This window comes from Odocoileus virginianus, chromosome 7, assembly GCF_023699985.2.
Source record: "Odocoileus virginianus isolate 20LAN1187 ecotype Illinois chromosome 7, Ovbor_1.2, whole genome shotgun sequence".
Classification (NCBI taxonomy): domain Eukaryota; kingdom Metazoa; phylum Chordata; class Mammalia; order Artiodactyla; family Cervidae; genus Odocoileus; species Odocoileus virginianus.
In genome coordinates this window covers 31241158-31312648 of record NC_069680.1, presented here as the reverse complement: position 1 = coordinate 31312648, position 71491 = coordinate 31241158, and the positions used below count along the sequence as shown (strand labels likewise).

Below are 71491 nucleotides of genomic sequence, written 5' to 3'. Positions count from 1 at the left end.
GGTGAGATTCCGGGGTCTTCAGAGACCCCAGCCCACCCTGACATGCTCTAAGTCCAGGGACTGATTTCTGCAGACTGAGGTTTTCCAAGTTGTTGTCGTTTAAGTCGCTGAGTCGTGTCTGACTCTGAGATCTCACAGACTGTAGCCCACCAGGCTCCTCTGTCCATGGGATTCTCCAGGCAGGACTCCTGGACTGGGTAGCTGTTTCCTCCTCCAGGGGGCCTTCTCGACCCCGGGATCCAACCCGCGTCTCCTAGATTGGCAGGCGGGTTCTTCATCACTGAGCAACCCTTTCTTGGATTATTAGAACCTAAGCCAATCTGGAAAACTCAAGTCCTTAGGGAGTTCATCAGAAGCCTATGAAAGAAGTTCACAGACCCAACGGAGCAGCCAGGGAACTGGGCACAGAAAGGCAAGAACCAGGCAGCTCCAGAGAGACTCGGGTCACAAAGCTGACAGGCCCAGTGCCTCCTCGGGGGAAGCACCTCCAGCCCCTTAACCTTCCTGTCCCTTCTCTCGGGACTCGGAGTCTTCGGAGGAACCTGCTGACGGCCCTGCTGGGGTGGGGCGCCCCCTCCTCCTGAGGAATGCAAGGGCCCCTTAATTTAGGTCCCACGAGACTCTGTCCAATGGGGTGAGTCGGTCCCCAAAAGGGAAGTATCAGGTGACACCCCCAAAGGGAAGCAGAGGGGACATCAGGCAGAGGGTCAGCTTGCAGGGCTCTCACCCAACTGGGAATCCCGGCTGGCGTCCGGGGCTCTCAGCAGGAAACGGCCAGCGCGTCGGTCAGCTGAAGCCCACGCCTGCCTTCTGTGGTCTGGAGTTCAGCTCACCCTGGAGTGCCGTCCAAGGCCCGAAGCCACGTGCAGACCAAATGATCCGAACGGCCGCACATGCTCAGAACAGAAGCGTCATAGAGGGCACTGATTTAACTTCCGGCTGTCCTCGCTCTTGTGACAAAGCCACCCTGTGCCCCGCTGCCCATCAAGCGGCCCTCACTTGAGCGTCAGTCCCACAGGTCACGGCAGGGTCTCACTGGAGCCCCAGGGGGTGCAGGCTGCCCTATCGTTCTGCCTGAGACTGAGGGGCCTGCAGTCTTAAAACCAGAAGAGTCCCAAGAAAACCATCTCCATTTTCCCGGGACTGAAAGTGTTCCTGGCGCACAGGACCATCGGTTTTAAGCTGAGGGATGTTCTGGGCCACCTGGGGCATTCCACCTGCTCACTCAAACCTGGGCAACGTCAGCCCCAGCCCGTCCTCCGAGGACCTCGGGCCCCTGAGGACCCTGCTGGCCCCGTGCACGGCACACGTTCCAAGGTCGTCGAGGTTTGGACCTGACGCTTGAGGTGTTGCAAGCTGTGTGAGTGCAGGAAGCTCCCCAAACCCCAAAGTGCACAGCCAGCCTCTCTGTAACTCCAGCCCCTCACAGGCGGCACCTGCTCGGGTGTGACCGCGGCTGCCGCCGTGTCCCCTGGGTTCCAGCTGACAACGTCCGTCTGCACAGACACGGTCTGGATGGCACGGGCCCTGGCCGGAGGGTGGTGGGCAGTGGGACGCCTGGACCCCTGAGGGCCAGCCCAGTGTCTGTTCTTTGCTATGGAGCAGGAGAGCAGGGGTTCATTTTTGCACTCCAAAAAAATATAATAATTACAGCGTCATCAACATTAGCATTTAGGTATGAAATATTATGGCACCGAAGCCTAATTAACATAGTAATTAGACAGATTAATATATTTCCTTCTTCATTTCAAATCCATAATCTACACTAATTGCTTGTAATGCACTCATTTTGGATGGATGCTGATATTTCCGAGTGTGAAATTATAACTTATCCCATTAACCAAACACCAGCGGCAGTGAAGCTGTCCCCAGTGCCTTCACACTCCTTGTCTGTGTTGTCACCAGCCGCCGGCCCGGAGAGACAGGGAGACGTTCATTTGCAAATTACCGGAGCAGGACAGGGCGATTTGGACACAGGATTAGCACTTCTCTCCCGCACTCCAGAACCACAGAGAGACGGATCCCAGAGAAAGCCGTGGGCGACGCTCTGTCAGCGCTGACAGAAGCAACTCCCACACCGAGTGTGGGTGTTGTCAACTGGAAAACAGTGCACAACCTACAATTTGAGAGTCACGTCTCACTCAGCAGACGTGCCGAGGATGCAAGCCTGGAGGCGGCCTCTCAGCGCCCTTGGAGGGACCACTCGGTAGAGGCAGGGGGTGGGGAGCCGGGAGAGACGGGGGTTGGCAGCACAGCCCAGGTAGTCAGAACATCAAAAGATTCCTGTTAATTAAAGAAAACCCAGACATCTCAAGGCAATGAACTTAGAGCTTTCCTGTCTGTGGGAAGGTGCAAGAGTCTGGGCTCACGGAAGTTGCTCCTTTTGATGTGCCCCTCAGCTACCTGGGGCCAGGGTCCCGCTCTTCTCCATCCTGACTCCTCTCTGGGGGCACACTCGGGGTGGCCGCAGGGGCCGAGGGTTGATGGCCGCAGCGTCCTTCGTTTACTCACAGAGCTCGTGTGCTCAGCCGTGTCTGACTCTTTGCAACCCCATGGACTGTAGCCCGCGAGGCTCCTCTGTCTGGGACTTCCCAGGCAAGAATACTGGAGTGGGATGCCATGCCCTCCTCCAGGGGCTCTTCCGACCCAGGGATCCAACCCAGGTCTCTTGTGTCTCCTCCATTGGCAGGTGGGTTCTTTACCACTGAGCCACCTGGGAAGCCCTTCTGATCTGGCAGCGACATTCTTTGTCCACAGATTTGTTTGGATGCAGCTGTTTTCTGCTCTGTATCCACAGCAAACAAGCTGGTGGAGCCCAGGATCCGCCCGACTCATTTCAGGAAAGGTCCCCGCAGGCCTTAGAAGAAGGTGGTGCTCTTGAGCAGACTGTAACCTGGGATGTCCAGATGGTGACTGGTTGGCTGAGCAAGCCCACTTTGTTTAGGGGCCTCCATAACCCTCCTCATCATTGCAAATACTCAAGCTGCCCTGGCACCCAGCCATGCACTCCCCACATCCATTCCCCTGCCCCCCATCCCTCTGCACCCCTGCAGAGGCCAGTCTTGGAGCTCCAGGGTCCCTTCACCTGCTCTGGGCATGTGCTGAGCCATCCTAGGGGATGGCGAGGCCACCTTGGTGGACAGAGAGTCCAGCAGACAAGCACTCTGGACGCTGCACTTATTGGGGACAGCGTGGCCCAAGGATATCTCACCCCTGGCCAGCCACATCTGTCTCTCCTTCCTCCTGAACAACCTTGGAAAAACACACTTGGAGAGAAGTTGCCACCCCACACCTTGGCAGGTGGGCCTCGTGACTTCAGAGCCCAGAGTCATTTGTGGACAATGCAGACCTGACCCCCCGCCCCCCAGGATGCTGATCTTGCAGGGAAAGCAGAGAGCAGAAGGGGACAGCAGTGCCCAGGCACACCCTGGCCTCCACTCCTGACCACCAACCAGGACCCTCACATCACTTTCCTCTGATTCTCAGTCTGCTCATCTGAAAAGAGGAGCGGTGGACCTCGATCCTGTGACTCCCACCCCAAATGGAACACTGGTTCAAAGGCCAACCAAACTGTGCCTTCTTTCCTGACAGCCAGGGCACCCACACAGGGGAAGGTACCCAGCCCCTTCTGTCGGCTTGGAGCAGCTGCCTAAGGCAGATGTGTTAGGGAACTATTGGGGAAAGCACCCGCCTCGGCCAGGCCCGCATGCCTGAGCTGTCTCACAGCCTGAGGTCCTGATGAGGACCACCATGCTGCCTCGGAAAACTAACAGGAGGGGACAAGAGAGAGGCGGCTTCCCTGATGGTTCAGTGGGAAAAAAGTCCACCCTGCCAATGCAGGAGGCACAGGAGATGTGGGTTAGATCCCTGGGTTGGGAAAACCCCGTGGGGTAGGAAATAGCAGCCCACTCAGTATTCTGGCCTGGAAAATTCCACAGACAGAAGAGCCTGGCGGGCTACAGTCCTTGCAGTCACAAGAGCCAGACACGACTGAGCACATACAAGAGACGGAGGATACACCAGCCCGTGGTTTGTCCTGACAACCCCCTGGAGTCCTTCACACTGGAATCCCTCTTGGCTGAGAGACGTGCATGAGAAGTGGAATATTTCCTGCTGTATCCGTAAACAAAGGATGCCACAGTCATTAGCAACCACAGCCACTGCCAGCAGTGAGCCAGCGAGCCCCGCGGAAACTCGGGAAGGAAAGAACGCCTGCAGTCTGGTAGCCGTCAGACCGCAGCCACTCCCTGTGGTGAGCCCTGCAGAACTGAGGATGTGCAAACACAGGAGACTGGCCCTGGACAACTGAGATGTATGTGAAAGGAATGATGTCAGGGAGCCCAGACTCTTGCATCTGCCCACTCATAGAAAAGCGCTAAGTTCCTTAAATCGGGATATCTGGTTTTCATTAGCAGTAATCGTTTGATGTTCAGACACCTGCCCTTTGTCACAGAATTTCTATAGAAGCTTGGCTCCTCTCCTCGCCTCCTCAGAGCAGTCCTCCCAGGGCTCCTTGAGGTGCTATCTCCCCAGCTTGAAGTCCTAAAACTTTCTGCCAAATAAAACAACCCTCAATGTTTAGCCTGTGACTTTTTTTTTTTAGTCAACACACTTGCCACCAGGAAGGACCCTGAATCAAACCAAATATGGGCCACGCAAGATGACTGGCCAGAAACAACCTGGAAACTAACTCATCACCGTTAAGACCCAAGACTGCGAGCCTCATGGCAGAGCAGTCCTCCCGGCTCCCTTGCCCTCCTGCGGCTCTCTGCCCGGGTGCCCCTTCCCATAGTCTCTTGCTTTGCCAGCTGTGTGTCTCGTGGGACAATTCATTTCCGAGTGTTAGAGAAGAGCCCACTCTCTGGCCCTAGAAGGGGCCTTCCTTCTTGGAACAGTTGTACCCTAAGTTCCCCCCAGGGGAAGGGGGTTCCCTGCATTCCTCCAGAGCAGAGAGCAGCTTCACGGGTGTGGGAGGGCGGAAATATTCTTCCAGCCACCCCCGCTTCACTGGCTGGGGCCCTGCAAATTTCATGGACCAAAGATTAATAAGAGACAAATGGAAGTTCACTGCTCGTGCATCTCTCAAACACGGGGCATCAGTGCCGGGTGACTCAGAGGGGTGCTCAGAACGCTCAACAAAAGAACAACAAACGTGCAGAGAAGTGACAGGACAAAGGAGAAGGACTTTGAGTTTTCGGGGGAAGCTGTGGGAAGGTAAGTATAACCCGGGGAACCTGATGGGAGACAAGCCCGATGAGCAAGGCTTGTTAGTGTCAGCAACAGATCGGCACTTGCCGTCTACCTCCATAAGGGTTAAACCAGGTGCTGCTGCAGCTGCTGACCTTCAACACCCCTGAAAGGAGCTGTGGGTGGAAAGCAAAAATGAGGTCCTCTAGCAGGACAGATAGTTAGATATTCCCAGGAGTTTATGTAGGAGCCCAATTCTTGGAGTTCCTCACATCTAGGAAAGCACTAAAATCCTTCATGGTGACGATTGTTTCTTGTGACTAGCAGAAACTTTCTAAAAATAAATGTGCTTGATTGCATGAATTCCCCCATCATCGTAATCACATATATACTGTCCTGCCCTCCTACCTCTTTGGAGCAGCAGCCTCTTAGAACTCTCTGAAGAGCTGTCTCCTGGCTGCTGTCCTCATTTTCCCCCCAATAAACCTTGATCCTCAACTCCCAAGTAGTACATTTTTAAAAGTCAACCTTATGTAGATTTCTCTGGGCTGATAAGGATCTAGTTTTCTCCAGTCATTAGCTTTGGTCCTCCATGGAGAGAGAAAGGGGACACTTTTACAAACTGACGTCCTATTTTTAGGCAAATCAGTTCAGTTCAATTCAGTCACTCAGTCGTGTCCAGCTCTTTGCAACTCCATGGAGTGCAGCACGCCAGGCTTCCCTGTCCAACACCAATTCTTGGAGCTTGCTTAAACTCTTGTCCACTGAGTCAGTGGGGCCATCCAATCATCTCATCCTCTGTCATCCCCTTTTCCTCCTGCCTTCAATCTTTCCCAGCATCAGGGTCTTTTCCAATGAGTCAGCTCTTTGCATCAGGCGGCCAAAGTATTGGAGCTTCAGCTTCAACATCAGTCCTTCCAGTGAAAATTCAGGGCTCATTTCCTTTAGGACTGGCTGGTTGGATCTCCTTGCAATCCAAGGGACTCTCAAGAGTCTTCTCCAACACAACAGCTCAAAAGCATCAATTCTTCAGCACTCAACTTTCTTTATAGTCTGACTCTCACATCCATACATGACTACTGGAAAGACCATAGCTTTGACTAGACAGACCTTTGTTAGCAAAGTAATATCTCTGCTTTTTAATATGCTGTCTAAATTGATCATAGCTTTTCTTCCAAGGAGCAAGCATCTTTTAATTTCATGGCTGCAGTCACCATCTGCAGTGATTTGGGAGTCCAAAAAAAATAAAGTCTCTCACTGTTTCCACTGTTTCCCCATCTATTTGCCATGAAGTGATGGGACCAGATGCCATGATCTTAGTTTTCTGAATGTTGAGTTTTAAGCCAACTTTTTCACTCTCCTCTTTCACTTTCATCAAGAGGCTCTTTAGTTCTTTGCTTTCTGCCATAGGGTGGTATCATCTGTGTATCCGAGCTTACTGATATTTCTCCCGGCAATCTTGATTCCAGCTTGTACTTCATCCAGCCTGGCGTTTCTCATGATGTACTCTGCATATAAGTTAAATAAGCAGGGTGACAATATACAGCCTTGACGTACTCCTTTCCTGATTTTGAACCAGTCTGTTGTTCCACGTCCAGTTCTAACTGTTGCTTCTTGACCTGCATACAGATTTCTCGGGAGGTAGGTCAGGTGATCTGGTATTCCCATCTCTTTCAGAATTTTCCACAGTTTATTGTGATCCACACAGTCAAAGGCTTTGGCATAGTCAATAAAGCAGAAGTGGATGTTTTTCTGGAACTATTTAGGCAAATAACGGAGCACAGTATCTGCTTCTCGACTGCCTTCAGCTCAAAATAATCTTGATGCCAAAGTGGCCTGTTTGGGGGGTGGCGTGTTCTGCGAACTTCAGCCCCCCACGTGGAACCCAGCTCCAGGGGCTGCTCAGCGTCTAGGGAGGAGGGTGCTCTTCTCTCTGCAACCCCCTCCCCGCCCCCCATCCCCACTCTTCAGGGCTGCCACATGCTCTACGGGCTAGCCGATGTCTTCAGCGCCACATGCTATGTCAGTGAAAGATCAGCATTCCACATCTAACCTCTGATGCTGGGATGACGCATTTCAGTTTTCAATTAAGGGCTGATTTTCCGTGTTCAGCCCTGTTCCGCATCACCATTACCTCTTTAATTAATTTAGCATCTCTCAAGCAGCAGTTGCTAAATTGCCTGAGCAGAGATGGGAAAACAAAACCCAAGCAGCTCCCAAGCCCAAGGTGAGCAGGCCTCTGGAGCGCTCGGAGCTGGCTGGCTATTTGAATAAGAAAGCGTTTATCTGACAACACTTAGCTTAAACAGCAATTAGTCAGGAAGGGAGACAAAGCCATTTAGAAGGCCAGTTGGCAGCCCTAGGCCAGTCTGGGGAAGATCGTCAGAACCCTGCCTTGCACTTAAACAGGCCTCCTTAATTAGTTCCTGGGGGAATCCGACCTCTGCTGTTTGCATTTCAGGGAAGTTCCTAAGACTTTCTTATTTGCTTTCATAAGGGTTTTGTTTTGCTTTTGTTTTCATTCTTTTTTGTTCTTGAAGCCGCAAGGTTCAAGGCCCACGTCAAAGGGAGGCAGTTCCAGCGGGCATCTGGGTCGGCTCCCTGCTCTGCCCTGGAACAGGAGTCCCAGGATGACTGCAAAGCAAAGAGCCTCCGGTTAGAGGGGCCCGGTCACAGCTCCCCACCTACCCACCCCACCCCACCCCACCTCACCCCACCCCACCAATGTAAGCCAGCTTTTAGCAGCTCTGCATTCATTTAAGAAAACAACAGCCTGTCCTAACAAGGCCTTCAAGTCACTGCTTTTGAAGACCCTGGAGCCCCACCAGCAATATCACTCAGTGAAGACTCCACTGGGGCATCAGACTGACTCCCCGAAACGCGTCCACCACCGGGTCAGTGGTTGTGATGCAGCGTCTTGAATGTAGAAGTCAGACTGCTGGTCACAGAGGCCTCGACTGACCTAGAGCAAGATTTGTACAAGGACTGGAGGGTTCTAGCATGGAGGCAGATACCCCACCAGCCTCAGCAGGGGCCAGAGTAGCACCCACCACCCCCAGGTGGCGCAGACCCACGCACCTCTCTGGGAAAGCCTGGGGAAGCAGGGTGAGGCAGGAGATGGCGGCACTCAGGCTGAGTGGCTGGGTCTGTCCCCTGTGGGCAGCTACCCCAAGACCCAAGAACAGCAGGAGCAGAGAGGAGCTGAATCTGCCCAGATACGAGATAGAGAGACCACATGTTCCTCAGTCTCGAGAGCAAGGAGACCGTCCCCACTACACATGCGCAGAAACGCTCCTTGGAGTCACAAAGCGAGGGGGATCCACCCCCACAGCAGGTGAGTTCAGCCCACACACAGGCCTCTGCAGTGGAACCCATCCCGGCTAAGAGATGCGCGTGCTCGCAGGAGGACCCTGAGACGCCCCAAATGCCAACTCAGAGCCAGGCAAAGTGAGGCGACCGGCCAGGGGATGCCCAGAAGAAATGCCCCGTAAACGTGACTCAGACAACCACGAGGCTGAGTCTCTGAGCGCCCCATGCCTGCCTCTGCACTTCACTTGTTCACTACTCTCTGTTTCCTTGTGGAGATCCATTTCTACAAAGCCGGCGGGTCAGCGCCTTGTCACGGGCGGTCTGGAGGAGGCTGGGACTCAGCGCTCTCACTGCCGCAGCCTGGCTTCCCTCTCCCGTCGGGGAACGGAGGTCCTGCTTCAGGCCACTGCAGGCCGAGGCCACTGGAGACCACACACCCCGCCAGGTCCCCTGGATGGAATGCAGCTTCTCCCCATGGGATGGGAGATCCTGGGGTCCTCAGAGACGTAAACTCCTCCGGATGACGGCACACCCAGCGTTGGCGTGTGTGCCTCCATACGGATGACGGCACACCCAGCGTTGGCGTGTGTGCCTCCACGGGGTGGAGGAGAGGAGACCCATCACCCTCCAGCTCGGCTGGCCTGGTGGTCCTCCCCCAGCTGAGCGCTGGAGTCCCCTGGTGGTGCTCCTGGCTAGCGTTGGGATCGGTTTAGACTCCCGATTCAGGGTGCCATCCCCAGAGTTCTGACTAACTGACTGGGTCCGGGGTGGGCCCAGGCAAGGGATGCTGCAGAAGCTCTGTGGGTGATCCCAGCACACAGCCCCTGATGGCCGAGAAGGCCTCACCGGGTCAAGGCTGACCACCTCCCCTCACCCAGGCAGGTGAGGCCTCTATGCCCCACAGCAGCCAGAGAGGAACCTCCAGGCAGCTCCACTCCTGGACCCAAACCAAAGGACGCCTGACACCTGGGCTGCAACGTTAACGGAGGGCCTGCGACCCCACAATGTGAGAAGAGACGAGGCTGGGGAATCCCATATCACACCTCCAGGGGGGCAGATGGTCCTAGATGGTCCAGACGGATCAGACGGTCCTGTTAATGTGGACGGACTCATCCACCTTCCCTGCAAAGGCCTCCCTTCCTCGCCAGCCTCTTTCCTCAGTCTTTTCCATCGCAGTTACATGTCATGCTTTACAAATTATGTGAGACCTCTTAACAGTAATTCAGGCCATTAAAATGCAACAGTGATTTTTAAAAACAGGCCCAGGGAACCACACAGTAGGCCAGAAAACAAAACCCTAGAGAAAGATTGGTGACTAAAGCCACGCTTCTCATTTGGCCTTGAGCTCCCCGAGCCGAGGTGCACAGCTGCTGGTATACGTGGTCCTCCTTGGGAGGCAGGCATCAGGCCCCAGGGTCTGAGCCGGGCTTGCGGTGCTGCTGTGGACGGTCCCCCAGAGCAGGTGTGCCTCTGTCACCAGGGCCTGCTCCTTCCACTGATTAAGTTCAAGGGGAACCAGGCAACCCCACCCTTCCCCTCTCTAGGGCCATCACAGGGGCTTCTGGGGCATCCAGGGCCCACATACCTGTCCCACCAGCTCCAAAGTGGGGTTCCCAGGTGAACTAAGTCAGGGCAGCTGAGCAGAGTCCTGGGGTCATGGGGATGCTGACCTGCAGAAGGAGCTCTCCCTCTGGGAGCTTGAATCCCACCACTGGTCAGCGCGGGGGTCCTGGGGTCCAGTAGGGGCCATGTCCCCTGCATAGCCCCCTCCAGCACCTCTTCCCTGTGTCTCTGGGCTGGCCAGGGAGTTCCCAAGCCCTGCTCTAGTCCATGGCACCTTCCAGAAGTTTTCACCTGCTCCTGGGGCTCCCTGAGCAGCACACGGACACCCGTGCTTGGATGGAGGGGGGCCGAGTGGACGGAGAGAAAAGGACGGTCAACCTTGAAAGCCTTGGGTCTCCACGCTGGGGTCTGTGGCTGACGCACAAGCCACTCCGCTCCTGTCACCCTGCCCACCCCCACCCCCGGCATGTGGATCCAACCCCTGCTTAGTTAAGTTCTCGGACCCAGAGGGACCCTGGGACCCTGGGCCCCAGCCAGGCATCCCACAACCACACCAGCCCGTGTCCAACCACACTCACCAAGACCTCCAATTCCCTTCACTTCCACCTAGGAGCCTCCCTCTAGCTGACCGAGAGCTCAGATAGGACACGACCAGCTTCAGTCATGACGAGAGGGGGGATGGTCACTATAAGCTGGCACTTGGCATCTGCTTCTACCAGGATCAAATCTGGAGCTGCTTCAGCTGCTGACCATCCACACCCCCTGAAAGGAGCTCAGGGTGGAGTACAGAAGCCCTCATGCTCTGGAGAAAGTGGCAGGGCAGTTCTTCAGATAGTGAGCTATTTTCAGGAGATCTTATGAGTCCAGCTTTTGCATCTCCTCAAATCTAGAAGAGCACTAACTCCTTCGTGATGACGTCTGCTCCTCGTGACGAGCAGCAACCCTCACGAGACTAACAAAGCCTTCTGCAAGAACAAGTGCTTGACTGCATGAACTGCGCCTCCACCAAAATCACACATAGACCAGACCTTCCCACTACTCTTTGGAGCAGTCTCTCAGAGCTGCCCGAGGTGCCATCTCCCAGGCCACAGTCCTCATTTTGCCCCAAATGAAGCTTAACTCACGACTCTCACATTGTGCATTTTACTTCCAGTCAGCAGAACTGATTCTGGACAGAAAACGTAAGAGCTGGAGCAGGACTTACCGTGTTCTCCCGCGTCGGGACGACCCCTGAGGTCTGCGTTGAGGCCACGGTGTCTGAGGCCAGGGGAGCCCGGTCACCCTGGATCCCCGAGGGGCTACTGAGCGAAGAGCCCTGGGCCGTGTAAGATAAACACGGACGGTAACTACGGGCACATCTGTTGCTTGGACGCCGAGAATCAAGGCTGTTTGTTTCCGCGGCATCACCTCAGCTGTCCTGACTGCTGCGACCAGGGTAAACTGGCTGCACACACCCTGGCCACACAGACGTATTCACACTGCCGTCTCAGAGGGAGCTGGTCCCTCATGGTGGAAAGAGCCTCAGTGATTCTGGGGGGGCTTGCTTGACAGGTCCACAAATTACCCTCCAACTACGTCAGTCCCTGGCAGAGACCACCCTCCCCGGACTGGTGGCTCCGGGTGCCCCACGGTCCCCTCTTCCAGGTCTTCTCCATCTTGCCTCTGAACCTAAGTTTCAACCTGCGTGAGGAGCCTGGCTTCCTCCCTGCGAAGATGGATCTCTGATAATCACACTGTCTGTCTGGTATCGCTGCTCCAGAATCAATAGAGAATGTATTGATAAAAGTTAAATTGCCCCTGACTAAAGCGTTTCCTGCCAACGAGAGGCAGCGTAATTAAACTGCAGACAATTTAGCAAAAATTTAAACTTTAACTTTTACAATCTTGAGCGGTGTCAGCACAAAGCTCTCCCTAAGTGGCTCGCTTTCCTGTGGGATAAAATTGCCGTAAGTGCTTCCGTTAGTGGACATTTGGTTTTGTCTTTTGTTTGTTTTCTGGAATGGATGTGAGGAATGGCAGCTTTGGATCAGCACGTCACACAAAATACAAGCCCTTTTGAACACTGAGTTTATAAGTGGGCCTTTCCTTTATCTTTTCATGCAGTGACTACATATTAAGCGCCTACTAAGCGCCAGGCACTGAGAAGACACGGCCTTAAGCTGGGAGCAAGTGTCAAGTGGGGACGGCGAGAAGCAGCGGGTGGCCGTGGGGGTGCACGTGCGGCAGGGGTCCCTGAGCCTGAGCGTCTGCTGGCTCGTCTGCACCCGAGGAGCTTGCCAGTCCGCTGACGCGCTCCCCGCTTCATTCATTCGCCCCCCCACACATCCACCCCCTCACCTCAGGGCCGTGGCGCTCAGACCGTCAGGCTCTGCTCCCAGCTCAGCACCCCCAGAATCGACCGCCCCAGGAGCCCACGTGTAACGAGCACAGGAGAAAGGAGAGGCGTGTGGCATGCTGAGCGAGCGTGTGTCGGGTGACATGAGGCAGGAAGAGGAGGCGTGAAATGACTGGGCGAGGAGGGTGCTGGGTGTCTGGACAGACCAGGCAGGTCCCTGGGGCCCCTCGCTGGGGTCACTCCCACAGAGGCTGACCTCCAGCAGCCAGAAGAGGACTGGACACCCTGAGATGCCCCAGCTCACAATGTGGGCCCTGGGTGCTGGCTAATGGGGCCCCGAGAGGCCAGCGCCCCTCTGCTCCCTGTGGTCTCTGGCTGCCCCCACCCCCCGCGGCGGCTACACTAGGCTCTTCACGGCCATCGAGAAAGCGGAAGCTCGGATGCTTCGTGAAGGCTCAGAGACCACGAGACATCATTTCTGCATTCTGTCAACAAAAGCAAGGCTGAAAACCAGCCAGACTGGAGGGCTGGGGAGACAGCCTCTGCCTCTTTACGGGAGGAGCGGCACAGTCCCCAGCAGAGGGCATGGATGCCAGGAGGGCAGGCGCTGCTGGAGCCACACAACCTCAAGAGCATCCGCCTTGTCCTAACGCATCCCAAACCCGAGCTCTGCATTCACCCCACTACCCCCTGCAGGCCCCTGCTTGCCATTAGTGGCAGCTCCATTGGGTCCAGGACACGCCTCGGAGTCACTCTTGACTCCTCTCATCCCTCACACATCACGCCCATCCAGCAGCAAAATCTGTAGGTTCCACGGTCAGAATGAACCAAGTAGGCACCCACTTCTCACCGCCCCCAGTGCCACCCAATGGCTCCATGCCCCCGTCTCCTCCCCACTTGAATCGTCGCAGCCAAGCCCCTTCTGGAACAAACATCCTGGGCTCAGGGGTGACTGCTGCTGATGGGCCCGAGGGGTTCCCATTCTATCGCCTTTGTATCTCATCCCACAGCATCCGCTCTGTGCCGTCTTCACCAAACAACTCTCAACTACTCATAAATCATCAACACGCTCCCCTGAGATCTAAGTATTTGTAAGTCATCTTCCAAATCTGTGGCTCCAGAAATGTTTGAATGTTTCACTTGCATCCTCGAAAAGAGAAATGAGCATCCTGATACATGCATAGCTATTTCTTTATTTTATACACCAGTGACCAAATGAATGCATAAAATGCTGGATGCAATTACTGCGTCCTCCAGACCTGCGTCCCCCCATCTCCAGGTTCTGTACCCAGAATGCTGTCCAGCATGGCCAGTATCAACAACCCCCTCACGTTCTGACTCCCACTGGGTTCAGCCCTCAGGGAGCCTGGAAGATGCTAGACAGGGGAGAGAGTAAGGCCAGCCCCTCCCTGGGGTGCCAGGCTGGAGCATTCTCCACCTGACCTAATCCTCTCTGTACAGCCCTGGGTTGTCCCCCGCACCCTGACCACACGATCTTGAGGGTCCCTCTGTCACAGGGTCCTGACAAGAAGCATATGGCTCACACAAGTAGCACAATTCAGCAGGCGTTTAGTAGAGGTACTATCCACAAGAATGAGGTGGGCAGAGTGTAGAAGAACCCCTGGGATGTCAGGGTCACGCAGGGCCAGTTGCTGAGACGTGGTCACCACCTCCAGGCCCACAGGGAAGAGGGGAAGGAAGCCCTGAGCCCAGACGGCAGAGTCCAGCGCAAGAGGCGGCCTGGAGAGAATCAAGGCCCTCAAGTAGGGGAATAAGCCACCGACGTGGCCTCACAGGAGGAAGGGAAGGGGCCCGAGGACTAGCTGCTGGCCCCCAGCTCCTCCCTCTCCCCAGAGTCGGCCAGGGCTCCCCGTGTCCAGTCCCTACAGGACCCAGAGGGGCGCCCGGGGTCACAGCTCCTGGGGGGACAAATCACCCAGCACGGCCTCTGCTCAAGACTCCCCAGTCAGGTCACCCCGACGCCGAGTCTGCCTCTGCCCGCCCGGGCCCCAATCGGGTCACCCCGGCGCCGAGCCTGCCTCTGCCCGCCCGGGCCCCAGTCGGGTCACCCCGACGCCGAGCCTGCCTCTGCCCGCCCGGGCCCCAGTCGGGTCACCCCGGCGCCGAGCCTGCCTCTGCCCGCCCGGGCCCCAGTCGGGTCACCCCGGCGCCGAGCCGGCCTCTGCCCGCCCGGGCCCCAGTCGGGTCACCCCGGCGCCGAGCCTGCCTCTGCCCGCCCGGGCCCCAGTCGGGTCACCCCGACGCCGAGCCTGCCTCTGCCCGCCCGGGCCCCAGTCGGGTCACCCCGGCGCCGAGTCTGCCTCTGCCCGCCCGGGCCCCAGTCGGGTCACCCCGGCGCCGAGCCTGCCTCTGCCCGCCCAGGCCCCAGTCGGGTCACCCCGGCGCCGAGCCTGCCTCTGCCCGCCCGGGCCCCAGTCGGGTCACCCCGACGCCGAGCCTGCCTCTGCCTGCCCGGGCCCCAGTCGGGTCACCCCGACGCCGAGCCTGCCTCTGCCTGCCCGGACCCCAACTAATGAAATATACGTGGGCTCAGTCGCTCAGCCGTGTCCGACTCTCTGCGACCCCATGGACTGCAGCACGTGAGGCTCCTCTGTCCATGGGATTCTCCAGGCAAGAATATTGGAAGGATTGCCATTTCCTCCTTCAGGGGATCTTCCTGACCCAGGGATCTAATCTACATCTCAAGTGTCTCCTGCATTGCAGGCAGATTCTTTACCACTAGCACCATCTGGGAAGCCGGAAATATACATGATGTTTGTATGGTTATCTTCATCTTCATCAAATACACGTGATGCACCAACAAACAATGTGACTTCTTCAGATTGAACGTGAGTTTTGCCAGAAGTTCTGTGTTTTCTGCCCACGCCTATGGCTGGTGTTGCATACTTTGCAGACAAGGGCAGCCCAGCTGGAGGACCGCGACGCGGGGCCCACAGGGTCCAGACGGGGAGGTGAGGACCCAGCAAACACCTGCTCCCCGTGGTCCTCACCTCCTCACCTTGAGTCCAGCCCCCAACACATCTTTTGGGGGCACACAATTTAACCCACTCTGCGGCTGCAAGGTGACAGGCACCTCTCTTAAAACCAACGTTAAGACAGTAACTGGGGAGCATCCATCTGTCCACACTCCAGCTGTACCCAGGGACTCCCCTCCCTCAGGAATCACACACTCTGTTAAAACAAGGCAGCAAAGACAAGGTTTCCCGAAAAGCCCTGGGAATCACGGTGCAAGTTTCAGGACAAAGCCTTTCATTAAGTACCTTCCACACACTGTGGCAATCTTTATTTTAAAATGATCTCTGCATTAACATGACCTCCTCCCGAGCACCCCTGATGACAATATCCTTGTAAAAGCATCTCTCTAAGCCAAGTGACCAGAATCTCTCACGCTGTTACACCATCTGCAAATTATCCTCATTAGCACTACATGAGTGTATTTAAGAAGCCACTTCAAAGTCGTAGAGCCAGGAATAAGAAGCCATCTCCTTACTGAGGTCCAGCAAAGGACTGCATTAAGAATCTTCCAATCCTGACTTCTCTGAAATCTCTCAAATGTCTACTTTCCATGGAGAAAATGGTAAGTTCACCACTGAGTTTCCATCCTATAAGCTAAAAAAAAATGAATGAGTTTTCTGAAGACTTCAATTGAGTTTCATAGAAAGAGCATCAGAGTTCAAAGTCTTTATAGAAAAATGTCAACACCAATTTCCAGGGGAAGAAGGATACCCAAGTGTCAAAAAAATTACACCTAGAAATTGCTGATAAAAAGGGACATGGTATAGAGAAGAGGGCAAAAACAATGAGAATATTATTTCTGAACTAACTTTGTTAAATGTTCCCAGCAGTTGGATCAGAATAGATCTAAGGCGATCTTAGCACAGATTCACCCGACATTCACTCAACCCTCAGTTCTGCAGAGGATAAACACATAGGCATATTACCAGCGTCGGGAGAGATCAAAATACAGACTCACAAAGCAGACCTGAAAACTCCTGGTAGCGTTATTTTTGGCTGCAAAAGTATTTCATAGCGGTTTCAAGTCAATGTGAATAATTTAATATGTAAATGATTTGGTTTTAAAAATACAATGAAAAATAGCTAAGGCAGCGATGTCAAATAAATCTGAAACACAGAAACAGAACAAGATGGTAGCTCAGGCCTGGAGAATATAACGATCTGAGAGGGGGACTTCCCTGGCGGCCCAGCGGCTTAGACTAAGCAGGGGCCCGGGTTCAACCCCCGGTCAGAGAACTAGGTTTCACATGTGGCAACTAAGAGTTTGCAGGCCACAACTAAAGACCCGGCACGCCTCAGCCACTGAGCCCGCACGCCCATGGCGACGAGAAAAGGCCCCAGACCACAGCTGCAAGCTCCGCACAGACGAAGAAAATAATAAGAAGAGCTTTCGATTAGGAAAACAAAGAGCCGACAGTGCCTACAACGGCAGCTGGACAGCAGCAGGGAATAGGGGTAGATTAAGAGGAGTGATGCGGAGCTAGGGATCAGCTGGGAAACCAGACAAATGCAGTCAGGAGAGCAGGGAACTAAAGCACCCCGTCGTCAGGCGAGGCGCTCCCTGCTGGGGTCCAGGGGTAACTCAGAGGCACGCGCACCTCTGCCTCGGCTCAGCCATGTGCATCGGCCACCCGAGGGCTCTCGTGTCATCACGTTTCAGCTCAGCGACCCCAGGGAGACTGAAGAGAGGCTGCGAGAGAATGAAACAGTCCACTGTGTGATGAACAGCTAATAAAAAAACCCTTCACTCTGTTGTTTATCACATTTTGACAAGAAGCTGAATGCCGTGAAACAGAAATCATAGCAAACCTAACACATTTCATTAGGGGGAAAGCTTAAAGCATCTGTAGAACAACTCATCTGCCCGTGTTCAATTTCTCCGGAGATCTCTGCCGAAGCCATGGTGTCTGGAGAAGGAGAGGATTGGGGGTTTCAGGGCATTAGGAGGTTCGTCGGGGTGTTAAGCTTGCCAGTGAGACGTCCTATGTGACAGGAAATAGAGCTTCGGAGGCTGGCGCGAGAAACAGCAAATCCTGCCACGGAGCCCGCCAGAAGGAAGGCGCTGATGATGAGATACTTGCCTAACTGTTCAGCTCCCGCCGGGGAGTCAGAAACTCTGAGTGCAGATTGGAGGACCGGGAAGCGCGGAAGCAGGAGGCTCACATCTCCTGGGGCACAGCGCCTCGCGGCCAACGCCGACAGACAAGAGCAGAGAGGTGACAACAACAGATCTCCTCCCGGTTCAAGAGGAAACTGCATTTCATTGGGAGTAAATTAGAAACGGATTCTTACAAAAATGGTATCTTCAGATAAAACCAATTTCCACCCTGTGCTCACTCACTCAGTCGTGTCTTTGTGACCCCACAGACTGTCCTCTGTCCATGGAATTTTTCAGGCAAGAGTACTGGAGTGAGTTGCCATTTTCTTCTCCAATTTCCAATTTACACAGACTTTCACGAACAGCATTAAGTACCGCAAATGTCAGAAGAGAAATCCCACAAACCTGCAACATGTTGCATCAGCTAAACTCAGAATGCCAGGAGGTGTGATTCTCCTCTTCCCGCTCTTCCTGGGTCCTTCAATCTGCACTCAGAGTTTCTGACTCCCCTGGGTGGGAGCTGAACAGTTAGTGAAAGTATCTTATTATCAGCGCCTTCCTTCTGGCGGGCTCTGTGGCAGGTTTGTTGTTTCTCGTTAGGAGAGCTGATCACCAGAGTATCCTTGTAAAGCATCCTCTGCTGGAAATACAGAGGCACAGAGAGTCTACCCATGGCCAGGAACTTGCTCCAAAATTGTGTTTGTTTGGTTGAGAAATTTCCAACCTTGTGAAAGAACACAGATTGCTGACTACAGAGACTTGTTGGATTTGGAGGTTGGTTTATTTCAATGTTCTCCACTGGCAGATACTCTGTCTTCAGAGCTGAAAGAAGCTGGGGAACGGGCCATCTCTCCTCCCTGTCCCCAAAAGGCAGCCATACTTTTCCCCGGATATCCGAGATCTATGTCCCAGCAGCTCGTAAAGTTGAGCAAGTAGGCCCAACGCACAGGCTGTCAGACTCCGCCAAGAGCACAAGTTATTTCTGTTGTCCAGTCACTCAGTCCTGTTTGACTCTTTGCGATCCTGTGGACTGCAGCACGCCAGGCTTCCCTGTCCTTCAGTATCTCCCAGAGCTTGCTCAAACTCATGTCCATTGAGTCAACGATGCCATCCAACCATCTCCTCCTCTGTCGCCCAGAGGACAAGACCACCAGACATTGTTTTTTAATGCTGTGCCATGTAGCACATAGGATCCAACTCCTGGACCAGGGATCAAACCCGGGCCCCCTGCATTGCCTTGGGAGCATGTTGTCTTAGCCACTGGCCCACCAGGGAAGGCCTAAGACCACCAGATCTTTTATTTCAAAAGTTGGGGGCTGAGAGAGGCAGGAGCAAGCAGTTCCAACCTGGATGTCTGCCCTGGAGACTGAGGCCTGGGAGGTGCAAGGAGCCCAGCCAGGAGCAGGGGTGAGCACCCACCTGGCTGGACATGAAGGGTAGAGGGGACCGCCCACGTGGGCACAGCCCGGGAGGGAGCCCTCCACCCTGCACCAGCAGCCACGGAAGGAAAGGCGGTTCCCTGCCCAGGACAGAGCTGGAAGAGCTCAGGGAGGTTCCAGCTGCCCTCCCCGCCCCTCTTCCAGGGCCGGGTGACAGTCACCTTGGGGCAGAGCCCAGGGAAGGGGCAGATGTGGGTGGTGCTAACAGCGGAGAGAAGAAAGGAAACATACAGCCTGAGTCACAGTCTCTGCAAATCCCCAGCCATCAACAAGAAGGCGGGGGGACCCGGAGCGAAGCAACTGCCACCCACGAAGCCCGGAGTCCCGGACTCCCGGCAGAAAGCAGATTGTTTTCTTTCTGTGGGAACCCCAGGAAACTGTCCTTCTGGGGTCCTCACATAGCACCCCCTCAGCCCTGTCTTCATCCACTGAGAACAGGCAGAACAAGCAACAGTGATTCTGGCGCATCTTGCTGACGGCAGCATCCTTTAGAGACGCCCCGGCAGGTTGAGATGCCTTGTTCACAGGACCCTGTGCTGACAGTAAGTGTGTGGGGGGCTGTGCTGCATGGCTGAGGGCGGAGCCTCCTGCAGCGAATGTGGTTGTTGACATTCACTGAATCTGCGCCGGACGAGCTACCCTTGGCAGGATGATCGTCAGGGTCCCCCAGATGCAGAATTCTCCGCTTTCTGCTTCCCTTTCATCTTGAATGATAACAACTCCAGGAAATGCTCATTTTGAGATGGTACCTCGAGATCACACACAGACAAAGAAATCGTGGAATCGCAAGGGCAAGTGAACAGCCTCCAGCTGACTCCTAGAGCTGACTCTGAGAATCCACCCTCCAGGCCTTCCGACCATCAGCGCCACCCACACTAAGCAGGAGGCCCGGACGCTCCGGGCAAGTGCGGGAAGCAGGCCTGGTTCCCTGCAGAGGCACAGGCCCGGAGCGATCTATAAGCACCATGCAGGCTGTGCGCTCACCTCTACATGAGTTCCCGTGGCCGCCGCAACAAACGACCACCAGCGGGGCGACCGAAAGCAACAGAAGTTAATTCCCCCACCGTCCAGTAGGCCAGAGCCTGGACTCCAAGTCTGGGCATGGTTTCGGACACACGCAGCCGTGAGTCATCGCTTGCGGTAAGCAACAGCAGTGAGCAGAGGCTGGAAGCAAGACCTTAGTTCCCTGACTGGGAACCGAACCCTGGTCGCCTGAGTGTAAACCTGGGGTCCCAACAGCTAGACCACAAAGGCCAGCCGCCAGAGCCTGTATCCCCAGTCCTTGCCTGCCTTGACAAGAAAATTCTGATGAGAATATAAAGCAAACTATCGGAAAAGTAGAGTACACATGGAAAGACTAATAGGTGAACTCAGCGAGAGCCTCATGCAGAGTCCTGCCTTCGGGAAGTTTAAGTCACTTTAAAAGTGGGGGCAGCTTTCCTCAGCCGGTTGCCTTGTTTTGCACCCCCTGGTTGATCTGTCTTAGGACCCTCCCCGAGGTGTGCACACAACCCTCAGCCAAGGTAGATTTCAACACAGAGGCATCTGGGAAGAAAGAAGCAAGACTTATGGCCTAGCATGCCTGCCTTCTGACCCCCAGGGAGTCTTTCTGTGCACATGTAGGGTCTCCTTTGCTCCAAGGATGAGGAATATGCAACCACCTGACCCTTAACTCAAACAGGGTTCAGCTGCTCTCTCTCTGCCATGACTATGATCTCAAGGGGTCCACAGGAGACAAAGCCTGGCTATGTACCCTGTTTAAGTTATTGCTTTCATTTCAGAAAACACAAGGAGCTTTGCAAAAGCAAATGCCTAAGCTGCAGCCCACCTGTCTCCTAACTAAAGGAAATGCAAACAGGAGGCTAGTTTTAAGTGTCCAGGCTGAAGCCCATGTTTCTCCTGCCTCATATAAACAGGAGGCCAGTGGTAAATGTCTAACCTGGAGCCCATCTATGTCCTGCCTCAGGCAGGCTTGGCTCCTCCTGGAGGCTCTGACGGACAGTCTGGTCCACGTCTCCCTCCTGACAACCCGCGGCTGTGGCAGCATCACTCCAGTCTCAACTGCATCCTCACCTACGTCACCCTATGTGTCTGGACGTCCTCTCCTCTCCTTCCAAGGACACTAGTCACTGGACTGAGGGTCCCCTCGAACTCCAGGACGATCTCACAGGAGACCTTAAATTAATCACACTTACAAAGACTCTACTTCTAAGGAAGGTCACAGTCACGGGTACTGGGGGTTAGGACTTGGACCTGTCTTTTGGGTGCTACATTTCAACCTGCTGCAGCCTACATTTGTAAAGACGTGCAGCAAAGAAAGGGTATGGACCTGTGGACTCTCACCCTTCCTTAGATGCCCACCCCTTTGGTGAAGTCTTGTCAACAGGTTTTTACTAGCCCAGCACCTACTAAGTGCCAAGCACCACGCTGAGACCTTCGCCCACGTCCCTGGTTTAGCATAAGTGCATCTGTTGCGGCTGTTCAGTCACTGGGTCGTGTCCGACTCTTTGCGACCCCATGGACTACAGCACGCCAGGCTCCCTGTCCTTCACCATCTCCCAGAGTTTGCTCAAACTCACGTCCATTGAGTCGGTGATGCCATCCAACCGTCTCATCCTCTGTCATCCCCTTCTTCTCCCGCCTTCAGTCTTTCCCAACATCAGGGCCTCTTCCAATGAGTCAGCTCTTCACATCTAGCACGTCAACTTTCTGCTTTGATGTGAATCAGGTGGGAGGGGCTGTTGCCATCATTCTACACCTCTGTGTGAGTGAAGCTGACAGTCCTGACAAAGAGGACTTCACATCTGCACAGGGGTCACCCAAACAAGGGGTCACAGGAACGATCTGCTTCAAAATGTCCAAAAATCAGTTGGAAACGTGTGGGAAGATGGTTTAACGTACAGTCTAACAGAAAACACCTGCAGAAACAGACTTATTAAAAAATATTAATAAATACATTCACAATTCTACAATAATATATTTGAGAACATAGATTTAATGGGCAATTTCTAGGTAAACATGAAATATAAAACTGACCCAAGAAGAAAGAGAAAATCTAAGCCAGTGGTCCTCACCCTTGAGTTGAGTGTCTGAATCTGCTGTTGAGACTGGTTAAACCACAGGAGACTGTATTCAGCCTAGAGTTTCTGATTCAAGGGGTCTGTGGGCAGGTTGCGGGCCGGGTGGGGGCGGTGTTCCAAAAATCTGTGTTTTTAATGAGTTTCCAAGTGATACTGATGCCACTGGTCTAGCAACTACATTTTGAGAACCAGTGGTCTGAGCATCAAGCCCCTTGATAACAAGAATCTTCTCTATATAGGACACATTCTTTGTAATTGGTTGAATTAACAAGTGAATGAATGGTTCAATATTAGGAAATTTAATATAATCTATCATCACGATATAGGAGAAAACCCTGGTGCCCTTGGAGAAGGAAATGGCAACCCACTCCAGTATTCTTGCCTGGAAAATCCCATGGATGGAGGAACCTGGTAGGCTATAGTCCATGGGCTCACAAAGAGTCAGACACAACTGAGCGACTTCACTTTCACTTTCCTTGTGCCCTAGGATTTTTAATGTCCGTAGTGGTTTTGTGGCTAGAAGGGCATTCATACTCCTTAAAATGTAATTCTCAACATACTTCAGAAACAAAACTTAGATAATAATTATTCTTAAGCAATGTTTACAAGTGAAATTAATTCAATTCCCTTAAATAATTTAAATCATATCTACAAATAAAACATGACAGACTATTTTGAAGCCTTCAAGAACATAAACTGCAGAAAAGCATTCATAAATAAGATGATTATACAGGTTATTACTGCACTCACTCAGTCCCAGTCTAAATATAAATGGTACAGACTTAATTGACTTCTTTATATGTAACTTAAATCTTGTCAGTGTTATAATAACCTTAAAAGATGACTTATTTCTCTACCTTCTGTGATTCAGGACCCAAAGGAAGTAGGAAAAGCAAATCTCAGTCTAGCCAAGGCTGCAGGTTCTGGGGGGCTGGTCGACTGATTCTTGGCCAGGACGGAAACCAGCTGTGCCTTCAAGGTGGGTAAGGCAGGCTCTGAATATGGTGCAGAGATACCATGAAAGTTTCACTCTGGACATCATTACTTTACATGCCCAGATCTTTCACATAACTTAGAATTTTCCAAATCTTGATGCTCTTCTCCAAACGGGTGTGTTTCTAACCCCACGTGGCCTTCGTTACCCAGCGTGTGTCCCGTCTGGCAGGTTAATGTGATTAGAGATGGACATGTTGTTCATGGACATCTCATCAGAGCGAACAGAATCACGCTGAGTTCTCCTCCCAGTCGAGGGTCTCGGTGAAATTAAACTGACTAACACAGTTTTCTGTAAGTGATAGGTTTTCTGGACCGTTTCACTACTACCATTCTTAGCAGCAGCAAAGAGGTGATAAAGACAAACCACTCTGAGACTTTCTTAATTTGCAATGACACGTCACTCAGATTAAATCATTTTTTGATCTCCGGTGTTCCCCAAATCCTATTTTAAAATATTCTTTTCTCAAATACCATATGATATCACTTAAATGTGGAATCTAAAATACGGGACAACCGAACCTATCTACAAAGTAGAAACAGACTCACAGACATAGAGGACAGACCTGTGTTTGCCATGGGGGTGGGGGGTGGATGAGGGGTGGATCGGGAGTCTGGGATTGGCGGATGCAAACTAGCATACAGAGAGCGGGAAAACAAGATCCTACTGTGTGGCACAGGGAACTATCTTCAATATCCGGTGGTAAACCATCAGGGAAAAGAACACAAAAAGAATGTATATATGCATATAACTGAGTCACTTTGCTGAACAGAGGTCATTAACACAACACTGCCACAGTAAATGTTCACTGAACAGGTGAAGCCACAAATAGACCTTCTGCACACACACCCTTTATCTCAGCATCCTTCACAAGGAGACCAGAGGGCAGAAACGATCTGGAGAAGGGCAGGGTCTCCAGGGGGTCAGGATGTGATCGCAGGCCCTGAACCCTCAGCCCAGGGGCAGAGCGTGCCCAACATCACTCCCCGGGCAGCACCAACCGACAGGAATGCAGCAGGCCTCCCTCAGGAGGGAAATCAGAGCGTGAAGATAACCAGGAAGACCGGAAGGCAGGCACTACTTACAGGTCAGGACTTGCCAAGTTTGCAACAAATAACTCGATTAGTTCCTCTCGAGCCTTAACACCCTGCCCCTGAGACAACCCAACTCCAACCTGCAAAGTATTTACGTCCCAGCCGTATCTGTCAGGTTTTCTGTGTAACAAACAAGACCACGTCTCAAAGGAACAAGGCAATAAGCATTTATTTCTCACCAGTAAGTCGAGGTGTGACTGGGCAGCTCTATTTTGTACTGGGGTCAAGTTCAGACTGCTCCATGAGTCGAGTCTCCATCTAGAGAGGCAGACCCCAGGGTCATGATCCCCTAGCAGACGACAGAAGCTCTGGAGGGGCAGAAATGAGCAATGCCCAGCAGGGACTGGGCTCCAGCTGGCATGCTGGCACTTCCCTCCAAGTTCCACCTGCCAAAGCAAGTCACATGGCCAAACTCGACGTCACAGGAGGTGTGGGGGTGAGTGGAGGACGAGGAGCAAAGAGGAGGCAAAGAATCAAGGGAATAAACATCTGTGAACAGTGGTCTCACCTGCCAGCCCACACCTAGGGCTCTGCCGTCTCCAAAAGCACCAGGCTCTTCTTGTGCGCCCAGCACTGAGGGCTGCTTTATTATTTACACACAAAATTATAATGCAATCCTGATAGCGTCACAACACACGAGACCACCACCGACAGTTCTGACTTTGGAGACAGACTAGACCCAGGGAACTCGGCCCCCGTCTCTGGAATCCACCAGCTGTAGCGCCCAGGCGAGTCACTGGGCCTCTCTAAGCATCCGTTTCAACATATTTAAAACTGAGGTATCAGGACTTCCCTGGTGGTCCAGTGGTTAGGAATCCGCCCTCCGATGCAGGTTACCCGAGTCTGATCCCTGGTCGGGGATCTAGGTCCCACATGCTATAAGCCCATGCAACACCTACGAAGCCTGCGCTCTAGAGCCCACAAGATCCTAGAGAGAGAAGTCCCCGCACCGCCCCAAAGACCCCGAGTCCCACAACCAAGAGCCGCTGCGGCCAAACAAATACATTAACAATTAGGTGCCACTAGTAGCAATGTTGCGCGTCCCAGGTGGCGCTAGTGAAAAAGAGCTCACTTGCCAATGTAGAATACATAAGAGATGTGGGTGCGATCCCTGGGTCGGGAAGACCCCCTGGAGGAGGGGATGGGAACCCACCTCAGTACTCTTGCCTGGAGAATCCCGTGGACAGAGGAGCCTGGCAGGCTACGATCCACGGGGTCACACAGAGTCGGACACGACTGAGCGAATGAGCATACAAGTGAAGTCGGAGCTTCCCCTGCGGCTCAGCTGGTAAAGAATCCGCAATGCAGGAGACCCCGGTTCAATTCCTGGCTTGGGAAGATCCGCTGGAGAAGGGATAGGCTACCACTCCAGTATCCTTGGGCTTCCCCTGTGGCTCAGCTGATAAACAGCCGCTGGCCCATGAGGTCACAAAGAGCTGGACGCGACTGGGTGACTGAGCACACAGGGAGGAGCTTAAATACGAAGATTGTCTCGGGGTCTAATCACATGCTCTTAAAAGCAAAGCACTTCCTCTCGCTGGAGCAAGAGGGAGGCAGCGGAAAGGTAATCCAGAGAGAAGTCAGCATGAGAAGGCTTCGGTGCACTGCTGCTGGCTCTGAGAGGTAGGGACCCTCCTGCAAGGACCCAAGAGAGGCCTCTTGGAGAAAACTGAACTGTCAGCCGGCAGCCAGCAAAGAAATGGGCCTCAGTCCTACAACCCCTATGAGAAACTGAATTCAGGCAACATCCTGAATGAGCCTAAAAGTGGCTTCTCCCCAGAGCCCCTGGGAGGATCACAGCCCTGCTGCAAAACTGACTTTATCTTAGCCAGAGCCTGACTTCTAGAAACTGAGATAATAAACTGGTGTTGTGTTCAACTGTTAAATCTGTGATGATCGCTACTATGGCAACAGGAAACAAATGCGGCCAACCTCACACCAGCTCCCCACGTCACCGCGGATCAGCTGTACCAGCCTGCATCACACTCCTGATGCCACTGGCTCTCCCAGCACCCACACTCCTGGCGCACGGACGTGCAGCTGTCTCCTCGCAGAGGAAGACGCTGACGACGGGAACCAGCAAACGCTGGAGCCGGGTCCGCTGAGCGTGAAGCCCCCGGTCCAGACCGATGGGCTGCCGGCCATCCCCCAGCCCGGGCTCTGCAGGGGACGCACCGCCTCTGCCCACCATGGCTGCCCAGCGCTGGGGCCTCCCGCTAGTTCACAGTGGGCTGACAGCGTCACTCGGGTCACCCGATCCCTGGGCAGGCCCTTCCACTCAGGCCCCCTGCTCCCCAGGAGCCCGGGTCCCTGAGTCCTCTGCCAGGTTCGTGGGCAGGCCCCCCTCACCACTGGCTTTCTGCAGCGGGCAGAGCGCACTGTGACACGTGGTGATGCCCAGTAACTGCTGGTGGAGCGGAGATCCCCACGCTGGGCAGCTTCCGGACTTGTCTCTTGGGCTCCCTCGCTCAGTTCCTCTCCGAATCACACCCCTCTGTGACGGAGCCTGTGTGTTCACTGAACTTTCCAGGAGACATCCAAGCGAAGTGGTGAGCCTCCTGGCTTGACTGTTTCTGCAGCGCCTGAGATACATGACACAGGTAATGAGCTGGACTCGGGCCCGCCGGCAGCTGACCTCCGCAGCGCGGGAGAGGGTTTCGAACCAGCAGCAAGTCTGTCTCCTGTGGCCACACGGGGTTCCTGGCCCCCAGCTCACAAGGACCTTCCATCCAAGCGCTCTCAGCACCCTGGCTATTGATGGTCTGGGCAGACCCCAACATCTGCTTCCATTGTTCGTTGCAATCGCCGGTTGACCTGCCTCCGCGCAGGGCGTTTGAATATTCTCATCAGAACGGAGAGATTAGTCAGAGCAGAGCCCTGCTTCATTAGCCTGGGAGACGCGTGTTTAGCAGAGACATCACAGCGAACAGGAGGACTGTAAATTATATTATGCCTCAAAGGCCCCTTAGTCCCGGCCACCTGCTTGCCTGCTTCCCGGTCTTCAAACATGCAGGCTGATGTATTTCTACCCCCTTCTGAGTCGTGCCGGCTAACAGGAAAGTCTTAATTTCATCAAACCCTTGAAATTCCTATTTCCCGTCCACATTAACACTGTAATGAATAGCACCGGGCCTGTGTGAACACGGAGGGCGGCCACCCCTGGCTGGGTGTCGGGGCGCAAGGCAGAGCCGTGTGCTTCATCATTTGGGAGCTCGGGGGGGTATATGGTGCGGGCACCTCCAATTACAGCCCCTCCAGGAGCAGTAGCGAGACCCGTATTCAAATGCGGGCGGACCAGGTGTCCGGGAACTGGAGGACAACCAACCGTGAGACAGTGACAAATGGTGAGCCCACTGCAGCGCGCTCTCCTTCCCAGGCCCATCGCCCCGCTCCTGGGGGAGGGGCAGAGCTACCGAGAGGGAGCCTCCCTGGAGGAAAGAGGTCAGCCCGCCTGGGCCAGGCCCGCGCCACGGGGAGCCGGGGATGGGGAGCTGGGGGAGGTTTCCTGGGTCAGACCATGTGGAGGCCTGGGGAGCAGCCGGCGGGGCCCCGGGCGGCCTCCTTCTCCAGCACCTGGCAGTCACCCCCCAACAGACGGGGCCCAGGACTCCTCTCTGCCTGCCGCAGGGTGTCCTGAGAACAGAGGAGCTGACTGACAGCAGAACTGCAGAAAGGTGCCAAAAAAGGACCAAGAGCTGGGACTCATCAAACAGACCCGCCCCCCGGGAAGTCACTTCATTTGCTGAGCTCCAATCCGCAGAGGACGTGCTCAACTCTGCATCAAGAACTGAGATCAACCCACTAATTGTTTAGAGACAGCAGAGCCTTGAGATAAAGGGGGTTTAACCTGGCAGACAGAGGCTGCCTCAGCCTGCTGCTCTCAGCCTCTGCAAGTGGCCGGGATCAGCCACAAAAAGCTGAGGGGAGGGCCCGGCGGCGGCTGTCAACCCCCCATCACCGCAGGGAGGGGAGGCGTGGGGGAGCCCAGGACTCCCCAGCTCCCTGGACAGGAGACGGAGGTAGCAGAGGCCTCTGCCACCAGGAAGCTGGGTTGCTGCGATTTGCAAAAATGTATAAATTTTCATTACAGCATCTGGCAGCCTGAGGCCAGGTATGCTCTGTAAAATTTAACATCTTTAGGGCAGCTCAGGGCAATTGGGTCACAGCTGTCTTGGGGGCTCTGTGTTTGGCAAGGGTGGTCCTCCCAGGCTAGGGACACAGCACAGCTGGCCTCCAGCAGGCCACCCCAGCCCTCCCCACAGGCCTGGGGCCACCCCAGCCCTCCCCACAGGCCTGGGGCTGGCCTTCCTGTCTGTCTGCTTCCAGGAGCCAGAGGAGCATGTGCACGGCTGGCATTCTCAGGGGACCCTCCCCCACAGGGGGTGTTCTCCCCCCTCCTCCTCCATCTCTCTTCAGGGCCCTTCTGTGGAGGGCTCCCTGCAGGGCACTTGATCTGTATCACATTCATCTCCATGGCAACCCCAGGAAAGGGGCTCCCCCATCACAGGTGGAAGGACGAGACTCGGAGAAGCAGAGTGATTTTCCAGAAGGGAACACAAGGTGCCCAAGGCTGAAACCCAAAGACAGGGTCTGCCCACCCCTTGAGAGCGGACTCCCCTTCAGCCCTGGTCCGGGATCTCAGCACAGACCCGTCAGGCACCCGGAAACTTCAGCATCAGGCCCTGGGGTGGGGTGAGGGGGGTTTGCTGTGAAGTCTCCCAGGCCCCTCCTGCCCCTCCACACCCCTGCAGGCCGGGCAGCCCCAACCCAAGCTCCAGACCCAAGGCGGCCATTCCTCGATAGAGGGGCCTGGCGGGCTACAGTCCATAGGGTCGCACAGTCAGACACGACCGGAGCGACTTAGCACTCCCGCACCCACCCCAAGTCAAGACAAACCAGTCTATCAGCTGCCAGTCACATAGCTCGGTTTAAGCAGAGTTTTAAGCCCCGATGCCGGTTTGCAAAGGCAGCCTTGCAGCACCTCACGGAGCCTGAATACTGATGACTCGGATCCACCAGGTGGTCCCACTGCAGACACGCGGCCAGCTGCCTGCTGCTCAGCCCTGCAGGGAGATGCTCGCACCCCACCTGGCCAACTGCCTCCCGCAGCTCCCCGGGCCACCAGCGCCCTCTCTCCCAGCGGGGTCCTGAGTGCACCCCCTCTACTCCCAGGCCCATCCCCCTCTCCCCCTGTCCCACCTCCAGGAGCGGCCTCAGACTGCGGTTGCCTTTAGCTCCTTACTAGAAATAAAAGAAGGGAAGCAGGGGGTGGAGAAGCCTGGAGCAGGGAAGGGAAAGGCACAGCAAAGGGAGAAGTATATAATTTCTCAAAAGCTATCTTGCAGGATCAGTTTTCCATGGTAATCTGTATCAGTTTCCTACGGCTGCCAAATAAAACACCCCAAACTTGAGGCTTAAAGCAACAGAAATTCACGCTCTCATGTGAAACCAGGGGTCCAAAACCAACGTGTCGCTGGGACCACTCTCCCTCCAAAGGTGCCAGGAGGGACTCCTTGCTTCCCTCATCCAGCTTCCAGGGGCAGCTGGCAACCTGGAAATCTCTGCCTGTGGCCACATCACACGAATCTTTGCCTCCACTATTGAATGGACTTTCCCTCCATGCATCTGCATCTGGCTCCGCCTCCTTTGCCTTATAAAGACTCAGCTTTGGATTAAAGGCCCGAGATCCTTAATTACATTTCCAAAGTCCCTTATTACAAATAAGCTCACGGTCTGAGGTTCCAGGCAGATATGTCTTTGGGGGGGGACACAACTCAACCAGTTACAGTTCACCCTCTGGCCCTGGAAACGTCCACCCTTTGTGTGGGGTGATGACATAGTTACCTGCTCACTAAGTCCATTGAGATCCTGTGTCTGCTCTGGGACCACTGCAGACGGGATGACAGCTAGACCGTCACCCGCCCCCGCAGCAGGTGTGCCCCTAACATCCATGCTGGTGCATCTCTTCGGGGGCACGGGAGGCAGCTGCCCCCTCCCCCAAAGCCACGGCAACCATGCACTCAGGCCGGACAGTGAGACTGAGCAGACCTGCCCGGGCATGTCTCAGCCGGGCAGTTAGTCCCCAGGGCTGGACACTCCTGCTCTGGTTTCCCAGCCCCCACAGACAGTGAGTGAGTCCCCTGAGCGAGGACCCTCCAGTGTCAGATGGAGATGAAGAGGAAGTGAGGGAGACAAAACCTTTCTGGTTTCAAGCCGCTGGGATCTAGGGTTGCCTGCTGCCTGGCCTCACCGCATCCCCCCAAGACCACACCTAAGCTTCGGTGACCTTGGTTGACCTTCCTGCACAGCACAGAAGCAACTGGCCTTATTTTTCCCCCAACATCCAGGTGTTTTTGGCCCCAAGGACTGACATACACATTTGCATACCCACGCATACAATTAAAGGGTTGCAGGTAAGGGATGCCTAGGTTGTCAGGGAACTAACTGAACGAAACCTCCATCGTAAAGCAGTGTGACTCAGAAGTTCTCACTCTTAATGTCCTATTCGGGGAAAACGTTCCTATCTCCTTCATAGTCTAGCTATAGGATATTCATATTGATTTTTTCCCCACACCACGGAGATAGATCCAGAGGAAGTGTTTGCATCTAGAGGAGAGAATAAGGGCCGACCCTCTGGGTAAAGGTCCCGGCGTTTGTGACAGTCACGTCCTTCCTCCTTCTCAGCGTGTAGGGTCATTGGCGCCTTCAGATTTAATCACTGACAGGCTTCCTGCTGCCTCCCCTCTGCCTCAGCCTCTCCTTGCTCATTCAGACTGACGGGGAATAAATCTTACATCATTGTTGCATTACTCCCTGGCGAAAAATATGCCTTATTAATTAACTCTGGTTTCTAACACTCAGACGGCTAATACAGAATGAAAAGTCTAGAGAGCTGTCTGAATCAGGTACATCATTTTGTCACAGCACCAGCACCCTAGACAGAGTATCTTTATAAATATGGGAAGCACACACATTTCACATCGCAGTCCCTTGCATTTACAATACAAAAGACTCTGCAGCACATTGTGAGAGGCAGGATTCAGAAGTAGTCCCCTCCAGGGACTTCCCTGGTGGTCCGGAGGCTAAGACCCCCACGCTTCCAATGCAGGGTCACTCTGCACTGCAGAGTCACAAGGGTTTGATCCCTGGTCAGGGCACTAGATCCCACATGCCTCAACTAAAAACCCTGCCTGCCAAAACAAAGATCGAAGATCCCACGTGCCGCAGCTAACACCCAGCACAGCCAGACAAATAAAACTCATATTAAAAAAATACGTCCCTCCAGTTTCCATCCTCTGGTTTTCCCACCAAGCTCTAGTCTAGACATGGCCATCTGCACTCACTTTCTGGGACCTCCACATCAAACACTGTCAACTGAGAGGCTTCCTGTTGCTCAGTCCCTAAGGCATGTCCAGCTTTTTGTGACCCCATGGACTGCAGCATGCCAGGCCTCCCTGTCCTTCAGCTTCTCCCGGAGTGTGCTCAAACTCATGTCCATTGAGTCAGTGATGCCATCCAACCATCTCATCCTCTGCTTCCCCCTTCGCCTCCTGCCCTCAATCTTTCCCAGCATCAGGGTCTTTTCCAATGAGCTGGCTCTTTGCATCTGGTGGCCAGAGTATTGGAGCTTCAGTATCAGTCCTTCCAATGAATATTCAGGGTTGATTTCCTTTAGGATTAAAATATCTTAACACAAAAGAAACGTATTCTCTCGAGTTCCAGATGCCGGAAGTCAGTATCAGGTGTCAGCAGGACCACACTCCCTCCGAAGGCTCTGAGGAATCATCTTTCCTGGCTCCTCCAACTTCTGGTGGCTCCTGGCAGTCCTCGGCGTCCTGGGCTTGCAGACACGTCACTCCAGCTCTGGCTCTGTCTTCTTCTCTAGGTCTCTGTGTCTCTTCTCCTCTTCTCATAAGGACACCAGTCACTGGACTCAGGGTCCATCCTAATCCAGTCTAATCTTGGGCCTCAACTATTTACAGCTCCAATGATCCTATTTCCAAATAAGGTCACCCTGAAGTTCTGGTGGACATGATCTTTGAAGAGACACTATTCACCTCGCTATCACTGGGAAGGGACTTTACAGATGGAATTAAGGTCCCTAATCTGCTGACTTTAAAATCAGGAGCATATCCAGGATTATCTGGGTCGGCCTAGTGTAGTGACGTGAGCCCGTAAAGGCAGAACTGGAGCAGAAGAGTGAGAGACGTGGCCGCGGGGAGGGCGCAGAGAGTGGAAGCAGGAGGGACCACGGGCTCTGACGGCAGAGGAAGCCGGCCAGGAGCCGAGGGGTGTGACAGCCTCCAGAACCTGGGGACTGCCCCAGCAGAGAGCCAGCAGGGACCCGGGACGTCAGTCCTGCAACCTCACAGAACTGAATTCTGCCAGCAAGCAAATGAGCAGAAGGGGTTTGTCCCAAAAACCTCCAGCAGGGAACCCAACCCGGCCAACACTCTGACTTCATCCGATGAGAGCCTGAGCAGAAAACCTCCTGGGGGCCACAGAGGGGCCCCTCCACTGACGCGGGTGCAGAGGAGCGCCAGCACAGAGCCTTGCAGAGGGAAGCAAGAGCTGCCCCTCAGGGCGCTCATTTCCAAGCTCAGGAGCGCGCGTGGGTGCGCGTGGGAAGCCCCCGCTCACAGCCACGCTCCTGCTCTGAGCACCTCCCAGCATGGCCCGCTCACCCTCTTACAGAGGCCCTGACCACACCGTGCAGATCAGGAGGCCGAGACGGAGGACACGGTGCCCGGCTCACCAGGCAGACAAGCAAGGGGCGGCATTGGATTTTGCACCTGCTCCTGACCCAGCATCAGCTGCCCCCGGAGGTTCCAGGTGGCCTTGGGAAATATTTCAGTGAGCTTTTTGAGTGTATCTAGGGCTTCCCTGTAGCTCAGTTGGTAAAGAATCTGCCTGCAGTGCGGGAGACCCAGGTTCCATCCCTGGGTCGGGAAGATCCCCTGGAGAAGGGAATGGCAACCCACTCCAGTATCGTTGTCTGAAAAATCTCATGGACAGAGGAGCCTGGTGGGCTGCAGTCCATGGGGTCGCAAAGAGCCGGCCACGACTAAGCAACTAACACTTGAGTGTAACTGAAATTCGCTATTCTTTTAAAATCAGCAGCAAAAACAGCTGTTTTGGTCACTCATTTATTAATTCAACAACAATTAGCTGCTGAATTGCCGCTGCTATGTGCCAAACCAGAACTGCCTTCATGCTGAATCAGATTGACACCGAAACAGCCACGGCACGGGTCCCAAATGGGCCAGATTCTGAGTCAGACCGCCTGGTGCCCTGCAGCCTCCTTCAACGGAGACCAGACGTGAACCTACACGTCGCAGGGGATGGGCCACGGGAGCCCAGTGGGCACCTGGTGCGGGCGGGGAGAGCAGGCAGGGAAGCGCCCCCGCGCAGGACGGGGCAGGTCCCCTGGGCCCAGGCGCTCCCAGCCCAGCTTGGGGCCGTGTGGGTGGTGCAGGCTGCAGGAGGCCGGGGCTTCCAGAGAGCAGAGCAGTGCTAGCAGCAGGGTGCGGGGATGCCCAGGGGAGGTCCCTGGTGGCTGCACTTGGGGCCACTGGTCAGGCATGACGTCCCCCAGAGGGGAGTCTGGGCCCCGGCGGCAACAACCAGGCCAGAAGCAGGGGCAGCAGCCTCAGTGGCGGAGACACCCAGCCCACGCCTGGGAGTCCACGTGCATTCAGGGACAGTCAATGTGCTCCGCCCCTGGGGCAGACCCTAACTGTAAAGGTTGCATATTTCTGAATGCAAGGTGACCTTCTGAGTTCCCTCCTAAGCCACAGATTGTGGGCTCAAGTTCCTTCTGAGGTGCGACTGGCTTTGAGTTTTGGCAGCCCACTCCAGTGTTCTTGCCTGGAGAATCCCAGGGACGGAGGAGCCTGGTGGGCTGCTGTCCATGGGGTCGCACAGAGTCAGACACGACTGAGCAACTTAGCAGCAGCAGCAGCAGCTGACCTGAAGTGCCTTTCCCCCTCGGTCAGCTCGGCCAGAGTGACAGTGGACTGGGCCGTCCTGCCCCACGGCCCTCGACTCAGCCAGAAAACATCAAGGGCTTCCCCAGATGCCAGCACGTGGACCAACTTCAAGGTTTAACTAAATCCAGGACCTGAGAAGCCTCCCTGGCGGCTCAGACGGTAAAGAATCTGCCTGCAACGCAGGAGACCCAGGCTCGGTCCCCGGGTCGGGCAGACCTCCTGGAGAAGGGAATGGCTACCCACTCCAGTATTCACACCTGGAGAAACTAACACTGTCAGTTTCGCTTTCCAGATCTGATAAGGTCAGAAGTCGAAGCGCACTTTCCAAAGATGAAGTGCTTAGATGGGGGGAGCCCCCACCCTACGGGCCCCAGGTGAGAACCATCCCCCACGCACCACCACCCTCCCTCCTGTGACGTGTCCGCTGTCATGGAAGGGGTCCCAAAGCCTGAGGGCCCTCAGGAGCCTCAGGAGCTCAGGTGCCTGGCTCTGAGCTCCTCAGGAAAACAGCACCAAGGGAGCAGCAGGGTCAGCGGACACCGGGGGACGCCCAGGAGGGGGCCCAGGAGGGACACAGCGGGCCTGCGGGAAGGGTTTCCTCCGGACGGGCCAGCACCAGCTGGACTGGGGAAAGGCGGCCGATCAGACGGTCCTGGAGCCTCTGTAATTCCTTAAACCCCGTCTCAGGCTGCGGCGTCTTCATTTTCACTGTAGAAGAGCAGGCGGGGGTGGAGGTCTCCTGGCGCCCGGGGGTCCCCGTGGATCAAGACCCTGGCAGCACCCTGTCTCCACCTGTGGGGAGCAGTGTAACAGACGGGAGATGTTAATAAATACAACCTGAAACCACCCTGGCTGCGGCTCCTCCCGCTAAGGACGGACGCGGCCCCTCTTCAGAGCACTGTGCCTTCTGACAAACCACCAGCCCCCCCACCCCCTCCCACTCCCCCGTGAGCCCCCTGCTTCAGACAGGAAGCCCACAGGGCAGAGTCTGGAGGCCCCGCGGGGAGGCCGCAGTCACGCCATACGAGGCGTCGGCCGCTGCTGGGGGCCTGCAGGACAGCTAACACGCTGGGGAGGCGGAGGGACCAGCGGCCCTTCCGTGAAGGGCCAGGAGAGAGAATTCTCAGCTTTGCAGGCCGCGGGGTCTCTGCGGCAGCTTCTCAACCCTGCCCAGCATCAGAGAAGCAGACCAGACACTGTGAACCCATAGGACTGGGTTCCGAGGTCTTCATCTGAAGGCAGACAAGGAGACAGACTTGACCCGCAGGTCCTGGCATGCTGACCCTGCCTGGGGGGGTGGAAACTAGGTTTAGACCCCACAAGGAATGGTGTGTGCGTGCATATTCACTGCGTGTGAGAGTTCAGCAATTTCATTTGAACAGGGTCCCTCTGCTGACGTCTGGATGACAAGAGCAAAGCGTAAGTCTTAAAGCAAATGAATTCCCCCAAATAATCTCCTCCGAGGTCATATCTAGAAAATGCCATGTTCTTATCTATCTTCTCTCATTTGTTGGTTCTGTCACATCTCAGTGTGTGAAGCGTGAATTCAACAAGCGTTTCTTGTGCCACTTCTGAGGACTTCAGTGAATGGTACAGACTAGGTCTTGGTCTCCAGACTCCTAGTTCCAGAGCCACATTCTGGGGTGAGTGGGGACCTGGTCGCAGCCCCAGAGCACCTGCATTGCAAGGACAGCTGACCTGCAAGGTTGGGGAGCAGCCCTTCCACAAGGTCACTTGAACTGGCCATTCCTGGCCAATGTGTGACCAGAATCTGGGAATGCATAGCTTGGCCTGAGTTTCAGGCGCTTTGCCCAAGACCACTGTGATCTAATGAAAAAGAGATCTGGTCTTTGCACAGAGCTTCAAAATCCGTTGGAATTTCTTGAGTAGCAGGGGCAAGGGAGTCTTGGTTATGCTAATGAGGCGACTCTAGGAGAGGAAGGATGGAGCTTCAGGATGCGGCTGGTCTCCAGAAAAGGAACCACCTGGGGTTTCCAGAGCTAGAACTTCCAGCTGCCTGGCCTCTAAGGGCTGGGAGGCTAGAGGCTGAGCTCAACCACACGGCCAGTGATTGAGCCAGCCATGCCTGCAGAACGCTGTTGTTGTTCAGTTGGTAAGTCATGTCTGACTCTTTGCAACCCCATGGACTGCAGCATGCCGGCTCCCCTATCCTTCATTGTCTCCTGGAGTTTGCTCAGATTCATGTCCAATGAATGAGTCAGTAATGCCATCTAACTATCTCATCCTCTGCTGCCCCCTTCTCCTTTTGCCTTTAATCTTTCCCAGCATCAGGGTCTTTTCCATTGAGTACACACTTCATATCAGGTGGCCAAGTATTGGAGCTTCAGCTTCAGCAAAAGTCCTTCCAGTGAATATTCAGGGTTGATTTAGGATTGACTGGTTGGATCTCCTCACAGTCCAAGGATCTCTCAAGAGTCTTCTCCAGCACCACAGCCAAAAGCATCAATTCTGTGGTGCTCAGCCTTCTTTATGGTCCAACCCTCACATCCATACATGACCACTGGGAAGACTGTAGTTTTGACTGCTCAGACACACTGGGTAAGAACTCTGGGCCAGGGGGTTGGGGAGCTTCCTGATTGACAATCATATGGATACACCAGAAGATGAAGCACTCCAACTTCTCGGGGCAGTGGCCCCTGAACTTGGGACCCTTCCAGACCTCATTGATGTACCTCTTTATTCAACCAATGGTTTGTACCCTTTATAATAAAGTGATCATGGTGAGCATAATGTTTCCTGAGCCCTATGAGTCATTCCAGTGAATTGTTAAACCTGCGAGGGTGCTATAGGAATCCCTGGATTTGGAGCCAAGTTGGACAGAAGTGTGGGTGACCTGGGAAACCCCAAATGAGGTGAGGACAGCCTTGTGGGAACTGGCTCTTTAACTTACAGGCTCTATGCCAACTCTGGGTGGCCAAGCTCAGAACGAAATTGCACCAAAAGACTCCAGCTGGTGTCAGTACAGCTGTGGAAGCAACACTGCTTCACTCCCGTGAAGTCACGGGAGGTGGGAAGGTCCCCTGCCCTGCCCTCTCCCCTCCTCACCCTCAGCTGCTACCCAAGCAGGTCCCCTTGGACAGTGCTGTTTAATCCAGGGCCCAAGTCTCATCCTTCAAACATGTTTGGGTAGCAGCAGTGTTGGGGGCAAGCTGCCATAAAGTCAGAATTCTTTGAAGGTATCTACCTTCAGGCATTAAAGGTCCAAGGACTCGTTTCGGTGATGAGTGAAATATAGAATCAAAGCTTCATTTCAATGATCAAAGGATAACAGAGAAAAGGAGACCCAATTCCATTGTCAAAGTGATAAAAAACATTAATAATACATCTGCAAGATATCAGTCAGGGGAGGGGGGTCTCCACATGGGAAACTTCCATGCTTTCCTCTCAAGCCCAGGAGGTTTTCCAAGAGTTATTCCTGAAACTTTTTAATTAAACCTAATTAGTTCCATCAAGCCAGAGTACGCCATGCCTCAGAATTCTCCATGTGAGCCTAAGGGCTGGAAAGCAGACTTGTAATTGTGGAACCTCACCCCCACAGTGAGACAGATTACAGGCTTTCCAAGTACACCTGCAGGACGCTGGAATAAAGGGTGAGGAGAGGGACCGATCTGGGACCACGGGCTTCGCCGCCACTGCAGCCCTGCCACCCACCTGGCAAGCCACTGAGCCGCTGTCTGAAAGAGATCCAAACCAAGAAAAACATTAACTCTCGTGAAACAGCGTCGAGGTCCTGCAAGGGCAGAAGAGGCTGGTGCTGCTAATTCCGAGGTTGTCCCGCGAGCTCCTGGATGGAGGAACAGTGGATAAATGACTGCAGAACCCGGGCAGGTCACGTGGGCTGGCTGTGAGCCCAACACCATCTCTCATTTTCCACATTTTCTGTTTTCCTATTGCAAACTGTTATCCATGTCATTGGTTTTACAGGCTGTTAAATATGCAATTAGTCTAAATAACATACATTCCACTGTATTCCAAGTCACATATTAATTACCAACTTGCATTAATATTAATTAAAGCAAATATAGGGAAGGGGCCTTTGATCAACTGGAAACTACACTCTTCATAAACTAAAACGGTTTCTCCCAAATCCTGGACTGGCTAGAGAAACAAAATGGAGGACACCCATCTCGATTTCCACTGGAACATGAAAATCTAGGTTTCCAGAGTTTCTGTAAACCTATTGACTGTAAAAGTATTTGCAGAATCCAAAAGAAGGTAGAAATTGATAGATCAGTTTTTAAAGTTCATGGCGTTAATCATTTAATCCAAATAATAATGTGATCACAGGAGCCCCAAATCAATAATCATTTGTCCCTGACTCCTTGTTCACTTCTGCATAAAATAAAATCATCCAGGCTATGTCTTTTCCAAAAACGTTTTAATAACAAATTAATCTTCAAGTTGGAAAAAATAGGGCTTTTTAAAATGATTTTAAAGTAGGTTTTTCTACTGGCATAATGAAATTTCTTTTCCAGAAAAATGCTTTTATTTTTTCAGATAAAAATCCTAAAATACCTTTTGCTTAAACTCTGCCATTCTATTAGAAATCTATGTAAATAGATGAGTTTTGAGAGTTACTCACAAGGACCACTACCCCAAAGCAGCCAGCTAGGAGGGGAGGGGTAGCCCCAAAAGATGGAAAAGGCCAGTTCTCGAAACAGAAAACCCAAAGGAACCCAGGCCATGGCTGGGCCAGAGGGCTCCCAGGCAGAGAAGCCGCACAAAGCAGAGAATATCTGCCTACACTGCTTCATCCCCGAACGGCCACCACGCAGCAAATGCGCGCGAGCGACAGGGGGCGCATGGACCCTGGTACCTACACCCTGCAGGAGAACTTCGCGCTGCCCTAACTGACCAGCCCATCCGTGCACGGGAGCTGGGCCCGGGGGTGCCTAGGTTACCTGGAAAAAGGCCAACAACTCGTGGGTTCATGGTGGGCCAGGCATCACAGGGGGCATCACTGCCAAGGAATGCCACACCCACAACACTCACCGAGCAAATGCCACACTCCTGAACTCTGGGCGTTTCTGCAATAGGCCTGGCTCCCTGACAAGCTGGCAGGACACTTTCATTGCTATAAACACACATACACAAGCTCACATGGAAGACGAGTCCAGTCTCTGAGCAAACCCGGACCCACATCTCAAGGGGAGCAGGCAGAGAGGGACGGGATGGGTGCCTGGGCCCTGAGGGGTCTGGGCCTCAGGTGCCATGAGCCACGCTGGAGGAACCAGACGTGGTAACCAGTTCTCACGTTGGTGAGAACTTCCCATCTTTCAGAAACCAGGCCAGCAGAGAGCAGAGGAGTCCTTTTTCAAGGAGGTGAGTTACCAGGGACGCCCAGCAATGGTTCAGGACCACAAAGGCCATCCCTGCAGGGCTGAAGCTCACCCGTCCCCTGTGTCTTTGGAGAAGGCCCCACATGGCACATGCAGGCTGCCCTGGACCCAGCCTGCCCCTCAGCTGCTCATCACCATCTCCCAAGCTTGATCAGAGGATGCGTCAAGCCTTCTGCAAAGACCACAGCTGCCAGCCACTGGTTCCTCCCACATCTCCCTCTCCAATCTCACCTCCAACCCCTCCTCTGAGGGCAGTTTGTCCTGGCCTGACCCCTTCCAACCCTTCCCCATGCTCACCTTTGACAAAGTCCTCATCCAGCCCCCACCAGGGCCATCCCGTCCAGTCCTGTCTCCATCCAAATCCAATTTACTTCTATATACTAGCATGTACAGAACTTGTATTCTGAAAATTACACAATGTTATAAATCAAAGAAGACTTAAGTAAATGTAGAGACATACCATGTTCATGGATTGGAGGACTCACCATAATAATGATGTCAATTCTTTTCAAACCGATACACAGGCTTAATGTAATTCCTATCAAAATCCCAACAAGAGATTTTATAAATAGAGACAAGATTATTCTAAAATTTGTATGAAAAGGCAAAGGAAGAGCTAAAACAGTTTTGAATAAGTAGACTAAGGAAGGATCAGTCTACCTGATTTCAAGACTTACTACTAATATGTAGCATTATTATATCAAGGCTGCGTAGTATTGGCAGAAAGACACATAGACAGTTGAATAGAACAAAGAGCCCCAAAATAGACCCACACAAATATACCAAACTGATTTTCCACAAATATGCAAAAACAATTCATGAAGGGAAGACAGCTTTTTCAACAAATGGTGCTGGAACATGCATTGGTCATCCATAGGCAAAAAAAACAGATAAGAGGGCTTTGACCTATGTCTTATTCCTTATACAAAGACTAACTACAAATAGATCACAGACAAAGGTAAAATATAAAACTATAAAAAGTTTAGGAAATAAAACATGAGATAATATTCACAATCTAGGACTAGGCAAAGAGTTCTTAGACTTGATACCAAAACCACAATCATAAAAGGAAAAACTGATAAAATGGACTTCAGCAAAATTAAAACTGCTACTTGCAAAAGACTGTTAACAGGATAAAAAAGACAAGCTACAGGCAGGAGAAAATAGTTGTAAACCATATATTTGACAAAGACTAATAAATTTAGAATATATAAAGAACAGTCAAACAACAATAAAAAAATAGTCTCATTAGAAAATGATCAAAAGACATGATGACACATTTTGCCAAAGAGGATATAGAGATGGCAAATAAGCACATGAAAAGATGCTTAACATCATTAGCCACTAGAAGAATGCAAATTAAAACCACAATTTGATATCACTAAACACCTATTGAAATGGCTAAAATTAAAAATAGTGACATCAGCAAATGCTGGCTCGAATTCAGAGAAACTAGATGACCGTAAAATGGTACAGCCACCCTGGCAGATATTTTGGCAGTTTCCACAAAAACTAAATGGCCATGAACACTAAACAGATGACCCAGCAATTGAACTCTTGGCCACTATCCCAGAGTCATGGAGACTCATGCTCAGATGGAAACCTGGGTATGAATATTTATAGCATCTTCATTCATCACAGACAAAACCTGAAGCAACTCAGACTGCCCTTCAGTGGACGGATGGTTATAAAACCTGTGGTCCATCCACACCACGGAGTGTTTCTTGCTGTTTAGTTGCTGAGTTGTGTCTGACTCTTTCGTGGCTGCATGGACTGTAGCCCACCAGGCTTCTCTGTCTATGGGATTTCCCAAGCAAGAAAACTGAGCGGGTTGCCATTTCCTTCTCCAACCGTAGACTACTGCCTAGAAATACAAAGGAACGACCTACTGACACGTGCTACGACCCGCATCAATCTCCAGAGAATTAAGCTCAGTGAAAAAAGCCGAATCCAAATGGCGTCATAATCTAAGATCCCATCCATACAGCATTCTTCAAATGACAGAAGCTTAGAATTTGAGAGCAGATGAGTGGTTGCCAGGAGCTAACCAGGGATGGAGGCAGAAGGGAAATGAGTGTGGCTATAAAAAGGCACCCTGTGGGTCCTTCTGGTGATGGAACAGTCTATACTTGACTGCATCAATGACCGAACTCTGGTTATGGTTCTGCTCTATAGTTTCACAAGACGCTACCATTGGGCAAAGGTCCATGGGACTGTGCCAGACCTCTGCATCATTTCTTACAAGAGCACCTAAATATACAATTACCTCAAAGTAAAGAGGACTCTTGAGAGTCCTTTGGACTGCAAGATCAAACCAGTCAATCCTAAAAGAAATCAACCCGGAATACTCATTGGAAGGGCCGATGCGGAAGATGAAGCTCCAATACTTCGGCCACTTGATGCAAAGAGCCAACTCATTAGAAAAGACCCTGATGCTGGGCAAGACTGAGGGCAGAAGGAGAAGGGGGTGACAGAGGTTGAGATGGTTATATAGCATCACCAACTCAATGCACATGAATTTGAGCAAACTCCAGGAGACAGTGAAGGACTGGGGAGCCTTGCGTGCTGCGGTCCACAGAGTTGAAAATGGTCGAACACAACTTGGCGAATGAACAATGACAGAAACAAAGGTTTTTCACCTGCAGCCATAAGATGGCCAGGGTGCAAAAAAAGAAAACTTTTGCCTTAAAAAAAACATGGAGGGAAGAGGAGCCACAGTTATTATTGTAAATTATAGAATACAGTGGAGTTTTTAAACACACCAATTCATACATGCTGTCAGAGACACAATAACAGCATTGGTAGAAGACAGGAGAATAATTTTGTGTCTGTTTTTCAATCTACACTCCCTGGAGCAAACTATTACTTAATTTTTTTTTCTTTTTTATAAATCCCGTAATTATGTTGAAAACAGAAAAGTCTTATTGCTTTTCTCTTTATTAAAGCATTACTTTATTTAATGCCAATATGCAAAATATCCCAGAATTTCTGTGACTCTCCCTTGGAGATCTTTATGTTTTAATAAACCAAGAACCTCAAAAAATGAATGAAATAAAAAGATGATAGTCTGAAATGTAAAGGCCAGAATTATGAAACTTCAGGAAGAAACCAAGGAGAAAATCATTCAAGAGCTTGGAATAGGCAGTTATGTTAGGATCCAAAAAGCACGAACCAAAAAGGAAAACAGATGAAAATTAGACTTAATCAGAAATAAAGCTTTAGTTTTCAGAAAGACACACAGCATCTGAAAAGCCTTGGAATCTTGGGAGGGAGAAGTCTTTTCATTCATTAATGAGAGGACTGGGGCCTGGGGGCTCCTGGGCGGCCGCCTGGATGGGGACTGGTTGCCAGGAGGACCAACAAGCTGATTGGAGGGCTGGAACTTTCAACCCCACCCTCTCCCCACCTTGCCGGACAGGGAAAGGGATGGGGGGGCTGGAGCTGAATTCTCCATCAGTAGCCAGTGATTTGATCAGTCATGCTTAGGCCTCCATAGAAACCCAACAAGACTGGGTTCAGAGACCTTCCAGGTTGGTGAGCATTTGGAGATGCTGTGAGGGTGGTGGTCTGGAGGGAGCATGGACGCCCCCCACTCCTTCCCCACATCTTGCCCTGTGCGTCTCGTCCATCCGGCTGTTCCCAAGTTATACCCTTTTATAACAAACTCATAATCTAGCGAGGAGGCTGCTTTCCAGAGTTCTGAGAGTTGCTCTAGCAGATTATGGAACCCAAGGAGGGGGCTCGAGGGAACCTCTAATCCATACCCATGGGACAGCCTAGACTCTCAGGCGGGGTCTGAAGCGAGGCTGGTCCTGTATGGAGCCCTTTAGCTGCAGGAACCATCCCACTTCCAGGCAGACAGTGTGAGAACTGAAACGCCACAGGACACCCGGGCTTATCTGAGGATTGTGGGGGTGGGGGACCCACACATCTGGTGTCAGAAGTGAAGTCGAATGTTGCAGGAGAGGAAAAACAGAGGCTCTTTTTTCAACATGGATACAACTCAAATTCACATCTGTAGATGAGTGGGTGAACAATCCTGAAGCCACACACCAGAACACGAGCTAGCAATAAAAAAGAATTAATCTACTTACACTCACAACACGAATGAACATCAAAATTATTATGCTGAGCAGTAGCAGCCAGACACTACAGAGGACAAACTGTGTGATTCCATTAGCATGAAATTCCACTCTAGTAGCAGAAAGGTGATGAGGTTTTCCTGGGGCTGAAAGCAAGGGAAACCTCCAGGGCCATGAGTCCTGTGTCTTGATCCTGGTGGTGATCACAGGGGTGAACTTTCATTAGAACACACCTTCTCACCACTAAAATGGATGCATGCTATTCTATAGAAACTATTCCTCAATTAATTTTTCAAAAATGACAGGGAGTGTAAATCCATACCACATGTAGCTTTCTTAATAATGTTTCATCCTTTTGCCCACCTTTTTCTGGCCAAACCCCGTTAGATCCTCGTTGATTCCGTAGCTGAGGAAGAGCCTGTCCCAGATACAGAAGTTTCCTCCGTTTCCTTGCCGCCAGCTTGTGCGTTATTAGCAACATCTTCAATCCACGTTTTCTTCTCGGAACTCTTTACAACCCCCTCTTTGAAGGGGTTGATTCCTCTGACCCAGATGAAGTGAGAAGTAAATCCACTGGCCTGGCACGTGTAAATGCAGATGCCCCGATCTTGCAGGGCAACCACGGCTAAGGGTCCCTCTGCTCCACCTTGGGGGCCCGGACCATGGGAGCAGGTGCCACCGACACAGGGACCGGGGAGGGGGCCATCTTGATCCTCATGGGTATAAGAGCAACTAGCTTTCTTATTTTAAACAGAAATAACCATATAGCAACACTTTACATCATAATCTAAGCTATCCCACCTGCATCTGTATCTAAGCTAATCTAACACTAAGCTGTGTGTGTTAGTCCCTCTATCATGTCCAACTCTTTGCGACCCCATGGACTGTAACCCACCAGGCTCCTCTGTCCATGGAATTCTCCAGGCAAGAACACTGGAGTGGATTGCCATTCCCTTCTCCAGAAGAACTTCCCAACCCAGGGATAGAACCCTGATCTCCTGCACTGCAGGCAGATTCTTTGCCGTTTGAGCCACAGGGGAGGTGCACTAAGCTGATCCCACCTGTATCTGAGCTAATCTAACACTTCCCACCCACAGCCCACCCTGCAGACCTCAGCCTTGGAGGCAGAGGGGGAGACTCAGTAGGCAGCAGGCGGGAAGAGGTGGGAACGGGGCCGAGCCCCAGTGGCGGGAGGAAGCTCGATGCTCTCGCGTGTCATTACAGTAAACAGAAGGCGGTTTTGTCCTGAGACTTTCACAATGTGCATCAAGATGGTGATGACGCTCCAGGGTGTCGCCAGACGGCCTGGCGGTGAACATCAGAGTCCACCCGGTAAGCTGCCTGCACTTCTGTTCAAGACGTCCACTTTCCCAAGCACTTTAGCCTACATTGTCTTATGCATCCACCGTCCCACTTAATGTTTACAGCAGCTCTGGGAGAAGCCAGGGAAACGAGTGTCATCTGTATTTATGGGTGAGCCCCCCGGGCCAGGAAGGAGCCAGGTGAGGCAGGAGGGCCCCGCATCAGCAGTAGCGGGGTCTGCTCACCCTCCTCTCAGGGCCCTGCTGCCCTCCAGGAGTGTATGCACACCCGCCACAGTCACATCCGCGCGACCCCTCGCGTGCGGCAGGTGCAGTCTGGGCTTCTCCATCGGAACGCCTCAGTCCCCCAACTCCTGGCTCCTCCCTGCGTCACCTCTGATTCCCTGGCTCCTTGCATCACTGGCAGGAAGTAGCTCCGGAGGCTTCGTCCTCAATTTCGTCCCTTCTGAACCCCACATGTGGGGGCAGGGGAGAGGGCTGGGCAGAAGAGGCACAGCTCTGCCTCCTTGAAAGGCACTTTCTTCGTGTGTCCAACTTTCAATTCCAACAGAGCCCCGTTCATGTAGCTAAAGGGCATGTCAATTTGGGGGCAGAACTGAGAACCTTGTAGGGAACACGCACCTTCCGGCAGAAAGCCCATTTTTCAAAATCCCCACAACGCACCCTATTCTCATCACAGAGGCCTTTTGACCCCAAAACAGCCCGAACACAAATGCCTGATCCATCCTTGAAGCCCCAGCGGCCTGGAGAGGTTTAGAGAGAGACCACTGGCAAACAGCTGCTTTGGCTTCACGGAAAGCTCTGTCTGCAGCCATTTGACAAGGGCATGCTCCAACTGGGCCCTACAGCTTGTAGATTTCCTCTGTGTCCAAGAGAACACGGCAGAAAGATCCTTGGGAGACGCCGTGCCCTCAAACTGCCTGCGTGGTTGACTCCCAGGGACCTTGACTGTCAACACTGACAAAGCCAGAGGGCCTCCATGCAGCGTCTTCTGCTGGCAGCAGGCACTCTGCATGTAGAGGAGCGAGTCCTCGGGCCGACAGACACGGGAGCCGCGTGGTGCCCCCTCAGCCCTGATGCAGAGCTAATCCATCATCTCCAACCCTGGAGACTCAGAAAGGAGTGCCACCGCTCCCTCCCACTGCAGGTGGCAGCTTCACTTTCTTACTTTTTTCTAAAGTCACATTTGGAACTGGGGAAGGGAGGGTGGTGCGGTTGTTCTGTATTTGCCCCCCTTCCCAGCTGTAGAAAACTATCCTTGAGGACGAAGTTATTCGAACAGAATTCCAACCAACAGCGTGGACCACAGCCCCCCCGGCCAGGCTCAGAGGGAAGGACAGTGGGACATGGGCAAGGAGGCCAGGGCTCCCTGAACCCAGAGCCGGAGCCGGGTCAGTCTCGGCCGGCCACCTGGAGGATACACCCATACCATCCATCCTCCCGGCCAGCCACGATGAGGGCAGGGCCTCCACCGCCCCACCTTCAGCCAGGAAAGATTCAGTCCTTTGTTCGGAAATAGGACGAATCAAGGGGAGATGCAGGTCTGTAGTAGAAGACCCCCTGGAGGAGGAGATGGCAACCCACTCCAGTGTTCTTGCCTGGAGAATCCCATGGACAAAGGAACCTGGCGGGCTGCAGTCCACGGGTCGCAAAGAGTCAGACGTGACTAAGAGCTTTAGTACGCAAACAGGCCCCAAGGTAAGCCCAGGTGGGCCTGCAGAACCCCCTCTGCTCCAGCTTCAGGCCCCGAGGTAAGCCCAGGTGGGCCTGCAGAACCCCCTCTGCTCCAGCTTCTCCCATCCGTCAGTTTGGAGACACGGGCATGCTGATCAGATCTGGTTCTTCAACACAGGGCTCCACCAAAAGATGCCAGCGACAGCCTGCCCTCTGTCCTAGCCCTGCCTCCCTGACAAAAACGCTCAAATAATCTCCATTTAGAAGAACTTCCTCTAAATTTGCGAGAGCAATTAAAGCAGCATGATCAGCAGAAAGGAGATCATTTAGTGCTTATTTTTCATCAGCAATAAAACACAACTTTGAGAAAGATCTCAGGCCATTTGCTGAAAAAAGCTAAATCAGGCACCACATTTTAAAAACTTTGTTTTTTCAGAAAACTGCCAGTGACAGTCAACCACCCAGGAAGGCCGCGTTCCTGAAGGCACAATCCATCTTTAAAACCCAAGGTGACTTCTGGCAAAGTCAGCACAAGGTGGGGGATGCTCCACTTGGGGGCAGGGGTGGCTGGGCTCTGTGTTCAGGCTAAACTCACAACAGATGAGAAGCCTCACGAGGAGGGTGTCCCGCGGGGCCACAGGGACAGAAGGAGCCCCCGGCCCTCTCCCTCCCCCTCCAGGGCAGTCCCATCCCCCAGGCAGGCGGCTGGCAGCATCCGCCTCCCTACCGAAGCCCTCCTGGCAGCTCTGTCTTCACCCGAGGAGCCCAAACCTTCCCCAGCATAACCGACCCCCAGAGGGGAAACGTTCGACAGGCACCCCTAACACCTCCTTCTCTGGACACCCCGGTCCCACTTCGAGGCTCACCACCCACCTGGCTCCCATGAGGCCCAGGATGGATGGAACCCACTAGCGTTTCCATCAGCACTTCCCAGGGCTGGAAGCCTCGGGGTGGTGGCAAGCCAGGCCCCGAAAGGTGCAGGGCTCCGGACGGGCTGAAGGCAGACCCGAGGCCTTGGTGCAGCCTGGGGCCAGATGCCCTCCTCTGACCCTCGGTCTCCCCGAGCCTCGGCCTGCGGGGCCCCATGCACCCCATGCCCGCTGGGCACAGAGTCCTCTCGGTCTTGGGCTCCTCTTCTTCCAGAATTGTGGGTGCGTTTCTTTGGTGGGGTCAAGACCTGGCCAGGCCTGGGCCGCCAGGAATCAGAAAGCTTCCAGACCTACATCTGGGCTCCATCCCAGGGCAGGCGGTAGAATTACCAACCAGATCAAGGAAGAGTGAGGCTGTTGTCAGCTGTATCATGAACACAAAGACAGCAACAGACACTCATTCACACACTCAAGGACACACACTCACATGGTGGCAGGCACACACACATCTGCACTCACACGCCCAGGGCAGGCACTGGGCTCTCGGTTCAGCACGGACAGACCCGGTCCTGCTGGCGGGGCTGTGGGCAGGGGCTGTGGGCGGGGGCTGTGGGCGGGGCTGTGGGCGGGGCTGTGGGCGGGGCGGGGCGGGGACCCGCCAGATGCTGTCCAATCAGCCCACAGACAGAGTTCCTGGTGCAGGAACAGAGCAAGGGGAGCAGCCCAGAGGGACCCGCCCAGCTGGAGGGAGCGCTCACGTTGGGTCTGCAGGTCTGGAAGGCAGGCAGCACATGCTCGAATTGTCCATCCAGAAAACAGACGCCTCGCAGGCCCCCAGTGCCGGAGCAACGCCCGCAAGTAGGACCTTGTGTGAGGACGTCTTGAAGAAGGGCTGTGCTTTGGGCTCACGGTGAGAGGTCCAAGCCAGCGGCCGGCCTGCTTCTTGACCTCTGTTAGACTGGTGACTGCGCTGGGCCAACACGGCTAAAAAGCTGATAAAAGGAGTAGAGACCCCAGCTGCCCCAGCCCTTGCTGCTCCCAAGTCGTGATGAGATTAAAACGCTACGGCCAGGCAGAGGATCAGGCTCTGGCCTCGCTGCCAGGAGTGGGGTAAACAGCTCGGAGCTGCCAGATGCGACGCGGCCATGAGGGCGCAGAGCCTCGGAGCTGACCCGGTGGCTCTTCCCGCGGCTCTCCTGAGGAGCCAGGGCCGCGGACGCGCGGATGCGCAGGAACACACCAACAACCGGAACTGAGAGGAGATGCTGAGACCAAAAATGGCAGATCTGTGAGGTGAAATGCTATGTGACCATTAAAGATGACAACAGCTAAGAACTGATAAACCTGTGAACATGCACACGTGAAAAGACGGACAGAGAAAATTCCAGAACAAATCTGTCTCGCGCCCCCTCCCCCCGGGTACCAGCAGCACGGTCCTGCCTGTCGCAGGCTGTGGGGAGGCTCTGATGAGGAGCAGGCCACACAGAGCCCATCCCCCGCCCGGGCTGCTCCCCGGGGAGCTGTGTCCACCACTCTGCCGGTCACCCCATCCGCCAGTGAAGCCCACTGCGGGTGGTGCTTCAACCAACACAGGTCCCCCAGCCGGGGATCCTGTAGTGTGCACCCCAGACTGAGCCAGCTGTGAGGGTGAAGGGGAGCCTGACTGATCGCTGCCCAGGGCCAGGCTGGTCCCAACAAAGCAGGCGCCGGGCCTCCCAGCCCTTCAGGTCACACTCTGCAAACATCCCCTCCTGTAATCAGATGCTGGACGGCAGCGAGGGGGGCTCGGCTCCCCCGCAGCGGGAGAGGAGGGGCCGAGAGAGGGAGAGGCAGAGAGTCCCCGAGCCTGCCCCCGAGGTGGGTGAGGGATGGGGGCCAGGCCTGGGCTGGGGCGCCCTCTCAGGGGTTAGCCTTTGGGGTTCCTGGGGGTAGAAGCTTAGACACAGAGATGCCGTCCACTCTGTGCGTGTCTGAGCGGGCAGAGTGGAACCAGACCCCGCAGGAGCCCTGTCCCACTTGGGGAGCCACCCCCGGGTCAGGCTCATCCTTGGGTCCTCTCTGGGGTGGACCAGTAGCAGGCCTTTCCCCTGGAACTTGAGACCAGAGTTGGCAACGCCTGCATTGCACTCCGTGTCACCAAAAGTCAGGGGCTCACTCCAGTCTGAACGGATGGTCATTCACCGCATGCCCACTGGGGAGAGGAGAACCCCATCCAGGCTGTCAAGGGGACATGCGCTTAGCAAGCCTCGAGGGCGAGTCTCTAATAGGGCGACCGCTGCTTCCTCTGCCCCCAGAAGGGAAAGGGGTGAGGGAGAGAAGCAAGAAGCGCAGGGACAGACAAACTACTGAATGGGAGAAAATGTCTGCAGGTGATGTGACCGGAAACGGGTTAATATCCAAAATATACAAACAGGTCATACAACTCAATGTCAAAAAACAACCTGATTTTAAAATGGACAGAAGACCTGAATAGACAGTTTTCCAAAGATGACCTACAGATGGCCAACAGGCACATGAAAGGATGCTCAGCGTCACTAACCAGGGAAATGCAAATCAAAACCACAGTGAGATACCCCCTCACATCTGTCAGGATGGCTGTCCTCAGAAAGACCACAAATAACAAGCACTGTCGAGGATGTGGGGAAAGGGAACCGTTGTACACTGCTGACAGGAATGCAAATTGGTGCAGCCACAGCGCAAAACAGCACGGCAGTTTCTCAAAAAGTAAAACCAGAACCACCGTGTGACCCAGAAATTCCACTCCTGGGAATTTATCAAAAAAAAAGACAAACACTAATTCAAAAAACTACACAGCAGCAATATTTACATTTGTCAAGATATGGAAGAAAGTGTCCACGAAGAGATGGATGAAGATGTGGTACAGATATACACTGGAATACTATTCAGTCATAAAAAAAGAATGAAGTTTTGCCATTCGCAACAACACGGATGGACTTGGAGGGCACTGTGCCAAGTGACACAAGTCAGAGAAAGACAGATACTGTATGATATCACTTATATGTGGAATTCTAAAAATAAAGCAAATTAGTGATATAACAAAAAGGAAAGAGACTCATAGATACAAACTGGTGGTTAGCAGTGGGGAGAGGAAAGTGGGGAGATGGGTCAGACAGGGGTGTGGGATTGAGAGCTACAATCTCCTATGTAAAATATATAAGCTACAAAGATATGTTGTACAACATGGGGAACACAGCCAATACTTTACAATAATTATAAGTGGAATATAATCTTTAAAAATTATGAATCACCATGTTTTTGTACACCTGTAACTTATATAATGGGGAAACAGTGGAAACAAGTCAGTGGCTGACATTATTTTGGGGGGCTCCAAAATCACTGCAGATGGTTATTGCAGCCATGAAATTAAAAGATGCTTACTCCTTGGAAGGAAAGTTTTGATCAATCTAGACAGCATATTAAAAAGCAGAGACATTACTTTGTCAACAAAGGTCCATCTAGTCAAGCCTATTGTTTTACCAGTAGTCATGTATGGATGTGAGAGTTGGACTGTGAAGAAAGCTGAGCACCGAAGAACTGATGCTTTTGAAATGTGGTGTTGGAGAAGACTCTTGAGAATCCCTTGGACTGCAAGGAGATCCATCCAGTCCATCCTAAAGGAGATCAGTCCTGGGTGTTCATTGGAAGGACTGATGTTGAAGCTGAAACTCTAATACTTTGGCCACCTGATGCTGACTCATTGGAAAAGATCCTGATGCTAGGAAAGATTGAGGGCAGGAGGAGAAGGGGATGACAGAGGATGAGATGGCTGGATGGCATCACCGACTCAATGGACATGAGTTTGGGTGGACTCCGGGAGCTGGTGATGGACAGGGAGGCCTGGCATGCTGCGATTCATGAGGTCACAAAGAGTCTGACACAACTGAGTGACTGAACTGAACTGAAGTTATATAATATTATATATTCATCAACTGTGCGTGCATTCGAAGTCACTTCAGTCGTGTCTGACTGCAACCCTATGGACTGTAACCCGCCAGGCTCCTTGTCCATGGGATTCTCCAGGCAAGGATACTGGAGTGGGTTGCCATGACCTCCTCCAGGATATCTTCCCGACCCAGGGATCAAACCCACACCTTATGTTTCCTGTATTGGCAAGTGGGTTCTTTACCACTAGTGCTATCTGGGAAGTCCATATCAACTAGATCTCAATAAAAATAAAAAATAAAGCGCCAAGGGCAAGGAGGGGGTGAGGCCTCAGGGTTATGTGGGGTTCGGGGAGCAGTGAGGTCACTGTGACTCAGGCTCTGTGCGGAGCCCGCAGACGCAGCCCCACCCTCTCTCCGTCTGCTGAGGGCCGTGTCCGCTGGGATGCTTGGCTCAGACAGGGTGAGAAGGGAGCAGATTTGCTCACATGAGATTCACACTTGGGAAGGAGTGCTCTCTCTGTGGGACCGGCAGACGTCTTAGCACACAACACGCTCCCTCCTTACAGGGAACTCAACGACTGGAGAGCAGACTTGTTCTGAAACTAGAGGCCCTCAGCTCTTTGCATCCACAGGCTCCCCATTCTCCTCAGAACTGGGTGACTGTAAACCTCTCCCCTCCCTTTTATCATCTCTACCCACTGCTGGCTGCTTTGCAACATCTCTGCACTGTATTGCAGATGCAGTCTTGATTGAAGAGGGTGTGTTCACAACCTGATTTTTATTTCTGCAAAGATTCCCACACCTCTGTGTTGACAATTAAAGATGCTGTCATCGTGCTTCTCCCTACACCTTCCTTCCGGGTGCCCACATCGCCGGTTGGAGCCCTGCGCTTCTGGATGTAAAACACTGAGTCCATGACGGATGCCCGTCCTTTATCCTGAAAAGGGAATATCATTCTTCCTTCTTCACTGTGTCCTACACACACGACAGTCAGCAGGACAGAGGAGATGGGTTTAAAATCATGAGAAGAATGGCAGATACATTTCAAAGACTCGAGTGTAAAGAACAACGGCTCTCCCTCCCCATATGTCACGTTGGCAAACCTTCAAAGTTGGCTGCTGGCAGGACTGTACATTGAGGCAACCACACCCGAGGCCAGCTGAGCAACAGGAATCCAAATCTAACCCTGCACTCATTCCTTTCCTGGGAATTTGTCCTGAGCAGATCATTAGACAACTGCTTAAAATATATATTCAAATCACATGAAACACCCTAAATACCCATGACCATGCAGTTGGTTACATAGAGGATGATAGATTGATTCAATGGAAACCAAGGCAGCCACTAACAAGAGTGATATACACCAACATCCATCATGTAGGTTAGTGATGCTGCCCAGCAAAGACAGAAGAGGACTGCTTACGCAATAAGCATGAGCATAATTTAATGTTGTTTCAATTAAAGCATGTGTGTGTGCTCACACATGCATGTGCACACATGTAGGCGTGTAAGCCTATTTGCTTAGAAGAGATGTAAATAGCGGCTCTTTTGGAAAGAGAAGTATGAGAGTGGACTTCTACTTCTGCATTCCCTACTGACCTTCACAGTTAAACACATGAAGATGTATTATTATTTTTAGGATCAGAAAAAAAAGTTTTCATTTGGAAAAATATGCAAAGGTAACTTCCTCACATTTATGAACCCAGGCCACAAAGGGGAGATGACATCACATTTGCCGACTGCTGTGATAGTCAACTTGGCAAGACCACCATGCTCAGTTGTTAGGTCAAATGCCAACCCAGATCACCATGAAGTTGTTTTTAGGATGAGATTAACATTTAGGTCATCAAGTAAAGCAGATCAACTCTGCTATGTGGCAGGCCTCCCTCATCCAATCAGTTGAAGACCTTACGAGTAAGACTGAGGTCCCCCGAGGAAGAAGGAATTCTGCTCCAGATGGCCCCAAGACAGATGTGCAATGCCATCTCCTCCCTGGGTCCCCAGCCTGCCGGCCAGCCCTATAAATTTCAGTCATGCCAACCTCCAGAGCCGCATGAACCAGTTCATTAAAATAACTCTCAGTTTCTCTCTTTCCTGGTCTCTCTCCCTCTCTATACATAAATACACATCCTATTGATTCTGTTTCTCTGGAGTACCTAAACTCATTTTTATATTTTTAATAAACTTTGGTTTTTAGAGCAATTTTACGTTCACAGCAAAGTTGAAAGGAAGCTAAAGATTTTTCCTGCTTCTACACATGCATACCTTCCTCCACTATCAAAATCCCCACCAGAATCATACATTTGCTGCAACTGATGAACCCACATCAACACATCAGCATCACCCAGTGTCTATAGTTTTACACTAGGGCTCACAAATGTTGCATTGAATCTATAGGTGGCTTTTGGTAGTAATGACATTTTAACAATATTAGTTCTTCCAATCCATGAACACAGGACACCTTTCCATTTATTTGTGCCTTTTTCAATTCCTTTTATCCATGTCTTCTGATAAGTTTTCTGAGTAAAGATCTTTCACTTCCTTGGATAAATTTATTTATAAGCATTCTATTACTTTTGATACTATTATAAATGAAATTGATTACTTCTTTTTCAGAAAATTCATTGTTAACGTATAGAAACACTGCTGATTTTTATATTAATTTGTGTCCTACAACTTTACTAAATTCTTTGATTAGATATAACAGTTCTTTTGGTTAAGTCTTCGGGATTTTCTATATATACAATGACATCATCTGCAAATAGAGGCAATTTCCTACTTTCCATTTCTGATACCTTTCTTTTTCTTGCCTGATTGCTGTGGCTGGGACTTCCCATACAAAGGTGAATAGGTGTGTTAAGAGTAGGCACCCTCATCTTTTTCATGATCTTAGAGGAAAAGCTTTCAACCTTTCACCACTGAGGATGACGTTAGCTAAAGGCTACAACACATATATGGCCTTTATTATGTTGATATACATGTGAACCCCCAAGTTTCCTTGACTAAATCACATTGGCTGGTGTGCTGGCTGTGCCAAAGATGACAGAGTCTGTGACTGTAAGTCAGTGGGGTCTCTGACACAGGGCACTTCAGTTCAGTTCAGGTGGCCAAAGTATTAGAGTTTCAGCTTCAACATCAGTCCTTCCAATGAACACCCAGGACTGATCTCCTTTAGGATGGACTGGATGGATCTCCTTGCAGTCCAAGGGATTCTCAAGAGTCTTCTCCAACACCACAGTTCAAAAGCATCAGTTCTTTGGTGCTCAGCTTTCTACACAGTCCAACTCTCACATCCATACATGACTACTGGTAAAACCATAGGCTTGACTAGACGGACCTTTGTTGACAAAGTAATGTTGATGGACAGGGAGGCCTGGCATGCTGCAGTTCATGAGGTCACAAAGAGTCTGACACAATTGAGACACAGGGCACTTCAGTTCAGTTCAGTTCAGTCGCTCAGTCGTGTCCGACTCTGCAACCCCATGGACTGCAGCACGCCAGGCCTCTCTGTCCATCACCAACTCCCGGAGTTTACCCGAACTCATGTCCATTGAGTCAGTGATGCCATCCAACCATCTCACCCTCTGTCGTCCCTTTCTTCTCCCACCTTCAATCTTTCCCAGCATCAGGGGCTTTTCAAATGAGCCAGCTCTTCACATCAGGTGGCCAAAGTCCTGGAGTTTCAGCTTCAGCATCAGTCCTTCCTAGAAGGACACAGGGCATCATAACCTGACAGAAGGACATGTGTTCAGAGGAGGGGTGGCTAGCAAAACTGTTTCAGAACGTGGATTCTGTGGAATGGATGTGAATGGATCCTTTCTTATAAAAACATCGAGGGCACTTATTTTACAGACTGGGGTCCAGAGTCCACCCAGCAGTTCTCCTTGACAAGGTTTCTGACTGCGGCAGCTTCCTTCATCCGTTTCATTGGATTCCAGATTCGTCCTCCTTAGTCTGCTCCTTGGGGTCCACCCCCACGGCCACTCCCAGCCGTTTAAGGGAAGAGCGTTGAGGCCTCAGGTTGGCACTGCACTGCACACCGCGCCTCAGCAGAAACCATCCCTCATCCCCTCCAGCCGGCAGGCAGGGCCGGCCCGAGCGCTGCCTCCTCGGCGGATAATAAAGGTTATGGCGCAAATTCTGGAACCAAAGGCCAACTCACTCCACGACAAGTTTTTTAAAAGCTCCCGTTTAAAGACCCATTTGCTTTCAGCACAGCAGAGCTGGCCAGCCCACTGCCCAACGGCCACTGTCCCTGTGACGGCCTGCCCCGGTCATTACCCAGGTCTGCCGGGAGGGGCCCAGGCCGGGGGTCAGGAGTCCAGTGACCGGGGAAGAGCAAGAAAAGCTCCCCGGACTGAGAGCAGGGTGGACGCCATGTGTCCCCTCTGCCCGGAGTCCCGCCAGGCACGGTCACAAGTCCTCAGCGTCTGGAATCCTCTGTTTGGAGGGAGAGCAGAGTTCAGGGACCAGGCCCCAGCCTGCCTCGAGGAGCACGCTTTGGTGACGCGCTTGGTGTGACAGCTCCGCTTCTGCCATGTGCTCCCAACGCCAGGCAGCGATCACCTGCTGAACGCACACCTAGTGGGACAACAGTCTGACTCTCGCTGCCTGGGAGGGAGATGCCATCAGCGTTGCAGCCTCCCAGAACGCAAGACGCAGGCAGAGAATTTGAGCACCGGCTGGCGGGGCCGGATGGACAGGGACACAGGTGGGCCCCTCCGGAGCCTCGCCAGCCTCACTGATACGCCGGGTTGTGTCCTCACACCCAGGGGGACTGTCCAACCTTACCATGTTTAGTGCCGAGGGAAGTGCACGCTCACACCCCAGCAGCTGCACAAACCTTCTTCGTGAGCACGCCTAAAAGACGACTAGGGGAACGGGGAGTCACCGTTTGATGGGCAGGGTCTCTGTTTGGGAAGACGACAAAGGTCCATGGACGGGTGAGGGATCTGATTGCAAAACACTGTGAATGTACTTAATGCCATTGAACTGGACACTTAAAAATGATGACACTGCTAACTTTCATTTATGTGTATTTCACAAGAAAAAATTTAATTTAATTAAAAAATTGTAAGATGACTTACTCTGACTCTTAGATTCCAGGACTAGTGACGGGAGATCAACTCCAGACCAGAAGTGTCCTTAAAATGCCAAAAGGCATAATGCCAACCGGGGAGCCAGAAATGCCTGGACCCCCAGGATTTCTCAGGAAGAACAGACACATCGGCTTGTGAATCACTGGACAAACCACACAGCTTGGGATTTTTTCTTGGATCTAAAGGAGGAGAGAGTAAAAGACTGCATCCCCATAAAATATAACAGATTGATTGCTACCGATGACACAAACGTGGTTGATGGGCACACATCTACAACCCAAATCTTAACTCACCCAGAGAAAAGATTTCACAGTGCTGGCAAAACTCAAAGACCCACCATGATGCGTTTTGTTGAATGTAATGACAACTGAAAAGTCAGCGTTTTTGTGTCTGACATCTTCAGCTCATATGTTTCCTCTCTCCAGGGATCTCTTCTCTATCACACCTTCTCTGTCACATCAGCTAAGAGAAAAGGCAAGACGTATTACGGCACCCATCAGACAAATGTGTGACTGTGCAGTAGGCTGGAGCTACTGCAGGTCAGCTATGTGTGACAGAAAATACCCAGAGACAACACAATAGACCATAAAAGGGAGCATCTCGGTGAGAAATACTACAGGCCAACTGGAAAACAAGGCCAGTGATTTCGCTGAGATTTGAATTAAGAGGGTTAAAGAAAAAGAATATCACGTGGCAGAAATGAAAACCTCACAGTATATGTGTGTGTGTGACACACACAGACACAACTGAGCAACTGAACTGAACTGATACCCGCACACATACCTGCTAAGTCCCTTCAGCCGTGCCCAACTCTTTGCAACCCCACGGACTGTGACTCACCAGGCTGCTCCATCCCTGGGACTCTCCAGGCAAGCGTACTGGAGTGGGCTGCCATGCCCTCCTCCAGGCGATCCTCCCGACCGGGACGGAACCCCATGTCTGCCACGTCTCCAGCTTGGCACTGGGTTCTCTGCCACTAGCACCACCTGGGAAGCCTCATGTGTGTGTGTGTATATACGGGATGCCATGCACACGGGCACGACCACCCGAGGACCTGGAGGAGGAGGCTGCCCACACGCCAGGGGGAGAGGTCGCAGGAGGAACCAGCCCCAGGCGCCTGGGCCTCAGGCCTCCAGCCTCCAGGGCCATGAGGACTAGATCTCCGTTGTTTGAGCTGCCCTGTCCTGGTCCTCTGACAGCCTGAGCGGACTGACGCAGGGGCCAATGTTACCTCTGCCCTTTGTAAGGTCACCGGTTTCCTAAGCTTATCTGAGCCAGTGCCTTGAAATTCCCATCTCCAACCATCCTCTGCAGGAAGGAAAAAAAGGATAGACTTCTCTTCTCACCTCAGGATAGTGAATCAGGCTCTGCGGAATTTCACAGTCCCTCGTGTCTGGGGAGGGTAAAGCCTCGGGCTCCCACCACGCTCTGAGACTCTGCACAAGCGCTGGGCCAGCCTGCGCCCACCACACTGCCTGGTCCTCCTCTCTGCTCCAAGGTGCCTCCCTGCAGACGGGATGCCAAGACCCAGGACAGCCCGTCTGTCCCAGCAGCCCGATCGCTCATCTTAACGACGCGCCGGGCGGGGGCCCATCCCTGGCTACAGCCCAGGTCATCCAGTGAGTCACACCATCCCCGAAGAGCCAGCAGGACCCCGTCCAGTAATCGGTGCTGCTATAGGCACGATGGTTTCCTCATAAACTTGGCTGATGGCCTTCCATTATTGCTTTTCAGGGGGAAGATTTAGGGCAGCAGAAAATACTATGAAAGAGGATATTAGGCTTAGATTGACGATAACACAATGATCACGAGACCTGAGCTCCCCAGTCTACGCTGTACCATTAACTACACATCTTCCCCACGTGCCACCCGGCGGGCCACAGACCAAGTGTTTGCTGGAGATTTCAATCTCAGTGAGCAATTTAAACTCAGAGTTTTGCATAAATAGATTACACAAAATCTGTTTATTGTGATTTCCACATATATGGGGTGGGGAAGTGTCACAGAGGATTTCTCCTTCTGGAGGAGTCTCGAACACAGAAGTAAATTCCGCTCATCTAAGTCATGCAGGTGGGACACATCGAGAGGAAGGTGACAAAGTGAAATTTCACATCGTGAAGGCTGGGATTCTGTCCCTTGGACAGCAAAGAGATCAAACCAGTCCATCCTAAAGAAAATCAACCCTGAATATTCATTGGAAGGACCGATGCTGAAGCTCTAATACTTAGGCCACCTGATGCAAAGAGCCAGCTCATTGGAAAAGACCCTGATGCTGGGAAAGATCGAGAGCAGGAGAAGGGGGTGACAGAGGATGAGATGGTTGGACGGCATCACTGACTCAAAGGACATGAGATCGAGCAAACTCCGGGAGATGGTGGGGAACAGGGAAGCTTGGCTTGCTGCAGTCCATGGGGTTGCAAAGAGTCGGACACAAGTTAGTGACTGGACAACAGCAAAGGCTTAGACGCCACCCTCTGCGTTTCTAATTTCACACCACGATCCCTGTCTTACTTTCAGTCTGCCACAGAAATCTCTCGGATTGCAGTGTATTATCCTATCCAGCAATGTCTCTCCAAGCATCAGAGACCACTTCACCCAAAGAGGGAGATGCCACCAGTGTGGATGCCTCAAACCCAGGGGCAGAGCCGGAGGAGCCAGGCTGTGAACCGCCCCCCCCCCCTCACCGCCCACCTGCACAGCCAAATCTGTGCGTCAGGACACCTGTCTGGATGTCAGGACACCCCTGTGGCCTCCGGAGGGCAGACCTGTGGCCAGGACCCCAGGCCCCTCGTAGCCCAGCCTGGTGCCGAGGGCGTCTGTCCCTCCCTTGGTGTCTGTGGGTGCATTTACCAGGCACCTGCAGGCTCCCTGCCGACCAGCAGGGCAGATGTCTCAGCTTCCTGTGGCTGCTACAGCAGAATACCACAGACTAGTGGCTTAAAGCAACACAAGTGTACTCTTCTACAGTTCTGGAGTCCTAAATCCAAGCCCCTGGCAGGACTGCTACTTTCCAGAGGCTTCATGGAAACTCGTGTCCTTGCCTTTCTAGCCTCCAGAGGACACCTGCATCCTTGGCTCCTGGCCCTTCCCCACATCGCTCTGACCTCGGCTCCAGTTCAGACTCTGCCCATCTGCCCCCTCCTATAGGGACCCTTGTGAGGATGGTGGGCCCACCCAGATAATGCAGGGTAATCTCCCCATCTTGAGTCTTACACCTGCAAAGTGCCCTTTGCCCTGGAAGGTCCCATATTCACAGGTTTGCAGGATCAAGATGAGGACTTCTTTAGGGACCATTATTGCATCTACTATAGGGAACTCTGATTTTCTCTGTAATTCCCCAATACAGGATAGTTCACGAATGTTCTTACATGTTTATCACATCATAAACTTGTATTCTAAATATATTGTCTGTGATCTCAGAAGCCTGGCTTGAGGGCAGGGGTGTAGAGGAGGGACTAACAATGGAAAATGTCCTCCACCGAGGCTGCTCGGTCCTGCATGACCCAGGTGGGGCATGTGGATGTTCACAGAAAGGCGGGCCAGCTCCAAGCCCAGTATCCTCACCTTACATGCATCACCGTGGCAGTGTGACCCCAGAACCTCCACAGCTCTCAGAAAACTGAACCTCATCCTGAAGCCACAGACCTTCTGCCCTTCTCAGGCTTGAGATCATCAGACACATTTTCCTAACAACCACCTGTTTTCTCTCTGTCCTGGGGCTTCTCTGAAGTTCAAGCAGCACTTCTTGACCTGATGCCTCATCTCTGCAACCTCCTAGCTCTTTCCTGGGATACGCCTGGCTCACAGGAGAGTCCCCCACCGTGGGGATCTCAGAGGAGAACAGCTGGGCTTACAGGGGACGTATTTATAGTAGCCTCTGGAGAGATGATGTAGAGATCTTGGGAGATTTGCATCCGATGCTGGGACTTCAAATGAGATCCTCAAGCAGACTCTGGGGAGGGTCTAGAGCACCCTTCCAGCTCACTGCAGAGTAACACAGGGGCCTGGTGTATTACAAGGGTTCTGTTGGTCGCAGAGACAGAGAATCCAATTCAAACTGGCTTGAGCAAAAGAAAACATACAGGCTCACACCCTGAATAATCCAGGTGTGAGTGGCTTCAGGCACGGTGGGATCCAGGAGCTCAGACGGCGTCATCAGGAATTCTTGAATTCCCTCCCTCGGGTCTGCTCTCAGTGCTGCTCTCAGGGCCGGCCTGACTTGCACGACCCTGAGCGGGACACCGCCTTAAACCCTGTGCCCCTGGGCCCCGCTGGCTTCTCCCTCGTCCCAGCTCTGGTTTATGTCTCTGTTCTTAGGCAGGCTTTCCCTCACGATGACAGAATGGCTGCAGCCGAGTTGCCAAGCCTCCCCTGAAAAGCAAAGCCCATCCCCCAATGACTTTCTTCTCATCCATCATCTGGGAAGTGAGGTCACAAAACAGGTGAGGAACTTCCTTGGTGGTCCAGTAGATAAGAATCCGTCTGCCAATGCAGGAGACACAGGTTTGATCGCTGCTCCGGGAGGATCCCACATGCCTCAGAGCAACTAGGCCCACACACCCTAGAGACTGCTCCCCAACAAGAGAAGCCACCAGTGGGAAGCCCACGCACCGAAACGGAGCATAGCCCCCGCTTGTTGCAACTAAAGAAAGCCCATGCCAAGCATGAAGACCCAGTGCAGCCAAAACCTAATTAATGAATTTTAAAGAGAAACACAAGGAAGGCCCCTGGAAAACCAGCTTCAGGTGGACGCTCTGCCTGGAGTTCCAGCTTGGACTGAATGGTCTCTGAAATCTGATATTTGATGAAAATTATAAATTGCTCCTAATTGTGTGCCCCCACGAGGCTCCATCTGCCTCCAACTTTTCCCAAAATGAGCTCCTTCTTTGTCTCACCAGCATATTAATCAGGAAAATGATGTGGGTCTCGGCAGCTCTCAGACCCAGTGTGGTTACCACTTCCGGGTCAGCAGTGATGTCAGCTCAGATAGCTCACACCTGGAGCGAAGACCACAGACCACCCCACCGATGCACTCCTTGGTGACGGTGACCAGGAGGAGACCGAGCCACCCTGCCAGGCCTGCCTTGTCAGATAAAAGTGTGATCAAAGTGAAATTTAGAGCCAGCCAAATTCTCAAACCATTTCTTTAATGTAGCAGAGAAGATCTCTAAAAATGCTTTATCTGAGCAAGGCTCGTTCTCCCGGGAAGAAAGTAACAAATGAGGCTTCTCTCCACAAGTTCAGCTCCACCAGGATGGTCCCCAGCTTGTGGTTGAAAGTGAAGTCGTGTCCGACTATTTGGGACCCCATGGACTGTAGCCTACCAGGCTCCTCCATCCATGGGATTCTCCAGGCAAGAATATTGGAGTGGGTTGCCATTCCTTCTCCAGGGGATCCTCCCGACCCAGAGACTGAAGCCGGGTCTCCTGCACTGCAGACAGACACTTTGCTCTGGGTCACCAGGGAAGCTGTGGTTAGGGTTAGGATTTTCTGACTCCACGATGGTGTGAAAGTGATGTGCATACAGTAGAAACGGCAGAGTTCAGGTCTTGAATTTGAGTCTTTTCTGGAGCTGGAAAGACGGGGTCCAATCCTCTCTCCTGGTCAGCCCGTGATCTCAGGGCGCAACACCAGCACATCTCCAACCACCCAGGACCCAGACGTGTGGTTCGCCTCAGTGCAGGACCCAGCAAGTTCACGGGAGGGGCGGCACTCCATCACAGGCTCTGTTCCGTCCATCTGCAGGTTAACCTCAGCATCCCGGGCACACGTGATGGAGGCGAGGCTGAGCCGCGACGTTTGGGAGCAGAGAGGCCGTAAACCTATCTCACCTTACGACGGTTTATGAGAACGTGGGGCTCCACTGCAGGCGGAGGAAGACCTGTATATCCTGACTATTGCGTCCGCAGAGCAGGAACGAGGGCCCTCAGGGACGACCATGTGAGACCAAGAACGGGGCCCACAGACTCTGACCAGACTCGCTTGAGTGTCTGCACACCCACGGCCCGGGCTGGCCTCGGTCCTATCGGTGAACTGCCGCCCTTGGGCCCCCAGGTCACGCCCCTGCAAGGACACGGTCCACATCCTCTGCTTGTGCCGACAGACGGCAGTGTGATGGGGTCGCTGGGGTCGCTGGGGCCCAGGGCTGAGCCCTTCAGCACCTTTGCATGAGGTGGATCTCCCATTTATATGACTTTTGGTCTAAGAGCAGGTGCAAATCTGAGACAGCCAAGACAGTTAAACTTCAACAGCAAATTCTCAGTCTTTCTGGCTTGAAGAAGCAGAGTAGAGAGTTCGGGGCAAGCACAGCCACTGGAGAACATGTGGGAAATCCTGGAGAGGACACAGCCAGGACCGGAGAAGGTCCTCCGTGTATAACTCAGCCCACGTCTCTGCTGACTGCTGAACGCCACAGACACAGGCCAGGCTACAGTGGCCCTGCCAAGACTGAAAGAGCTGAACTTGGACGTGAGCTATCCACCCTGCAAGAGACACGGGATCTGAAGTTTGAGTTCAGCCACATACACTGCCTGCTTAACAGAGAAAATAAGTACTCTCTGGAGACACAGAAAAAAATCCAAAGTCACTGTGACACTAACAAGGGATGGGATCGAATCCAAAACTACAAGACACACGAAGAAACAGGAAAGCAAAACAATCTTAAATATGCATGTACCTAATAGAATTTCAAACTCCATTCAGCAAAAAGTTGATAGAATTAAAAGAACAGACAATTCCAAAAGGACTGTTGAAGATTTAAATTTACTTCCCTTACACATAAAACGAATAGATTAAAAATGAGTAAAGCTATATAGATTTACTCTTTGCTACAACCAGAAACTTCATAATACACATTCTTTGTAAGTCCACCTAGAATGTTCACCAGGACACACTACACAGTCCAATAGAATAAGACCTATTAAATGTAAAGGGGGTTAAAGTCATATAGTATGTATGTTCTCTGACCAAAGTGGAATTTAATTAGAAATTAATAGTAAGATATTTCAAAAAACTGTTAATGTGTGAAAATTCTTCTCATAGAAGAAAACATAAGGGGAATTCAGAAAATATTCACAGCAAATAACAATGAAAATACAATTCATGATTTTTGGAATATGCTGAGATTTATAACGTCAAATGTCTATGTTAGAAAATAAAAACAGTTTAAAAATTAATGAATCAGTGTATAACCCAAGAACCTAGTAAAAGTACAGCAAAGCAAACTTAAACAGAAGGAAGGAAATAATAAAATCAATGAAATGGAAAACAAACAAGACCAATAAAATTTATAAACCCCTAGCTGTACTGGTTTAAAAAAAGAAAGAAAGAGGACAAATTACCAATTTCAGGAAAGAAGTATGGAGTATTGCTGTAGAAACTACAGGTTTTAAAAGGAAAAATAAAGGAGTATTTGAATGAGTTTTTGCCAACAAATTTGGTGACTCAGATGAAATGAACAAATTTGTGAAAAATGTGTAGTTTACCAAATTTGACACAGATGAAGCATAAAATCTGAATAGCCTTGCATATGTTAAAGAAGAAAATAACAGCACTCTTGTACAAATTCTTTCAGAAAATAAGAGTGGGGAACATTTTCCAAGCCATTATAGGAGGCCAACATAATTCTAATACAATAACCTCAAAGTATACTATAGTAAGAGAAAGTCACAGAAAATAATAAGTCACAATAATGCATATTTCCTTAACAAAATATTAGCATATATAAAGAAGATAATATGACCATATGAGAATTATCCCAAGAAGACATGTTTGGTTTAGAAAAGCAGTAAGTTGCATTATTAACAGAATAAAAGAAAATAACATGATTATTATAATAGATATGAAAAAAGCATTTGATCATTTAACAAAATGCAACAATCATTCATGATTTTTAGAATCTCAGCAAACTAGAGATAGAAAGGAATATGTCCAATCTGCTAAAGAGATCCAAAAAAAAAAAAAAAAAAAAAACCCAACAACAAAAACAAATAAAGTTATACCACCAAATGTTAAAAGACTGAATACTTCCCCCCCAATATAGGGAATAATGCAATGACCTCTGCTCTGCTCTGCTCTCAGCACACACACTCAGTGATGATACTAGAAGTCCTAGCCACTGTAATCAGATAAGAAAAAGCAAATAAAAACCATAGAGGTCAGAAAAAAGAAGTAAAACTATCTATTTGCATATAATCTCACCACTTACAGAGACAATCCTTAGGGATTTATAAAATTATTAGAACTAAAAGATGAATTAGCAAGGCCCCAGAACATATTTAGAATACAATAGGCTGTAATTTTATATCCTAGCAACAATTCCCTCATAGCTCAGTTGGTAAAGAATCTGCCTGCAATGCAGGACACCCAGGTTCAACTCCTGGGTCAGGAAGATTCCACTGGAGAAGGAAATGGCAATCCACTCCAGTATTCTTGCCTAGAAAATCCCATGGACAGAGGAGCCTGGCAGGCTACAGTCCATGGGGTCGCAAGAGTCGGAAACGACTTAGCAACTAAACCACCAGCAACAATTGGAAAATTAACTTTTTAAAATTATTTTTGCAATAACATCAAAAAACAAAATACTTGGCAATAAATTCACAAGTGTATGTAATACCTGTTCACTTAAAATATTACTGAGAGACATGAAAGTGAAAGTTGCTCATTTGTGTCTGACTCAGTCACTCAGTTGTGTCTGCGACCCAGAATTCTCCAGGCCAAAATACTGGAGTGGGTAGCCTTTCCCTTCTCCAGGGGATCCTCCCAACCCAGGGATCAAACCCAGGTCTCCTGCATTACAGGTGGATTCTTTACCAGCTGAGCCACCAGGGAAGCCCTGGTGGGCTTTAGGTAAAAAAGACATTAAGTAAGATCTAAATAAGTGAAGAGATGACCCATGTTCATGACTTTGAAGACTCAATATTGTTAAGAATGTCAATCACCCCCAAAATACCTCTACAAATTTAACATCAGTCAGTCAGTTCAGTCACTCAGTCATGTCCAACTCTTTGCAACCTCATGAACTGCAGCACACCAGGCCTCCCTGTCCATCACCAACTCCTAGAGCTTACCCAAACTCATGTTCATTGAGTTGGTGATGCCATCCAACCATCTCATCCTTTGTCGCCCCCTGCTCCTCCCACCTTCAATCTTTCCCAACATCAGGGTCTTTTCAAATGAGTCAGCTCTTCCCATCAGGTGGCCAAAATATTGGAGCTTCAGCTTCAACATCAGTCCTTCCAATGAACACCCAGGACTCATCTCCTTTAGGATGGACTGGTTGGATCTCCTTGCAGTCCAAGGGACTCTCCAGAGTCTTCTCCAACACCACAGTTCAAAAGCATCAATTCTTTGGCACTCAGCTTTCTTTATAGTTCAACTCTCACATCCATACATGACTAATGGGAAAACCATAGCCTTGACTAGACGGACCTTTGATGACAAAGTAATGTCTGTGCTTTTTAACATGCTGTCTAGGTTGCTGTGATCACTCACCAAGAGCCAGACATCCTGGAATGTGAAGTCAAGTGGGCCTTAGGAAGCATCACTATGAACAAAGCTAGTGGAGGTGATGGAATTCCAGTTGAGCCGTTTCAAATCCTGAAAGATGCTGCTGTGAAAGTGCTGCACTCAATATGCCAGCAAATTTGGAAATTCAGCAGTGGCCACAGGACTGGAAAAGGTCAGTTTTCATTTCAATCCCAAAGAAAGGCAATGCCAAAGAACGCTCAAACTACCACACAATTGCACTCATCTCACACACTAGCAGAGTAATGCTCAAAATGCTCCAAGCCAGGCTTCAGCAATACGTGAACCATGAACTTCCAGATGTTCAAGTGGGTTTTAGAAAAGGCAGAGGAACCAGAGATCAAATTGCCAACATTCGCCGGATCATTGAAAAAGCAAGAGAGTTCCAGAAAAACATCTATTTCTGCTTTATTGACTATGCCAAAACCTTTGACTGGGTGAGATCACAATAAACTGTGGAAAATTCTCCAAGAGACAGGAATACCAGACCACCTGACCTGCCTCTTAAGAAACCTGTATGCAGATCAGGAAGCAACAGTTAGAACTGGACATGGAACAACAGACTAGCTCCAAGTAGCGAAAGGAGTCCATCAAGGCTGTATATTGTCACCCTGCTTATTTAACTTATATGCAGAGTACATCATGAGAAATGCTGGACAGGAGGAAGTACAAGCTGGAATCAAGATTGCCTGAAGAAATATCAATAACCTCAGATATGCAGACGACACCACCCTTATGTCAGAATGTGAAGAAGAACTAAAGAGCCTCTTGGTGTAAGTAAAAGAGGGAGTGAAAAAGTTGGCTTAAAACTCAACATTCAGAAAACTAAGATCATGGCATCCAGTCCCATCACTTCATGGCAAATAGATGGGAAAACAGTGGAAACATTGGCTGACTTTGTTTTTGGGGGGCTCCAAAATCACTGCAGATGGTGATTGCAGTCATGAAATTAAAAGACACTTACTCCTTGGAAGGAAATTTAACACAATCCCAATCACAAGCACAGCTGGCTTATATGTGGAAATTTACAAGCTGCTTCTAAAATTTGTATGGAAATGCCAAAACGATTTTCAAATGCCAAAAGAATTTTAGAAAAAGAAAATAATGTTGGCAGACTTGCTACCTGACTTCCATACTTACTGCAAAGCTCCAGTAATCAAGGCAGTGTGACACTGACATAAAATTGCAACAAATACATCAATGAAACAGGGTAGAGAGAGCAAAAGTAGGTTCAGCAGAGGCACAGAAGAGATCATACGTGAAAAGGAAAGTCTTTATACCAAACCGTCTCAGAGGAACCAGATATTCACATGAAAATAAATTTCTCGACCCTTTCCACATGCTGTAAACAAAAATTAATTCAAAACATATCACAGGCCTAAACGCAAAAGCTTAAAGAACGTAGCTGCTTGAAGAAAACATAGAATACCCCTGCAGGTCAGGGGTCCGTCGAGCCAACCCGCCGTTAGGCACAGCACCATCCTCTTCTGAAACTTCCCGTGTCCGGGCTTCAGACACAGCTCCATCACGAGGATTCTGAGTGCCCCCACAATCCTGCCCGGCTTCAGCCCCAGTGACCTGGAATGGACACAGGGATCGATAGCACTTTCATTCTGAGTCTAGGAAGATAATTCCTAATAACTCTATCGATCCTGCTCAAAATGGTTTCATTTTAGGGCAGCACTCACTGAACAGAAGGATGATGTCCAAAACTGCCAGGATGCTTGCTGACACTAATGTCATCTTTAAAAGAAATTGATGCCACAGAAGCCTGCCGAGGAGCTGCTGCGCCTTTAGGCATCTGGGAGCAAGGACCAGAATCACAGAGCGGTGAGTCATTCCTGCTCAACCTGGCCAGCGGATGCCCACTCCCGGCTGGTCTCCAACCGGCGCACACACACCTCCGACCCTCCCCCGGGGAGGAGGGTCCTCCCCAAAGCCCAGGACACTGTCCATCCGCCCTGGTCCCAGTGACTCCCACCCGGGACATCTGGGGAGGAAGCGGGCCATGACGCGGCAGCTGGGAGTGAGGAGTGTGCAAAGCGAAGAGTCTTCCACACCCAAAAGGGCAGAGACGGGGCCACTGGTCCCCACCACAGGCGGCAGTGCATTCACCACCAGCAAGAGACCACACTCTCACTCTGCGTGTTCAGTCACAGGAGCCCACAAATCCCCTTTAGAGCCCAGGGTTCCTTTGGCAATCACAGCCATAAGTCACCACGCTGAACATGACCATACTTAGAAATCTCGGAGATGAAAAGGCACTGGTTTTAGGGGAAGGGAAAAAAAAGAAGAGGAGGAAGAAGGACCTAGAGAGATGGATTTAAAGGGATACCGAGGTGCAGGTGACACGGTAGGAATAAGGGGAAGACTAACTGAGCCACCAGTGTCCGCGCACCCACCCGCACCCCGTGACCGCGCCAGCTTCCTGGGGCAGAGAGCATCCAGGCCGTAGTCACAGTGACCGAACCCGGGATCAGCCCAGGACACAGGTCAGGCTGACCTGACGGAGGAGACCCAGCTCCGCCTTCTTTCTCGGGAGGCGAGAATCAGAGCCAGGAACTGACACGTAATGTCCTTCCTGCCCGAGGTGGGCTGGGGAGGAGGCCAGGCCAGGGGCAGGGCTGCAAGCGGGGTTCACGGCTGCCTGGTCTCTGGGGGTGCCCTGCAGCTGAGCCGGGACATCCCCTTCCAGGCTCAGGCTGGCCTGGGTCAGCTCACCTAGAGCAGACGCCGTCCACGCTGAGGCCGCGAAGCCTCCGCTCACCACATGGGGACCGCCTGGCCAACTCGGAGCGTCCATGCGTATGTTGCTGTGGTTTCCACACAAAAATTTCGAGTCAGAACCGGAACTGTGGCTCAGCCAGGCCCCCGAATCTCCGCCACCACCTGGCCTGTGGATGCCTGCCTGACCACCGAACCTGCCGTCTTCCAGGCTCCAGAAAGAGCTCAGGGCATTTCTGCCTCCGTCTGTGGGTGTGGGCACCGCCCGGGCCCAGAGCTTTCTCATGCCCCAGCTCCACTTGCGGAGGAGAGCGTGGGGTCCTTGCCCTGGTCACCCCGGACCAGGCGTCCAGGAACCGCCGTGCTGGGCATCAGCAGGTGGGCTGAGGCCTGCGCTGTGCCCTGAGCGAGAACAAGCGCCCCACCCGCGCCTGGAGCCGCCATGGGCAGGGCCACACGGTGGGTTCTGCCAAAACCCCACTCTCCCTGCAGGGTCCACAGACGGCCAGAGGAGCCCTGTCCTCTCCTCCCAGCACTCCTGGCCTCATGCTGCGGACCGTCGTGGCTAACAGACGGCGGGGTCGGACCTGGCCTGTCCCTCTCACAGCCAGCGCTGCTGTCGGGCAGGCGGCCCCAGGCCTCGGACCCAGACCCTGGAGGGGACACTGGCCTTGGAGGCCCGGCCTTCAGAAGAGCTGCCAGGATCCCCCTGTGTGGTCAGCATTGCAAATCCAGCCCGGCCGATGCTGCCGCTGCTGCAGGAAACATCGGGACAGGCTGGGAGGCGGCCAGAGGCAGCGCAGCGGCTGAGCCCGGCTGGGCCAGACGGCCCAGGCCGGCACACAGCTCCCCACCCGGGGTGGCGGGGGCAGAGGGCCCTGGAGGGGACGGGCAGGGGGCACAGTCCCCAACCCTGGGCGGAAGGGGCGGGGTGGAAAGGGCGGGGCCGGGCCGGGCCGGCAGGGGGCACAGCCCTCCCAGGCGGCCTCCAGCCCCTGGCCCCGCTGGGATGCACCAGCAGCTGATGGAGTCCAACAGTGCATCCACAGGGGTAGTCATTGGCTTTTAAGGGATTTTAATCCAGCCTCCCTGTCTTCCCAGAGCTTCATGCGTTAATTTACCAAGCTGTCCTTGTGACGAGTTGCATCCCTTTCTAATGAGGTGAAACTGAGAGATTCTCTGAATGTAAATTAGATGGCCTTTCAAGGTGCCGAGTTCCCCACCCCCCAACCTGGAGCCCGCCCCACTTTGCAGCCACACTCACCTCTCCACAGGGTGTCCCTGCACCAGCTCCACTGGGGGGCTGGGGGAGGATTTCTAAACCAACACTTGGTCACATTCCCCACTGTTTGAAACCCTTGCAAGCGGCTGTCTGTTACACGTGGCTTTCTGCTTCCATATGGCCTTCCCTGGTGGCTCAGATGGTAAAGAATCTGTCTGCAAAGCAGGAGACCCAGGTTCTATCCCTGGGTCGGGAAGATCCCCTGGAGAAGGGAATGTCAACCCACCCCAGTATTCCTGCCTGGAGGATTCCATGGACAGAGGAGCCTGGCGGGCTACAATCCACGGGGCTGCAGAGAGTCAGACACGCCTGAGCGAAAGCAGCAGCAGCAGCGAGGGCATCCCTGCCACCCACTCCCAAGGCCTATGACCCCAGAGGACGTGTCTGCTGTGTGCCCTGCAATCACACACCACGGGAGAGGCACAGAGACGCTGTGCCCAAGAGGAGGAGCCCACGCCCTAAACCCAGGAGCCCGGGACTGTGGTGATCTTACTTAGAGAAAGGATCTTTGCAGATATAAATAACTAAGGACCTCAGGATGAGATCATCCTGGATTTATGGTGGCCCTAAGCCCAGTGACAAGTGCGCTTTACCAGAGACAAAGTGGAGACAGAGACACAGAGGGAAGAAAGCCACGTGAAGATGGAGAGAGAGCCTGCAGCGATGCGCCTACAACGGATTTCCCTGCTGGTCCAGCGGTTAAGATTCCTCCTCACAAAACTATAAGCAAGGTGAAAAGACAGCCCTCAGATTGGGAGAAAATAATAGCAAATGAAGCTACAGACAAAGGATTAATCTCAAAAATATACAAGCAACTCCTCCAGCTCAACTCCAGAAAAATAAACGACCCAATCCAAAAATGGGCCAAAGAACTAAACAGACATTTCTCCAAAGAAGATATACAGATGGCTAACAAACACATGAAAAGATGCTCAACATCACTCATTATCAGAGAAATGCAAATCAAAACCACAATGAGGTACCATTATACACCAGTCAGGATGGCTGCTATCCAAAAGTCTACAAGCAATAAATGCTGGAGAGGGTGTGGAGAAAAGGGAACCCTCTTACACTGTTGGTGGGAATGCAAATTAGTACAGCCACTATGGAAAACAGTGTGGAGATTTCTTAAAAAGCTGGAAATAGAACTGCCATATGACCCAGCAATCCCACTTCTGGGCATACACGCCGAGGAAACCAGATCTGAAAGAGACACGTGCACCCCAATGTTCATCACAGCACTGTTTATAATAGCCAGGACATGGAAGCAACCTAGATGCCCATCAGCAGACGAATGGATAAGGAAGCTGTGGTACATATACACCATGGAATATTACTCAGCCATTAAAAAGAATTCATTTGAATCAGTTCTAATGAGATGGATGAAACTGGAGCCCATCATACAGAGTGAAGTAAGCCAGAAAGATAAAGACCATTACAGTATACTAACACATATATATGGAATTTAGAAAGATGGTAATGATAACCCTATATGCAAAACAGAAAAAGAGACACAGATGTACAG

The 71491-nt window shown here is 52.0% G+C and overlaps 1 protein-coding gene across 1 annotated transcript; it reads left to right on the top strand.

The window, feature by feature from the left end:
- The first annotated feature begins 13216 nt into the window (after positions 1-13216).
- LOC139035880 (uncharacterized) lies at positions 13217-26449 on the top strand. Its single transcript, XM_070469821.1, has 4 exons — positions 13217-13414; positions 14249-14938; positions 15309-15366; positions 26190-26449. The coding sequence occupies exons 1-4, from the start codon at positions 13217-13219 to the stop codon at positions 26447-26449; spliced, it is 1206 nt and encodes a 401-aa protein (XP_070325922.1).
- Positions 26450-71491: the final 45042 nt, after the last annotated feature.

Excerpts from the sequence above, each read along its gene's own strand:
- LOC139035880 (XM_070469821.1), top strand. The coding sequence starts at position 13,217 with ATGAACCAAGTAGGCACCCACTTCTCACCGCCCCCAGTGCCACCCAAT. Across the intron at positions 13,415-14,248 it reads CATCCCACAGCATCCGCTCT|AGTCGGCCAGGGCTCCCCGT; the intron begins GTGCCGTCTTCA and ends CCCTCTCCCCAG. Across the intron at positions 15,367-26,189 it reads CACAGGGTCCAGACGGGGAG|AGGAAGACGCTGACGACGGG; the intron begins GTGAGGACCCAG and ends GTCTCCTCGCAG.